The sequence below is a fragment of the Arachis hypogaea genome, chromosome 11 (assembly GCF_003086295.3).
Source record: "Arachis hypogaea cultivar Tifrunner chromosome 11, arahy.Tifrunner.gnm2.J5K5, whole genome shotgun sequence".
In the NCBI taxonomy this organism is placed as follows: domain Eukaryota; kingdom Viridiplantae; phylum Streptophyta; class Magnoliopsida; order Fabales; family Fabaceae; genus Arachis; species Arachis hypogaea.
In genome coordinates this window covers 31929739-31994502 of record NC_092046.1, presented here as the reverse complement: position 1 = coordinate 31994502, position 64764 = coordinate 31929739, and the positions used below count along the sequence as shown (strand labels likewise).

The window sequence follows — 64764 nt, the reverse complement described above, 5'->3', positions numbered from 1 at the left end:
TAATAAGAAAAAAGTTCTTCTAAGACAGAAGAACAAGAATAGAGTAAACAAAGTATAAAAGATAAAAAAATTGTAGTACACCATTTTAGATCGACATTTTAGGAGCCGGTAGCATCAAAGATTCGTTGAAAATCTCTCTTCTGTCTTTATTTCCACATTCCTTGAAGTAGTGTAAAAGGTCAAATCATTTTTAGCTTGTTTTAATATCTTTTTCCAAGAATGATAGCTTTGACTGTACTTTGTTCCGTTGTGAGAGAAAATTTTTTCCAAACAACTTAACTTCTTGAATACACTTTTTTGAGGTAAGTGATTTTTCTTGCTTAGCTTTTATTAGTTTTGCAAGTGTCACAAACCTTATCAGCAAAACTATAATAGATACCTAACTTTATTCAGTTCGCATTCTAAAATAGTAGAAGCATCCATCAGTACACAGAAATAAATCAAGAAACAAGTTTAACTCACCTGTTGGTACTAACAGATGCATCAAAATTAGATTCTCCTCTAGAACGAGATCAAACGTACCAATTTGCACAATGATCAGTTCTACTTGCACATTACTCTTGTAGTTGTTAAGCACTCTTCCACTAGTGCTAAAAGCTGATTCTAAAATAAAAACAAGTTATACTAAAAAAATTTCAACATAATAGCAACCAAAAATTGAACCACAGCAACAAATTATTATCAAATAACAAATTAGGAATAGCAAAACAAATTTTACACAAAACAAATAATTAGAATTATCAACAACAGAACCAGCAACAACAACAAAATTTACTCCAAAACTTGGTGAATATTCTAACCTCTAAAGAAGACATTGTTGAATTCTAGGAGAGGGTTTGAACTTGCTATTGATCAGTGAGGACGCGGGCTTCTGTGATGGTGAGGGCTTCTTGGCGACGACACCGACTGCTGCGATGTTGAGGGCCTCTTGGCGACGGAGAGGGCTGCTCGATTTTTGGCGATGGCTCAGACTAGATGCTGTCGTTCTCTGCTACGGCTGTGATGGAAAAGAGCACTGCGGTTGGGACTTACGACGGCGCGTTGAGAGTGTCAAAGAATGACCGCTGATTCTGCATGAGAAGGATGGAAAAGAAGGAGAAGAGCGTTGTGGTTGGGACTTGCGACGACGAATCCACTACCGTTGTTGCCATCCTATGTGTCTACGTGAGAAGGATGGTGGAGGAGGAGGGATTTGGATCCTCTAAAGTTTGAATTTTATTTTAAAGAGTAAAGTGTGATCTCTCACCATTGATTTCATAGGTGGGACCAAGAATAAATATGAAAGAGAAACTATGAAAGAATAGAAGATCACACTTTACTCTCTAAAGTGAAATTCAAACTTTAGAGGATTCAAATCCGAGGAGGAGTGCTCGAATGAAGGATGTTCACTCAGTGGTCAGTGCATTGACACTACAAAAATAATCACTTTTAGCGGCCATTTATTTTACTTTTAGCGGCAATAAAAATAGCCGCTAATACATTTACCGGCAATTAGACATTAGCCGTCTTATGCTTTGCCGCTAAAAGGTTTTAGTGACCATTATAACATTTGCCAGTAAAGACCATTTTAATGGCCGCAAAAAGTATATAACTTTTTAGGGACAATTTTCTTGGCAATTTATATGGCCACTAAAAGTAATTCTAAGATGGAAACATTGTTCACTTTTAGTTGCCATTACTATTGTCGCTAAAATCTATTTTACCGGCAATTTATATGGCTACTAAAAGAATTCTAAAATTATACTATTATTCACTTTTAGCTGCCATTACTATTGCCGCTAAAATCTTAAAGTTTTTTTTTAGTTATATTATACTCATTTTTTAGAAGCAACAAATTATCTTTTTTTCTAAAATTTTAATTATTTTTACCAACAATTATTATTATTATTATTATTATTATTATTATTATTATTATTATTATTATATAAAAATACTTAAATTAATTACTACAAAATGAGATATTTCATTAAATTCAAAATATTGATACACAAATTTCTCTTGAAAAGTAATAAATCATGTTACAAATCTAAACAACAAAAAATGCTACAAGCCTATAACTATATTACATCAATGTAGCAATACAAGTGTTAGCGATGATCTAAAGTTGCACCTTGAAAAGTAGCCTAACTTTTGTTTTTAGCAATTGATCTAAGAATTTAAAAATAGCCTAACTTTCATTTTTAGCCTAGATTTGTTACTGCTATGATTAGAAGCTGGTGTCTTTTCCATTCCTATAACAACATCAAATATTGTTGGAAGATCAGTTATCATAGTAAATAGTTTCTTCCTGCATGTAAAATGAGAGCTGAATATTACTTAAACATACCAAAATGGGATGCTATTGAATTTTCTGTTTACAGTCAGAGAGATCAAGCCATGGTCATAGTTTATCAGACTATCAGAATTTCAAGCACATTAAAGCATCATTCCAAATGCTTGTTACCTATCCAAATCAAACAGGAACCAGTGCAGAACCAACAACACTAATTTGCATACCAACATTACAATACATTGAAACAGAAATCAGTCAAAACTCAAAGTAGAACTAAAAACTAAATAAATAGATCTTTATAATAGCATAGTATGTTTTTTAAATATCCAGAATATCTTCAAAAAAATTTTGAACTGAGATCAAGAATGAATTGACATAATAGAGAGTTTCAAACCATATAATAAAAGAGAATTAACACAATCAAACAGAAATTAGACTTACAAGTAACCCAATGCAGGATAGCACGATGAACCTAAACAGCATTAAGATCATTAATGGTTCATATCAACCCTTAGAGAAAGTAAGCAGTAGGCTGATCTTATGCTACCTGACCAAGACTAGCAGCGGCTATTGGCCGATCTTCAAACTCCCTAAACAGTAAGCTAATGGGAGCTCCCAATTCATTATCAATGAAGCTTTTTGCTTTCTTTGGAGAGAAGGCAGGGACTTTGTCCTATCAAGAACAATCTTATATTCAGAATACATTGATCTAAGCATCAACATTTACCATTTCATGTCAAGAAAGCCAAGAAAAGTGTATTGGGAATAGTTGAATGAGAGTTAAAAAGCCAAGCCTTGTCAATATTAGGAATAGTTGTGAATTCTTGAAGCAAGTTAGAAAGGGAAGCATATTTGTCTTCCTCAGTGTCAAGGGTTGGAGTTTGATTCTACATATCCATGGCTGAAACTAACAGCAAACAGAATCATGAAACTGCTTTCTGTATCAGTATGCATGAGTGGTGCATGAAATTGTGATCCTTAACAACGGCGCCAAAAACTTGGTGCTCGGAACGTAATTCACACACTTTGTCACAACTTCGCACAACTAACCAGCAAGTGCACTGGGTCGTCCAAGTAATAAACCTTACGTGAGTAAGGGTCGATCCCACGGAGATTGTCGGCTTGAAGCAAGCTATGGTCACCTTGTAAATCTCAGTCAGGCAGATTCAAATGGTTATAGAGTTTTAATAATTAAAAGATAAATAAAATGTAAAATGGGATAGAGATACTTATGTAAGTCATTGGTGAGAATTTTAGATAAGCGTATAGCGATGCTTTCGTTCCTCCTGAACCTCTGCTTTCCTGCTGTCTTCATTCAATCATTCCCACTCCTTTCTATGGCAAGCTTTGTGTAGGCCATCACCGTTGTCAATGGCTACTTCCATCCTCTCAGTGAAAATGGTCCAAGATGTGCAGTCACCGCACGGCTATTCATCTGTCGGTTCTCGACATACTGGAATAGGATTCAGTAATTCTTTTGCATCTGTCACTACGCCCAGCACTTGCGAGTTTGAAGCTCGTCATAGCCATCATTTCCCAGATCCTATTCGGAATACCACAGACAAGGTTTAGACTTTTCGGAATCAAGAATGGCTGCCAATAGTTCTAGCCTATACCACGAAGACTCTGATCTCACGATTAGAAGGCTAAGAGATACACATTCAAGCTTGTTTGCATGTAGAACGGAAGTGTTTGTCAGGCACGCGTTCATAAGTGAGAATGATGATGAGCGTCACATAATCATCGCATTCATCATGTTCTTGTGTGCGAATAGATATCTTAGAGAAGAAATAGGTTTGAATTGAATAGAAAAACAGTTGTACTTTGCATTAATTCATGAGGAACAGCAGAGCTCTCTAGAAACTCTACCGTTGAAAATACATAAGAACAAGGTCCAGGCATGGCCGAAGGGCCAGCCTCCCCAAATGGCATATGAATTCGAAAATAAGGGAAAAGACCCCTAGTACAATAGTAAAGAGTTCTATTTATCCTAAGCTAGTTACTAGGGTTACATAATTGAGTAAATGATGCATAAAATCACTTCCGGGCCCACTTGGTGTGTGCTTGGGCTGAGCATTGAAGCTTCCACGTGCAAAGGTCTTCCTTGGAGTTAAACACCAGTTTGTAACCTATTTCTGGCGTTTAACTCTGCTTTGCAACCTATTTCTGTCATTTAACTCCAGAATAGGGCAGAGAGCTGGCGTTGAACGCCAGTTTGCGTTATCTAAACTCGGTCAAAGTATGGATTATTATATATTTCTGGAAAGCCCTGGATGTCTACTTTCTAACGCAATTGAGAGCGCACCATTTGGACTCTTGTAGCTCCAGAAAATCCACTTTGAGTGCAGGGAGGTCAGAATCCAACAGCATCTGCAGTCCTTCTTCAACCTCTGAATCTGATTTTTACTCAAGTCCCTCAATTTCAGCCAGAAAATACCTGAAATCACAGAAAAACACACAAACTCATAGTAAAGTCCAAAAATGTGATTTTTATTTAAAAACTAATAAAAATATATTAAAAACTAACTAAATTATACTAAAAACTATGTAAAAACAATACCAAAAAGTGTATAAATTATCCGCTCATCACAACACCAAACTTAAATTGTTGCTTGTCCCCAAGCAACTGAAAATCAAATAGGATAAAAAGAAGAGAATATACTATAGATTCCAAAATATCAATGAAACTTAGCTCCAATCAGATGAGCGGGACTAGTAGCTTTTTGCCTCTTGAATAGTTTTGGCATCTCACTTTATCCCTTGAAGTTCAAAATGATTGGCATCTATAGGAACTTAGAATTCAGATAGTGTTATTGATTCTCCTAGTTCAGTATGTTGATTCTTGAACACTGCTACTTTATGAGTCTTGGTCGTGGCCCTAAGCACTTTGTTTTCCAGTATTACCACCGGATACATAAATGCCACAGACACATAACTGGGTGAACCTTTTCAGATTGTGACTCAACTTTGCTAAAGTCCCCAATTATAGGTGTCCAGGGTTCTTAAGCATACTCTTCTTTTGCTTTGGACCTCGACTTTAACCGCTCAGTCTCAAGTTTTCACTTGACACCTTCACGCCACAAGCACATGGTTAGGGACAGCTTGGTTTAGCCGCTTAGGCCAGGATTTTATTCCTTTAGGCCCTCCTATCCACTGATGCTCAAAGCCTTAGATCCTTTTTACCCTTGCCTTTTGGTTTTAAGGGCTATTGGCTTTTTGCTCTTGCCTTTTGGTTTAAAGAGCTTTTGGCTTCTTCTGCTTGCTTTTTCTTTTTCTTTCTTTTTTTGCCATTTTTATTTTCTCTTTTTTTTTTGCAAGCTCTTCTCTATTCACTGCTTTTTCTTGCTTCAAGAATCAATTTTATGATTTTTCAGATTATCAAATAACATGTCTCCTTTTTTATCATTCTTTAAGAGCCAACATATTTAACATTCATAAACAACAATTTCAAAAGACATATGCACTGTTCAAGCATTCATTCAGAAAACAAAAAGTATTGTCACCACATCAAAATAATTAAACTAGTTTCAAGGATGAATTCGAAACCCTGTACTTCTTGTTCTTTTGTTTTTAGAACATTTTTCATTTAAGAGAGGTGATGGATTCATAGGACATTCATAACTTTAAGGCATGGACACTTAAATACTAATGATCATGTAACAAGACACAAACATAAACATAAAGCATAGTAAATGAAAAATAGGAAAATAAGAACAAGGAGATTAAGGAACGGGTCCACCTTAGTGAGGGTGACGTCTTCCTCTTCTTGAAGAACCAATGGTGCTCTTGAGCTCCTCTATGTCTCTTCCTTGCCTTTGTTGCTCCTCCCTCATAGCTCTTTGATCTTCTCTAATCTCATGGAGAATGATGGAGTGCTCTTAGTGCTCCACCCTTAGTTGTCCCATGTTGGAAATTAATTCTCATAAGAAAGTGTTGATTTGCTCCCAATAGTTTTGTGGACGGAAGTGCATCCCCTGAGGCATCTCAGGAATTTCATGGTGCGGGATTTCCTCATGCTCTTGTTGAGGTCCATGATCTCTTGTTTGCTCTATCCTCTTCTTGGTGATGGGCTTATCCTCTTCAATGAGGATGTCTCCCTCTATGTCAATTCCAACCGAATTGCAGAGGTGACAAATGAGGTGAGGAAAGGCTAACCTTGCCAAAGTGGAGGACTTGTCAGCCACCTTGTAGAGTTCTTGAGGTATAATCTCATGAACTTCCACTTCCTCCCCAATCATGATACTATGGATCATGATGGCCCGATCTATAGTAACTTCAGACCGGTTGCTAGTAGGAATGATTGAACGTTGAATAAACTCCAACCATCCTCTAGCTACAGGCTTAAGGTCCAGTCTTCTCAATTGAACCGGCTTGCCTCTTGAGTCAACTTTCCATTGAGCTCCTTCCACACATATGTCCATGAGGACTTGGTCTAACCTTTGATCAAAGTTGACCCCTATAGTGTAGGGGCGTGCATTTTCTTCCATCATTGGCAAGTTGAACGCCAGAGTTACATTTTCTGGATTGAAATCTAAGTATTTCCCCCGAACCATGGTAAGCCAATGCTTTGGATTCGGGTTCACACTTTGATCATGGTTCCTAGTGATCCATGCGTTTGCATAGAACTCTTGAACCATTAAGATCTCGACTTGTTGAATGGGGTTGGTGAGAACTTCCCAACCTCTTCTTCGGATCTCATATCGGAACTCCGGATACTCATTCTTTTTGAGCTTGAAAGGAACCTCAGGGATCACTTTCTTCTTGGCCACAACTTCATAGAAGTGGTCTTGATGGACTTTTGAGATGAATCTCTCCATCTCCCATGACTCAGAGGTGGAAGCAGTTGCCTTCCCTTTCCTCTTTCTTGAGGTTTCTCTGGCCTTAGGTGCCATTAATGGTTATGGAAAAACAAAAAGCAATGCTTTTACCACACCAAACTTAAAATGTTTGCTCGTCCCTAAGCAAAAGAAGAAAGAAATAAGGAGAAGAGGAAGAAAATGGAGGAGATGGAGGAAGAAGGTGTATTCGGACAAGGGGAAGAAGAGAGGGTTGTGTTGTGTGAAAATGAAGAAGGAATGAGGGGTTTATATAGGAGTGGGAGGAGGTTTAGGGTTCGGCCATTAGGGTTGGGTTTGGGAGGGAAAAGATTTTGAATTTTGGAGGTAAGTGGGGTTTATGGGGAAGAGAGAACGGATGTGATTGGTGAAGAGGCGATGGGGAAGAGTGATTGAGGTGATTGGTGATGGGTATTTGTGGAAGAGAGTTATGAAAAGGTGTGAAGAGGAGAGAAGAAAATGTGGGAATCCTGTGGGGTCAAGGACTTAACATCCCTGCTCCAATTAGGCGTGTAAAACGCCCTTAGCATGCATGTCTGGTGTTAAATGCCAGCTTGCTGCTTGTTTTTGGCGTTAAACGCCCAAATGTAGCCTGTTTCTGGTGTTTAACGCCACTTCCATGCTCTGTTCTGGCGTTAAACACCAGTCTGGTGCTTGTTTCTGGCGTTTAACGCCAGCTTGATGCTTCTTTCTGGCGTTAAACGCCAGTTTGATGCTTCTTACTGGCGTTTAAACGCCACTAAGTTCTTCCTCCAAGGTGAGCTATTTTTAAAGTTGTTTTTCATTATGTTTTTGATTTTTCAGTAGTTTTTGTGACTCCACATGATCATCAACCTAAAAAAAACATAAAATAACAATAGAAAATAAAATAGATATAATTAAATAACATTGGGTTGTCTCCCAACAAGTGGTTCTTTAGTGTCAATAGCTTGATAGTGAGCTCTCATGGAGCCTCACATATATTCAGAGCATTGTTGGAACCTCCCAACACCAAACTTAGAGTTTGAATGTGGGGGTTCACCAAACTTAGAGTTTGGTTGTGGCCTCCCAACACCAAACTTAGAGTTTGATTGTGGGGGCTTTGGTTGACTCTGCAGTGAGAGAAGCTTTTCATGCTTACTCTCCATGGTTATAGAAGGAGATCCTTGAGTTTTAAACACAAGGTTGTCCTCATTCAGTTGAAGGACCAATTTTCCTCTATCCACATCAATCACAGCTCTTGCTATGGCTAGGAAGGGTCTTCTAAGGATGATGGATTCATCCTCATCCTTCCCAGTGTCTAGGATTATGAAATCAGCAGGGATGTAAAGGCCTTCAACCTTTACTAACACATCCTCTACTAGTCCATAAGCCTATTTTCTTGAGTTGTCTGCCATCTCTAATGAGATTCTGGCAGCTTGCACCTCAAAGATCCCAAGTTTCTCCATTACAGAGAGTGGCATAAGGTTAATGCCTGACCCCAGGTCACACAGAGCCTTCTCAAAGGTCATGGTGCCTATGTTACAGGGAATTAGGAATTTACCAGGATCTTGTTTCTTTTGAGGTAATTTCTGCCTATCCAATGCATTTAGTTCATTGGTGAGCAATGGAGGTTCATCCTCCCAAGTCTCATTACCAAATAATTTGGCATTCAGCTTCATGATTGCTCCTAAATATTGAGCAACTTGCTCTTCAGCAATGTCTTCATCTTCTTCAGAAGATGAATAGTCATCAGAGCTCATGAATGGTAAAAGGAGGTTCAATGGAATCTCTATGATCTCTAGATGAGCCTCAGATTCCTTTGGTTCTTCAAAGGAAAACTCCTTATTGGTCACTGAACGTCCCAGGAGGTCTTCCTCACTAGGATTCACGTCCTTCTCCTCCTCTCTGGGTTCGGCCACACCAAGTAAGGTTATGGCCTTGCACTCTCTTTTTAGATTCTCTTCTGTATTGCTTGGGAGAGTACTAGGAGGGGTTTCAGTGACTCTTTTACTCAGCTGGCCCACTTGTGCTTCCAAATTTCTAATGGAGGACCTTGTTTTATTCATGAAACTTAAAGTTGCCTTAGATAGATTAGAGACTATATTTGCTAAGCTAGATGGATTCTGCTCTGAATTCTCTGTCTGTTGCTGAGTGGATGATGGAAAAGGCTTGCTATTGCTAAACCTGTTTCTTCCACCATTATTAAAGCCTTGTTGGGGCTTTTTTTGATCCTTCCATGAGAAATTTGGATGATTTTTCCATGAGGGATTATAGGTATTCCCATAGGGTTCCCCCATGTAATTCACCTCTGCTATTGCAGGGTTCTCAGGATCATAAGCTTCTTCTTCAGAAGATGCCTCTTAAGTACTGTTGGATGCATCTAGCAATCCATTCAGACTCTGAGAAATCATATTGACTTACTGAGTCAATATTTTATTCTGAGCCAATATGGCATTCATAGTATCAATTTCAAGAACTCCCTTCCTTTGAGGTGTCCCATTACTTACAGGATTCCTTTCAGAAGTGTACATGAACTGGTTATTTGAAACCAAGTCAATGAGTTCTTGAGCTTCTGCAGGCGTTTTCTTTAGGTGAATGGATCCACATGCAGAATGGTCCAATGACATCTTTGATAACTCAGATAGACCATCATAGAATATATCAAGGATGTTCCATTCTGAAAGCATGTCAGAATGACACTTTTTGGTCAGTTGCTTATGTCTCTCCCAAGCTTCATAGAAGGATTCACCTTCTTTCTGTTTGAAGGTTTGAACATCCACTCTAAGCTTGCTAAGCTTTTGAGGAGGAAAGAACTTGGCTAAGAAAGTCGTGACCAGCTTATCCCAAGAGTTCAGGCTATCTTTAGGTTGAGAGTCCAACCATATTCTAGCTCTGTCTCTTACAGCAAACGGGAAAATCATAAGCCTGTAGACCTCAGAGTCAATCCCATTGGTCTTAACAGTATCACAGATTTGCAAGAATTCAGTTAAGAACTGAAAAGGATCTTCTGATGGAAGTCCATGAAACTTGCAATTCTGCTGCATCAGAGAAACTAATTGAGGCTTTAGCTCAAAATTGTTTGCTCCAATGGCAGGGATTGAGATGCTTCTTCCATGTAAATTGGAATTTGGTGCAGTAAAGTCACCAAGCATCTTCCTTGCATTGTTATTATTTTCGGCCATGTCTCCTTCTTTTTCAAAAATTTCTGTCAGATTTTCTCCAGAGAGTTGTGCTTTATCTTCCCTTAGCTTTCTCTTCAGAGTCCTTTCAGGTTCAGGATCGGCTTTAACAAGAATGTTCTTATCCTTGTTCCTACTCATATGAAAAAGAAGAAAATAGAAAAGAAGATATGGAATCCTCTATGTCACAGTGTAGAAATTCCTTATGTAAGTATAAGAAGAGAAGAATAGAGGAAGGAAAAGATGAGAATCCAAACACAGAGGGGAAGAGTGGGTTCGAATTCTTGGGTGGAAGAGAAGTGTTAGTAGATGAATAAATAATTAGAAGGAGATGCGAGAGGAAAGAATTCAAAAATTAAAAGAAATAAAATAAAAATATTTTTTGTTTTTAATTAAAAAATAAAGTTAAAATTCAAAAATAAGAAAAGAAATAAAATTAAAATTAAAATTTAAAATAATTAGTTAATTAAAAAGAAATTTTGAAAAAGAGGAAGGTGCTTTTCGAAAATTAGAGAGAGAAAATTAGTTAGGTAGTTTTGAAAAAGATAAGAATCAAACAAGATAAGATTAATTGAAAAAAAAGATTTGAAAATCAATTTTGAGAAGATAGGAAGTTAGATAAGAAGTTAGAAAAGATTTTGAAATTGATTTTGAAAAAGATGTGATTGAAACTTATTTTGAGAAAGATTTGAAAAAGAAATTTAAAAAGATTTGATTTTGAAAATTAAAGTTAATTACTTGACTAACAAGAAACAAAAAGATATGATTTTAAAAATTAAAGATTGAACCTTTCTTAATAGGCAAGTAATAAACTTTTTTTTTTGAATCAATCACATTAATTGTTAGTAAAGATTTTGCGATTATGAAACAAAATAAGAAAAAGATTTTTGAAAATCAAATTGAAATTTTCGAAAATATGAAAGAAAAAAATGAAAAAGATTTGATTTTTGAAAAAGATTTGAAAAAGATAGGATTTTTAAATTAAAAATTTGATTTGACTCATAAGAAACAACTAAATTTTAAAAAGTTTTGAAAAAGTCAACTCAAATTTTCAAAAATTTATGAGTGAATAAGGGTAAGATATTTTTTTGATTTTTGAATTTTTAATGAAGAAAGAGAAAAACACCAAAAAGACTCAATGCGTGAAAGTTTTGGATCAAAACAAATGATGCATGCAAGAACACTATAAATGTCAAGATGAGCACTAAGAACACTTTGAAGATCAAGATGAACATCAAGACTTGTTTTTGAAAATTTTTAAGAAAAGAAGAACATGCAAGACACCAAACTTAGAAATTTTTAATTTTTAGACACTATGAATGCAAGAATGCATATGAAAAATAAGAAAAGACACAAAACAAGAAATTTTAAAGATCAAACAAGAAGACTTACCAAGAACAACTTGAAGATCATGAAGAATACAATGCATGAATTTTCGAAAAATGCAAGAAAGAGATAAACATGCAATTGACACCAAACTTAAAATTTGACACTAGACTCAAACAAGAAATACAATATTTTTGGTTTTTATGATTTTATTAAAAAAAATTTTTTGAGTTTTTCAAAAATTAATTGGAAAAGAAAAATAAGGATTTCAAAATTTTTAATGAGAATTCCAGGAATCTTTGCAATGTTAGTCTAAAGCTCCGGTCCAGGAATTAGACATGGCTTACTAACCAGCCAAGCTTTCAGTGAAAGCTCCGGTCCAAAACACTAGACATGGCCAATGGCCAGCCAAGCTTTAGCAGATACAAATCAGACATACAACAGCTGATACTTCATTCAACTTGCTTCTGTGGTGATGAGTGGAAGCCTCGGTCCAAAAGAATTAGACATGGCTTTACAGCCAGCCAGGCTTCAACATATCTCGTGAAACTCTAGAATTCATTCTTAAAAATTCTGAAGCCATAGAATAATCTAATTTAATTTTTTTTTGAAAATTTTTTTTTCGAAAATTAAAAGAATAAAAACAAAAACTTAAAATTAAAATAAAATTACCTAATCTGAGAAACAAGATGAACCGTCAGTTGTCCAAACTCGAACAATCCCCGGCAACGGCGCCAAAAACTTGGTGTTGTTGCCAGACCAAAAACTTGGCACTGTTGTTGCCGGAAACAAATGCGAAATTGTTGTTCGTTCCCTCCCCGGCAACGGCGCCAAAAACTTGGTGCACGAAATTGTGATCCTTAACAACGGCGCCAAAAACCTGGTGCTCGGAACGTAATTCACACACTTTGTCACAACATCGCACAACTAACTAGCAAATGTACTGGGTCGTCCAAGTAATAAACCTTACGTGAGTAAGAGTCGATCCCACGGAGATTGTCGGCTTGAAGCAAGCTATGATCACCTTGTAAATCTCAGTCAGGCGGATTCAAATGGTTATAGAGTTTTAATAATTAAAAGATAAATAAACCGTAAAATGGGATAGAGATACTTATGTAAGTCGTTGGTGAGAATTTCAGATAAGCATATAGAGATGCTTTCGTTCCTCCTGAACCTCTGCTTTCCTACTGTCTTCATCCAATCATTCACACTCCTTTCTATGGCAAGCTTTGTGTAGGGCATCACTGTTGTCAATGGCTACTTTCCATCCTCTCAGTGAAAATGGTCCAAGATGTGCAGTCACTGCACGGCTATTGATCTGTCGGTTCTCGATCATACTGGAATAGGATTCAGTAATCCTTTTGCGTCTGTCACTACGCCCAGCACTCGCGAGTTTGAAGCTCGTCACAACCATCCCTTCCCGAATCCTACACGGAATACCACAGACAAGGTTTAGACTTTCCGGACCTCAAGAATGGCCGCCAATAGTTCTAGCCTATACCACGAAGACTCTGATCTCATGATCAGAAGGCTAAGAGATACACATTCAAGCTTGTTTGCATGTAGAACAGAAGTGCTTGTCAGGCACGCGTTCATAAGTGAGAATGATGATGAGCGTCACATAATCATCACATTCATCATGTTCTTGTGTGCGAATGGATATCTTAGAGAAGGAAATAGGTTTGAATTGAATAGAAAAACAGTAGTACTTTGCATTAATTCATGAGGAACAGCAGAGCTCCACACCTTAATCTATGATGTGTAGAAACTCTACCGTTGAAAATAGATAAGAACAAGGTCCAGGCATGGCCGAATGGCCAGCCTCCCCAAATGGCATATGAATTCAAAAATAAGGGAAAAGACCCCTAGTACAATAGTAAAGAGTTCTATTTATCCTAAACTAGTTACTAGGGTTACAAAATTGAATAAATGATGCAGAAAATCACTTCCGGGCCCACTTGGTGTGTGCTTGGACAGAGCATTAAAGCTTCCACGTGCAGAGGTCTTCCTTGGAGTTAAACGCCAGTTTGTAACCTGTTTCTGCCAATTAACTCTGCTTTGCAACCTGTTTCTGGCGTTTAACTCCAGAATAGGGCAGAGAGCTGGCGTTAAACGCCAGTATGCGTTGTCTAAATTCGAGCAAAGAATGAACTATTATATATTGCTAGAAAGCCCTGGATGTCTACTTTCCAACGCAATTGAGAGAGCGCCATTTGGACTTCTGTAGCTCCAGAAAATCCACTTTGAGTGCAGGGAGGTCAGAATCCAACAGCATCTGCAGTCCTTCTTCAACCTCTGAATCTGATTTTTGCTCAAGTCCCTCAATTTCAGCCAGAAAATACCTGAAATCATAGAAAAATACACAAACTCATAGTAAAGTCCAGAAATGTGATTTTTATTTAAAAACTAATAAAAATATATTAAAAACTAACTAAATCATACTAAAAACTATGTAAAAACAATGCCAAAAAGCGTATAAATTATCCGCTCATCACAACACCAAACTTAAATTGTTGCTTGTCCCCAAGCAACTGAAAATCAAATAAGATAAAAAGAAGAGAATATACTATAGATTTCAAAATATCAATGAAACTTAGCTCCAATCAGATGAGCGGGACTAGTAGCTTTTTGCCTCTTGAATAGTTTTGGCATCTCACTTTATCCCTTGAAGTTCAGAATGATTGGCATCTATAGGAACTTAGAATTCAGATAGTGTTACTGATTCTCCTAGTTCAGTATGTTGATTCTTGAACACTGCTACTTTATGAGTCTTGGCCGTGGCCCTAAGCACTTTGTTTTCCAGTATTACCACCGGATTTATAAATGCCACAGACACATAACTGGGTGAACCTTTTCAGATTGTGACTCAGCTTTGCTAAAGTCCCCAATTATAGGTGTCCAGGGTTCTTAAGCATACTCTTTTTTTGCTTTGGACCTCGACTTTAACTGCTCAGTCTCAAGTTTTCACTTGACACCTTCACGCCACAAGCACATGGTTAGGGATAGCTTGGTTTAGCCGCTTAGGCCAGGATTTTATTCCTTTAGGCCCTCCTATCCACTAATGCTCAAATCCTTGGATCCTTTTTACCCTTGCCTTTTGGTTTTAAGGGCTATTAACTTTTTGCTCTTGCCTTTTTGTTTAAAGAGCTTTTGGCTTTTTCTGCTTGCTTTTTCTTTTCCTTTTTTCTTTTTTTCACCATTTTTCTTTTCTCTTTTTTTTTCGCAAGCTCTTCTCTATTCACTGTTTTTTCTTGCTTCAAGAATGAATTTTATGATTTTTCAGATTATCAAATAACATGTCTCCTTTTTCATCATTCTTCAAGAGCCAACATATTTAACATTCATAAACAACAATTTCAAAAGACATATGCAATGTTCAAGCATTCATTCAAAAAAAAAGTATTGTCACCACATCAAAATAATTAAACTAGTTTCAAGGATGAATTCGAAACCCTGTATTTCTTGTTCTTTTGTTTTTAGAATATTTTTCATTTAAGAGAGGTGATGGATTCATAGGACATTCATAACTTTAAGGCATGGACACTTAAATACTAATGATCATGTAACAAGACACAAACATAAACATAAAGCATAGTAAATGAAAAACAGGAAAATAAGAACAAGGAGATTAAGGAATGGGTCCACCTTAGTGAGGGTGACGTCTTCCTCTTCTTGAAGAACCAATGGTGCTCTTGAGCTCCTCTATATCTCTTTCTTGCCTTTGTTGCTCCTCCCTCATAGCTCTTTGATCTTCTCTAATATCATGGAGAATAATGGAGTGCTCTTGGTGCTCCACCCTTAGTTGTCCCATGTTGGAACTTAATTCTCCTAAGGAAGTGTTGATTTACTCCCAATAGTTTTGTGGACGGAAGTGCATCCCCTGAGGCATCTCAGGGATTTCATGGTGAGCGATTTCCTCATGCTCTTGTTGAGGTCCATGATCTCTTGTTTGCTCAATACTCTTCTTAGTGATGGGCTTGTCCTCTTCAATGAGGATGTCTCCCTCTATGTCAATTCCAGCCGAGTTGCAGAGGTGACAAATGAGGTGAAGAAAGGCTAACCTTGCCAAAGTGGAGGACTTGTCAGCCACCTTGTAGAGTTCTTGACGTATAATCTCATGAACTTCCACTTCCTCCCCAATCATGATACTATGGATCATGATGGCCCGGTCTATAGTAACTTCAGACGGGTTGCTAGTAGGAATGATTGAACGTTGAATAAACTCCAACCATCCTCTAGCTACAGGCTTAAGGTCCAGTCTTCTCAATTGAACCGACTTGCCTCTTGAGTCAACTTTCCATTGAGCTCCTTCCACACATATGTCCATGAGGACTTGGTCCAACCTTTGATCAAAGTTGACCCTTCTAGTGTAAGGGCGTGCATTTTCTTCCATCATTGGCAAGTTGAACGATAGCCTTACATTTTTCGGACTGAAATCTAAGTATTTTCCCCGAACCATGGTAAGCCAATGCTTTGGATTCGGGTTCACACTTTGATCATGGTTCCTAGTGATCCATGCGTTTGCATAGAACTCTTGAACCATTAAGATCCCAACTTGTTGAATGGGGTTGGTGAGAACTTCCCAACCTCTTCTTCGGATCTCATGTCGGATCTCCGGATACTCATTCTTTTTGAGCTTGAAAGGAACCCCAGGGATCACTTTCTTCTTGGCCACAACTTCATACAAGTGGTCTTGATGGACCTTTGAGATGAATCTCTCCATCTCCCATGACTCAGAGGTGGAAGCAATTGCCTTCCCTTTCCTCTTTCTTGAGGTTTCTCTGGCCTTAGGTGCCATTAATGGTTATGGAAAAACAAAAAGCAATACTTTTACCACACCAAACTTAAAATGTTTGCTCGTCCCCGAGCAAAAGAAGAAAGAAAAAAGGAGAAGAGGAAGAAAATAGAGGAGATGGAAGGAGAAGGTGTATTTGGCCAAGGGAAAGAAGAGCGGGTTGTGTTGTGTGAAAATGAAGAAGGAATGAGGGGTTTATATAGGAGTGGGAGGAGGTTAAGGGTTCGGCCATTAGGGTTGGGTTTGGGAGGGAAAAGAGTTTAAATTTTGGAGGTAGGTGGGGTTTATGGGGAAGAGAGAATGGATGTGATTGGTGAAGAGGTGATGGGGAAGAGTGATTGAGGTGATTGGTGAGGGGTATTTATGGAAGAGAGTTATGTAAAGGTGTGAAGAGGAGAGAAGAAAATGTGGGGATCCTGTGGGGTCCACAGATCCTGAGGGGATCCTGTGGGGTCCACAGATCCTGAGGGGATCCTGTGGGGTCCACAGATCCTGTGGGGTCAAGGACTTAACATCCCTGCTCCAATTAGGCGTGTAAAATGCCCTTAGCATGCATGTCTGGCGTTAAACGCCAGCTTGCTGCTTGTTTTTGGCGTTAAACGCCCAAATGTAGCTTGTTTCTGGTGTTTAACGCCACTTCCATGCTCTGTTCTGGCGTTAAACGCCAGTCTGGTGCTTGTTTCTGGCGTTTAACGCCAGCTTGATGCTTCTTTCTGGCGTTAAACGCCAGTTTGATACTTCTTACTGGCGTTTAAACGCCAGTAAGTTCTTCCTCCAGGGTGAGCTATTTTTAAAGCTGTTTTTCATTCTGTTTTTAATTTTTCAGTAGTTTTTGTGACTCCACATGATCATCAACCTGAAAAAATATAAAATAATAATAGAAAATAAAATAGATATAATTAAATAACATTGGGTTGCCTCCCAACAAGCGCTTCTTTAGTGTCAATAGCTTGACAGTGAGCTCTCATGGAGCCTCACATATATTCAGAGCATTGTTGGAACCTCCCAACACCAAACTTAGAGTTTGAATGTGGGGGTTCAACACCAAACTTAGAGTTTGGTTGTGGCCTCCCAACACCAAACTTAGAGTTTGACTGTGGGGGCTTTGGTTGACTCTGCAGTGAGAGAAGCTTTTCATGCTTACTCTCCATGGTTACAGAAGGAGATCCTTGAGTTTTAAACACAAGGTTGTCCTCATTCATTTGAAGGACCAATTCTCCTCTGTCCACATCAGTCACAGCTCTTGCTGTGGCTAGGAAGGGTCTTCTAAGGATGATGGATTTATCCTCATCCTTCCCAGTGTCTAGGATTATGAAATCAGCAGGGATGTAAAGGCCTTCAACCTTTACTAACACGTCCTCTACTAGTTCATAAGCCTGTTTTCTTGAGTTGTCTGCCATCTCTAATGAGATTCTGGCAGGTTGCACCTCAAAGATCCTAAGTTTCTCCATTACAGAGAGTGGCATAAGGTTAATGCCTGACCCCAGGTCACACAGAGCCTTCTCAAAGGTCATGGTGCCTATGTTACAGGGAATTAGGAATTTACCAGGATCTTGTTTCTTTTGAGGTAATTTCTGCCTATCCAATGCATTTAGTTCATTGGTGAGCAATGGAGGTTCATCCTCCCAAGTCTCATTACCAAATAATTTGGCATTCAGCTTCATGATTGCTCCTAAATATCGAGCAACTTGCTCTTCAGCAATGTCTTCATCTTCTTTAGAAGATGAATAGTCATCAGAGCTCATGAATGGTAAAAGGAGGTTCAATGGAATCTCTATGATCTCTAGATGAGCCTCAGATTCCTTTGGTTCCTCAAAGGGAAACTCCTTATTGGTCACTGAACGTCCCAGGAGGTCTTCCTCACTAGGATTCACGTCCTCCTCCTCCTCTCTGGGTTCGGCCACACCAAGTAAGGTTATGGCCTTGCACTCTCTTTTTAGATTCTCTTCTGTATTGCTTGGGAGAGTACTAGGAGGGGTTTCAGTGACTCTTTTACTCAGCTAGCCCACTTGTGCCTCCAAATTTCTAATGGAGGACCTTATTTCATTCATGAAACTTAAAGTGGCCTTAGATAGATTAGAGACTATATTTGCTAAGCTAGATGGATTCTGCTCTGAATTCTCTGTCTATTGCTGAGTGGATGATGGAAAAGGCTTGCTATTGCTAAACCTGTTTCTTCCACCATTATTAAAGCCTTGTTGGGGCTTTTGTTGATCCTTCCATGAGAAATTTGGATGATTTTTCTATGAGGGATTATAGGTATTCCCATAGGGTTCCCCCATGTAATTCACCTCTGCTATTGCAGGGTTCTCAGGATCATAAGCTTCTTCTTCAGAAGATGCCTCTTAAGTTCTGTTGGATGCAGCTAGCAATCCATTCAGACTCTGAGAAATCATATTGACTTGCTGAGTCAATATTTTATTTTGAGCCAATATGGCATTCATAGTATCAATTTCAAGAACTCCCTTCCTTTGAGGCGTCCCATTACTTACAGGATTCCTTTCAGAAGTGTACATGAATTGGTTATTTGCAACCATGTCAATGAGTTCTTGAGCTTCTGCAGGCGTTTTCTTTAGGTAAATGGATCCACCTGCAGAATGGTCCAATGACATCTTTGATAATTCAGACAGACCATCATAGAATATATCCAGGATGGTCCATTCTGAAAGCATGTCAGAAGGACACTTTTTGGTCAGTTGCTTATATCTCTCCCAAGCTTCATAGAGGGATTTACCTTCTTTCTGTTTGAAGGTTTGAACATCCACTTTAAGCTTGCTAAGCTTTTGAGGAGGAAAGAACTTGGCTAAGAAAGTCGTGACCAGCTTATCCCAAGAGTTCAGGCTATCTTTAGGTTAAGAGTCCAACCATATTCTAGCTCTGTCTCTTACAGCAAACGGGAAAAGCATAAGCCTGTAGACCTCGGAGTCAACTCCATTGGTCTTAACAATATCACAGATTTGCAAGAATTCAGTTAAGAACTGAAAAGGATCTTCTGATGGAAGTCCATGAAACTTGCAATTCTGCTGCATCAGAGAAACTAATTGTGGCTTTAGCTCAAAATTGTTTGCTCCAATGGCAGGGATTGAGATGCTTCTTCCATGTAAATTAGAATTTGGTGCAGTAAAGTCACCAAGCATCTTCCTTGCATTGTTATTATTTTCGGTCATGTCTCCTTCTTTTTTGAAAATTTCTGTCAGATTTTCTCCAGAGAGTTGTGCTTTAGCTTCCCTTAGCTTTCTCTTCAGAGTCCTTTCAAGTTCAGGATCGGCTTCAACAAGAATGTTCTTATCCTTGTTCCTGCTCATATGAAAAAGAAGAAAACAAAAAAGAAGATATGGAATCCTCTATGTCACAGTATAGAGATTCCTTATGTAAGTATAAGAAGAGAAGAATGGAGGAAGGAAAAGATGAGAATCCAAACACAGAGAGGAAGAGTGGGTTCGAATTCTTGGGTGGAAGAGAAGTGTTAGTAGATGAATAAATAATAAGAAGGAGATGAGAGAGGGAAGAATTCAAAAATTAAAAGAAATAAAATAAAAATATTTTTTTGTTTTTAATTAAAAATTAAAGTTAAAATTCGAAATAAGAAAAGAAATAAAATTAAAATTAAAATTTAAAATAATTAGTTAATTAAAAAGAAATTTTGAAAAAGAAGAAGGTGCTTTTCGAAAATTAGAGAGAGAAAATTAGTTAGGTAGTTTTGAAAAAGATAAGAATCAAACAAGATAAGATTAATTGAAAAAAAAGATTTGAAAATCAATTTTGAAAAGATAAGAAGATAGATAAGAAGTTAGAAAAGATTTTGAAATTGATTTTGAAAAAGATGTGATTGAAACTTATTTTGAGAAAGATTTGAAAAAGAAATTTAAAAAGATTTGATTTTGAAAATTAAAGTTGATTATTTGACTAACAAGAAACAAAAAGATATGATTTTAAAAATTAAAGATTGAACCTTTCTTAATAGGCAAGTAACAAACTTTTTTTTTGAATCAATCACATTAATTGTTAGTAAAGATTTTGAGATTATGAAACAAAATAAGAAAAAGATTTTTGAAAATCAAATTGAAATTTTTGAAAATATGAAAGAAAAAAATGAAAAAGATTTGATTTTTGAAAAAGATTTGAAAAAGATAGGATTTTTAAATTGAAAATTTGATTTGACTCATAAGAAACAACTAAATTTTAAAAAGTTTTGAAAAAGTCAACTCAAATTTTCGAAAATTTATGAGTGAATAAGGGAAAGATATTTTTTTTATTCTTGAATTTTTAATGAAGAAAGAGAAAAACACCAAAAAGACTCAATGCATATGAAAATTTTGGATCAAAACAAATGATGCATGCAAGAACCCTATGAATGTCAAGATGAATACCAATAACACTTTGAAGATCAAGATGAACATCAAGACTTGTTTTTTAAAATTTTTAAGAAAAGAAGAACATGCAAGACACCAAACTTAGAAATTTTTAATTTTTAGACACTGTGAATGCAAGAATGCATATGAAAAACAAGAAAAGACACAAAACAAGAAATTTTAAAGATCAAACAAGAACACTTACCAAGAACAACTTAAAGATCTTGAAGAATGCAATGCATGAATTTTCGAAAAATGCAAGAAAGAGATAAACATGCAATTGACACCAAACTTAAAATTTGACACTAGACTCAAACAATAAATACAATATTTTTGGTTTTTATGATTTTATTAAAAAAAATTTTTTGAGTTTTTCAAAAATTAATTGGAAAAGAAAAATAAGGATTTCAAAATTTTTAATGAGAATTCCAGGAATCTTTGCGATGTTAGTCTAAAGCTCCGGTCCAGGAATTAGACATGGCTTACTAGCTAGCCAAGCTTTCAGTGAAAGCTCCAGTCCAAAACACTAGACATGGCCAATGGCCAGCCAAGCTTTAGCAGATACAAATTAGACATACAACAGCTGATACTTTATTCAACTTGCTTCTGTCGTGATGAGTGGAAGCCTCGGTCCAAAAGAATTAGACATGGCTTTACAGCCAACCAGGCTTCAACATATCTTGTGAAACTCTAGAATTCATTCTTAAAAATTCTGAAGCCATAGAATAATCTAATTAAAATTTTTTTTTTGAAAATTTTTTTCGAAAATTAAAAGAATAAAAACAAAAACTTAAAATTAAAATAAAATTACCTAATCTGAGCAATAAGATGAACCGTTAGTTGTCCAAACTCGAACAATCCCCGGCAACGATGCCAAAAATTTGGTGTTGTTGCCGGACCAAAAACTTGGCATTGTTGTTGCCGGAAACAAATGCAAAATTGTTGTTCGTTCTCTCCTCGGCAACGGCGCCAAAAACTTGGTGCACGAAATTGTGATCCTTAACAACGGCGCCAAAAACTTGGTGCTCGGAACGTAATTTACACACTTTGTCACAACTTCGCACAACTAACCAGCAAGTGCACTAGGTCGTCCAAGTAATAAACCTTACGTGAGTAAGGGTCGATCCCACGGAGATTGTCGGCTTGAAGCAAGCTATGGTCACCTTGTAAATCTCAGTCAGGCGGATTCAAATGGTTATAGAGTTTTAATAATTAAAAGATAAATAAAACATAAAATGGGATAGAGATACTTATGTAAGTCGTTGGTGAGAATTTCAGATAAGCGTATAAAGATGCTTTCGTTCCTCCTGAACCTCTGCTTTCTTGCTGTCTTCATCTAATCATTCCCACTACTTTCTATGGCAAGCTTTGTGTAGGGCATCACCGTTGTCAATGGCTACTTCCCATCCTCTCAGTGAAAATGGTCCAAGATGCGCTGTCACCGCACAGCTATTCATCTGTCGGTTCTCGATCATACTGGAATAGGATTCAGTAATCCTTTTGCGTCTGTCACTACGCCCAGCACTCGCGAGTTTGAAGCTCGTCACAGCCATCCCTTCCCGGATCCTACTCGGAATACCACATACAAGGTTTAGACTTTCTGGACCTCAAGAATGGCCGCCAATAGTTCTAGCCTATACCACGAAGACTCTGATCTCACGATCAGAAGGCTAAGAGATACACATTCAAGCTTATTTGCATGTAGAACGGAAGTGTTTGTCAGGCACGCGTTCATAAGTGAGAATGATGATGAGCGTCACATAATCATCACATTCATCATGTTCTTGTGTGCGAATGGATATCTTAGAGAAGAAATAGGTTTGAATTGAATAGAAAAACAATAGTACTTTGCATTAATTCATGAGGAACAGCAGAGCTCCACACCTTAATCTATGATGTGTAGAAACTCTACCATTGAAAATAGATAAGAACAAGGTCCAGCCATGGCCGAATGGCCAGCCTCCCCAAATAGCATATGAATTTGAAAATAAGGGAAAAGACCCCTAGTACAATAGTAAAGAGTTTTATTTATCCTAAACTAGTTACTATGGTTACAGAATTGAGTAAATGATGCAGAAAATCACTTCCGGGCCCACTTGGTGTGTGCTTGGGCTGAGCATTGAAGCTTCCACGTGCAGAGGTCTTCCTTGGAGTTAAACGCCAGTTTATAACCTGTTTCTGGCGTTTAACTCTGCTTTACAACCTGTTTCTGGCGTTTAACTCTAGAATAGGGCAGAGAGCTGGCGTTGAACGCCAGTTTGTGTCATCTAAACTTCAGCAAAGTATGGACTATTATATATTTATGGAAAGCCCTGGATGTCTACTTTCCAACACAATTGAGAGCGCACCATTTGGACTCCTGTAGCTCCAGAAAATCCACTTTGAGTGCAGGGAGGTCAGAATCCAACAGCATATGCAGTCCTTCTTCAACCTCTGAATCTGATTTTTGCTCAAGTCCCTCAATTTCAGCCAAAAAAATACCCGAAATCACAGAAAAATACACAAACTCATAGTAAAGTCCAGAAATGTGATTTTTATTTAAAAATTAATAAAAATATATTAAAAACTAACTAAATCATACTAAAAACTATGTAAAAACAATGCCAAAAAGTGTATAAATTATCCGCTCATCAATGAGACAGAAAAGGAGAAGGAAGAGAAAGACTTACATGATTGGAGATTGAAGAAAGATTCTTAAACTAGTTAGCTCTGCTGAGTTCAGTTCAGTCAGTATTACAGTGTTGACTTTCACACTTCACTTCCATGTCTGCCTTGTTCTTTCACATGCCACCGGCTGGGGAAACCTTTAATTAATTAATTAATTAATTAATTAATTGATTGATTAATTATTCTTTCACAAGGATCTCCCTGCTTAGCTTAACTAATAAGCATGTATAACCGGTGTTCTTTTTTTTTTTTGATCTACATGACAATTGTACTGAATACTAATACTAATACTTCCCCTTTACGATCCTAATAAATTGTATCTTTCTCTCTCTTTCTCTCATTCACTCACCATTCTCCTCTTTCTCTATAAGGTTAGAGAAAAACAACAGTATAGTAACTATATATAACTTATGGCTTAGCTTAGCTTAGCTTCCTTCTAATTGCAGTAGGGAACAAGCAATAATCAAAATTAAACAAAGGGGAAGGAGAGAATGAAAAGGATGGGAGAATAGAGAGCATACATGTTCGTTCTTTGTTCATCAAAACAAACATGCCGTTCTCAACCACCTTTGCTACTCCCAATCAGCTTCACCACCTCTAAAGCTAGGGTTATTCTTTTTCTTTCCTTTCTACTTTTAATTTTCTTGAGTACTTATCTCATCAGATATGTCTTATATTCCAAAACAGTTTTTATCATACTTATGTCTGAGTCTAAGTGCTGCAAGAAAGTAAAAAACAGGTTTTCTAGCAGCACTGAGTAATGAAGTGTAAGAGCCAACCTGTTTATCTTCTGTGAAGCCTCCCACATATGCCCATTTTGCATTGTCCAATAGAACCTGAATACGTAAAAAAATCACAAAAGACCAAACATCAATAGATCTCTGCCAAGAACTGTAATTCTCAAGTCACAAAGGACCTTATGATCATTCATTAACAAGTCACACAAAATAGGATAAAAGCCATAAACATTGCTTTAATGGATGAATAAATAAGCACAATAAAAATAAAACCGTCGAATGTAGCAGATTCTGCTCTAACTAATTCAGCTTAAAATGAACAATCAAAGGCATTATACTTACAACAATAAGACTTATTTATAAGCATTCAACCCCATACACATCACAAACAAAAAATAAGAAGAAATAATTAAAAGAAGCATACCAATAAACTCACTTAGAAAATGAAGCAAAGTGGGTTAGCACTTGTCCCTTCAAGATCTAATTCAGCTGCTTTCCTCACTGAGACAAGAAAAAAGAGCCTTGGTCTTATATAACCATACTTAGTAAATATGAAAAAAGAAAAAAGAAAAAAGAAAGGTGTCATGTGTTCATTGAACCTAGATAGAAAATGGTACATACCTAGATATGCATGTATGAAAAATACAATACAATACAATATATATATATATATATATACACACTACTAACTCAATGAAAAGACAAGGGACTACTTAAAGTTATGGATTATATCTCATAATATGAGATTCTCTAATCTATAATAATGGTAACTGGAACTACATAGAGATAAATGCACAAATTGTCCTCCAGTAATGAACCCGCATATTTTCCAAAAAGGAAATTGAATCAATGCAAACAACCCTTACCAGGTCAAATAGCGATGGTTCTTCTTGGAAATAATTTAGTGTCTCCTTCCCACTGAGTGAAAGAGCGAATAATAGTACATACATGCAAGTGCAGAGCTTTTCGTTAATCATCCTGAAATGACCACCTGACAATCTTGCTTTCATCTACAACAACCAAACAACACACCATTATTCAATTAGAAAATCTCAAATTATTAATTTGGAATAACGTGATAATAAATTCAACATAAAAAGAAAAAAAAGGCTAAGAATTGTGACTTGCTTTATCCAAAAAAGTAGAGGATTTGGATGGTTCTTTGAACTTTCTAAGCTTAGCAGTATCTGCAGTAAATCGTTGCTCGTCTTTACTCTTGTTGTTTCGTTTCTTTCGCTCACTCTTCGTCATTTTCTTCGATTCAACTGAAAGTAGTAACCCTAAGTTCCTAAACCCAAACCTAACAGTCAGCTACAAGATAAAAAAGAAAAACCTAAGAAACAGAGGTAACGGCAACGTAAACGGAAACGAAAACGGCAACAGCTTACCTCAAATGGCGAAGGAGGTGTTGTCGGCAACACAATGCACCTTGAGAGAGCGGCTTCCAGCAGGAACGGGAAGAGAGAGGGGAAGGAGAATAGAGAGGCACTCGTGGATATGGAGGTTGCAGAGATTGGAAAGCGGGAGGGGAGGAGGTGGAGGAAGATGTCAGGGGAGGCGGAGGCGCCGATTTGGAGGGTGGAGATGACCTAAGGCGGCGCGGCGATGATGACGGTGACAGTGAACTTAGGGTTTCGGTGATGAGATCTCTCTTCCCTCTGAATCAGGTTCTCGCCCTCACTTACTCTGTTTCGGTGACAGTGAAATTGATTACTGGAACTATTATCAAGAAAAAATTATTTTAATAAAACTAATACCAGCTATAGTGTTATGGTCACTAAAAAATTTTCACTAAAAATAATTTTTTTTATATTTTTAGTGGTAATAATAATAATTGCCATTATAAAATATAATATTAATGATAAATACATAATGGCCACAAAAACATAACTTAAATTAAAAAAATAGCAACCATTATGTTACTGCCACTAAAAGTTTGTCACTAAAATTAATTATCTTTGTAGTGTGAGGATAGAATGGAAATTCAGAAAAAAAAAACGAAAGAGAGGAAAGGAGGTGCTGCTGCTACGTGAATTAGAGTTAGGGGTATAAGGAATAAGGGTATTATTATTAGGTTGAACAGCATAAAAGTTAATTTATCATTATTACATTCTCAGTTTCTCACTCAGTCACAAAAGTGTTTTGTATAACACCCAAGTTTTTAAAATTAAATTTTACGCTTTGAATTTAAAAATAAAATTTAATTTAATTATGACTTATTCTATTATTTTAAATTATCTATAGAAACTATATTAATAGTTACAATCTAAATTGATTTTTATAAATATTATTATTACTATTATTATTATTATTATTATTGTTCAAAAAGAAAAAAAAATGGCCGAAGGAGATTATTATACATATAAGCCACTATATATATTTATTATATATCTATATAAGAAACAAAGAAAGATTTGTTACATATATACATAACATATATATATCTATTCACTTATAATAATTCATTATCATCATTATAGGGGAACGTGGCTTGTAACCCTTTAATACATAAAACCATTCCCTTAATCATGAAACGTGGCTTTAATGCAATATGTATATATCCAACCTTTGACACCTAACGCAACCTTAACCACCACAAATCACTATTATCCTTAATCTTCTTCATTTCTTCTCATTCATGACCGAAACCATAAGAAAATGAAAGAAAGGCCGTGAGAGAAAGAGATTGAGAAACCATGGAACCTGAATTTCTGACATCAATTTCTTACGATTTGTAACTCCAGTCAAAAATTTAATTCGGTAAAAGTGTTCGTATCTTCCTCCTCTACACGTTGACGTTATTTTTGTTCGGTGGAAGCTGATGGTGATGTAACTTCTCTTTTTCTTGAGTTTGGCCAATTGGAGTTTTAGGAAGTACAGATGATTTCTGACGTTTTCTTCTTCAACAACTCGCTCAGAAAATTTCTCCGAAACTTTCGTTGATTTTGATTTCATACGGAGGTAGGGGATTTTGTTTTGAAATTAACTGTTTTTAAACTATGAATGTCATGGAAGTCTAGTGGGTATTTGTAGATAATTTATGATTGTTTGAAATGACTGAATGATGAGTTTGAGTTGTGTTTGTGACTGAATTTGATGAATATGTATTTAATTTCTCGATTGAAAAGAGGTTGAAAATGATTCAGTTGGGACCCAAAAAAGGATGGCTAACCCCGAGTTTTAGGGGAAGTACTGCCGATATTTTATAAAAATCTGAGGTTTTATTTGAAAAGTTATTTTAAAAGATTTGGTTTTGGAAAATTAAATTATTTGAGATTTATTTAGTTGAGAAAAGGTGTATTCTATTTTTAAACTAGATTTATTAAGAAAAATATAATGTTTTAAATCCAATTTTGTAAGGAGAGATTTTGTTCTAAGTGTTGTTTTGAGCTTATTTTTTTTTAAGAAAAAGGAATCTCTGCCACAGGAGAGCAGAGAACAAAGATTAAAGGAATATATTAATTAATGAAGCGTCTGCCACAGGAGAGCAGATGTGACATTGTTTGGGCCTTAGTGCCAAATGTAAAGTGGGGACGCCCACACACTGAGAACTGTTTTCCAGATGTACGCTTATTGATTTGGAAAGTCACACTGATGCGGCCTAGCCGTACGACTTATAAGCACACTGATGCATCTGGAAAGCCATATCTGGGACTTGTGCCCGGGTAATATCGGGAGCGGGTAGGCAACCGACACATTAGCTCATGGTCTGCGTTAGGGATAGACATGCATCATATTGATTGCACATTTGCATTTGATTGCGCTTGCCTGTTTTATTACTTTGTGATTGTATTGTTTGTCTTGTTGTGACTTGCTTGTACATTGAATTGAATCTCTTGCTTGCACTATTTGTTTGTGAGTGTATTAAAGTGATTACGAGTTGACATTTGACTGAGGATTAACTATGTGGCTGAGAGACAGAAAATGTGACTAGTTTTATATTTAAAATTTGTTTTGAGTTTAGAAATTTAAAGAAAAGTAATTATTTATCTAAAGTAGAAATAAAAGTATTTCCAAAGGGTTAACAAAATAGTTTTATTGAGTAAAGTTAATTATTTGCATTAAATTCATTACTTTTACAGCATTCCCATTCCCTACTGAGAACGTGTGGTTTGTTCTCACCCCAAAATCTTCCACCCTTTCAGTGACACAGGTTCGAAGATTCAGTTAGAAGATGCAGACGACTAGTAGTTTTACTTGTGATTCCTGTTATTTTTATAGAGTTCTCTCGCCCTTGTTGCTTTAAGTTTTATTTTATCCAGAGGGATAAGTATTGTATTTGAGTTTTATATTAAATTCATTTGTATAACATTTATTATTATTAATAATTGTGTGATTTTAATTACTACAAATAATTTTTTGGTATTTTCTTATAAACTGAAACGCGATATCGACCTAAAGGCTCAATATTAAATAGTAAATAAGGAGAACAGGTTAGTAACTCCTTACTTTTAGTATGATCATGACGTGCTAAAGGTTAGGGTGTTACATTTTGGAGAAAAAGAGGTAGAAAATCTATATGTTTTAATAGAATTTTGTGGCCATACTTTTTAGGAGTACCAAAAGAGTTAGAAAAAAAAAAGGCACGCTCCAAAAACATGACAATAACAAAAATATTTCGTCAGATTTTAAAAGTATGTCTATTTTTGTCTATGGCCACTACATTAGTAAGCGTGACATCTAAAATATGACCAAATTTTTAATCAATTATCACCCACATAAAAATGTTTTCAAGAGACCAGACAAAATAAGAAATAATTAAAAAAAGAGTTCCTCACCTTAATTTTGTGAAACCCAAAGTAGAAAGCTCCTAAAACTCAAAAGATTAAAGCTCTGTCTAAAATCTAAATTCATATATTTTAAATTTTTGAAACCCTAAATTCAAAATTTGTGGATAAATGAAAAGGATGAAAGTTTTCTTGAGTTCTTGAGTTCATACCGTGAAAATTTATTTTATATATATATAGTCCAAACATTCTTTTATTAGAATTCTGATTTAATTACAAATTGAGGGGTAAATAATATTTTCTCTCCTTTTTTTTTTTTGGTGATTTCTTTTGGGCATACTTCTTTTCATTTTCTGGAAAGGAAAAAGAATGGAATTCTATGATAAAGATTAGGAGTGGCAAACGGGAAAGTCCGCCACGTCCCGCTAGAAGTCCGTCTTTTGGCGGGTTAGTCTGTTCCGCCCCGTCTAGTGAGGCGGTCCCAGAATTCCATCTAGTCCCGCTTAACGGCGGGCTGGTGAATCGGCGGGTGAAATCCGCCACATATCCTTTTTTTATTTTTAACTATTAAATAATATATATAAAGATATAAAAAAAATCTCTTCTATTTTTTACTTTTAACTATTATAATTTCTAAAGGTATAAATAAATTATAATTTTTATATTCACAAACATTAAAATTTTTGTAATTATAAATATTGTTCCCAAAGCAAAATAAACATAATCCAAAATATAATTATAAATAGGCCAATTCTATGGTGCCTATGAGTTGGTGTCTAAATTTTGCCTAACTTACTTTTTGTAGTAAGTTTTGATTTTTTAAAAATTATTTATTGTTATATCTTTTAAATTAAATATTAATTTTTAACCTTTTTTGGTAAATAGGCACCACCTTTTAGGTACGATAGCATTCACCTTATAAATATTGTCTCTAAAACAAAATAAACATAATCCAAAATACTCAATTTTTATCTTCATTCTCTTGGAAGTTGGGTTGAAAGAAGTTGAGTTTTGACAAAAAAATTATAAAAATACTCCTTACTAAAAAAATACTAAGCCCGACAGAAAAGCCCGTCTCGCTCCGCCAAAAGCCCACTAATAAAGACTATATCCATCCGTAAATGGATGTGGGCAATTTATTCCTTTTCCTCTTTGAATCAACTTAGGGGTCAAATTCTAAAATATCTATTTTATTTTGTTTTTGAAATATTTTTCTGACTTCTTTCTTCTTTCTTTTATTTATTTTGTCATAGTTTGTACTAGCTAGGTTGTACAAAGCGTGTTCAGCATAAGAATGTATTTTTTAGAAAATAATTATATTTTTACACTTCAAATAGTTTACCAGATTCAAAATATATCAACAAATTCCTAACCTAAAAACTTTAATTTTTTAACTAACTAAATTGAATTTTCTAGTTTAAATCCTTCTAAATCCAATTTAAAATCAGAAAATTAGCCAAATAATTATTGTTTCGAAACTTACAGTTATTATAACCACCATTGTAAAACATAAAGATAAATAGAAAAATATGTTCATACAAGTCGCTATACCCAGAATTAAGAAGGCTAGCTAGCTGTTGATACTGGAAAATATTAGTTTTGATCACATGGAATTCATGGAAGTTGTTACATGACACTGCTACAATGCATGTTCGGATGTATATATTCTTGTATACAAAGATTTCTTCAGCGTCTATTTTTCTACTGGGCTTAAAAAATAATCAATAATTTAATAACATGGTTAATTGAAAGTTAAAACTAACTTCTGTAGTCAAACAATTAACACTTTTTTGTTGGTCAGCAGGATTGTTTCATTCTTATATATAAGTACTATTTTGTCAAACAATTTATATCTTTTAAGAGAGAAGGCTAATTTCATTCTTCTAAAAACTATTTTTTTACTGACAGCACAATCTTTCGAGTCCTATATTTTAAGGGTGGTTCACTCTTAAAAATGATATATATACCTATTCACAACATGCTTTTCATTCAACATTGATCTCTTTTAACTTTGCTGCAATTGGCATGCCCATATACCCAACCCCTAAACAAAAGAGCCATTGTACAAAAGAGAGAGGTGTTGTGTTTGCAAAGGTTCCCAAGTACTCAACTATTATGATTTGAAACACGACAGTGCAACTAATCACAGCCACAAACACCTGATTTTCCCACATGCCCTTCAACACATCTACTTCCTCCATTTCTCGAGAGTTTATCTCATTGAAAACCTGTAGGATCAAATGAACCCATTGATAAGGCAAGGATCATAACTGAAATTTCATGCACTTAGAATTTGTTCTTGAAAAGTGTTGCTTAATTATACATACTTTATTACTCATTCAAATTGACGTGTATCCATGTCATGGATGGCAGTAGTTCTTTTTACTAATAAATTTGGAAAGATAATAAAAACTAATCAATAATTAATCGACATAAATTTTGAATGTATAATTTCTAAAAAGGAGTGCTAGGGTCAACAATTTTTGTGATTTGTAACCATCAAATAGCTATCAATGATAATTTTAATGGTGTGAAATTTCATCCAATGACTCACTTTTTTTTGCTGGTTACATGCTGGCCAAAATTTAAAAAAGTTGCTGCCTCTAGACTTTTCCATTAATGAGTAAATACATTTTTTAATTCATGATATTTTTTCAAAAAATAAAACGTCACTCTACAATTTAAATTTTTTTAATCAATTCCAATCATTCAATTAACTGGTCTAAGCGGATCTTTATAACTAGTGACTTAATGATATGTTAGGAACCGCCTAAACTAATAACAAAGGACGTTTAAACTAACTATTTGATTAGATAGGAATGGTTACTAATTTTCGAATTATAGAGTCGCTTTATATTTCAGATAAATGATAAAAAAAATATTTTTACTAAAATTATTTTTTGTCTCTAAAATTTGGAGTGGTCTTAAATTTTTTAAAAATTTAGCTGTTGAGAATATATTTAATATAAATCGAAAACTTTTGAAATAAAATAAAATTTAAGCCTATTTTTAAAATTTTTGTCAAATTTTAAAGACAAAAAATATATTTTATCTTTTTTTTTTAATTTTAGATTTTAAGTATGTAGTTATTTATTAGAATTGAAACTAAGATATCTAAATATCAATTTGGTGTCCAAAAATTCATGAACAATAACATATAGTATGTTGAAGATAGAAGACTGTACCTGACAGAAGACAAATGTGTTGAAAATAAGTGTGTTTAAGACAACATCAGGATTTGGGCCCCAGAGAAAGAAGAACCATCTTCCCACAGTCTGAAGAAGCCAAATGACAACAACTTGATACACTGATTGTCCCAAGATATTTCTCCACATGATATTGCTGATGAAATCTCCTTTCCTTCCAACAGGTGCACGCTTCATCAAATCATCATTTGGAGGCTCCGTTGCAAGTGCAAGTGCTCCTAATGTGTCCATTATCATGTTCACCCACAAAAGTTGAACCGCCGTCAGTGGTGCACTTCCTGAAACAAATTCAATATAATATTTTAGGGTACAGTATCTAAAGTTATCACATCTATAATTTCACATGCATTAACATCTGTAATTACATATTTATTATATTTAAAATTATACAATTATTCTAAGGATAATTAATAAAAAATAAATAAGACAATTTTAAACTATTTGGACTGATTTTTTATTGTCTCCAAAATAAGGGTATTCCGTAATAATGAGCACGAAGTGAGTTCATAATGAAAGTAAATAAGTTTAGGCTTGTTTAATTTTCTAACCTGTGAAACAAGCTGATGAGAAGTTCACTAGTAATGCTACCACATTAACGGTAAGCTGAAACTGTACAAATTTTTGAATATTTATGTAAACTGAACGTCCCCATTTTGCTACTGTCACTATTGTGGAGAAGTTATCGTCTAAAATTATGACATCTGCACTTTCTTTAGCAACCTGTGCATAAAATTATGATATGAGTTAGTTGAATTCGACATTCCGCTAGGAATAAGGGAAATAGTGGAAGATCATGAAAACATTTTTCATTCATTTTTCAAAAAAAATTTATGGAAAAGTGTTTAATTTAAAAATAAAAAATACTCAAAATATAAATACAGCCACAAAATATTCTAAATCTTTGGTTAAATATAAAAAATAAATCCTTTTCTTTCTGAATGTTGCCTATAACAAATATAATTATTGGACTAGGCTAATTTGCAATAAAAGAATGATGAGTTCTAGGTGAAAATAGTATAAATGAAAATAAAATTAGCTAGTGTAATTCCCTTTTCTCTTACCAGTTCCTCTTTCAAATTATAATTATTCGTTTTTCTTATCACACACTCATGCCAGTATTAGTCCTCGTTCTCAATTCCATTCATATACCAACATAATAACATTTTTCGTTACTCTATTATTTTGGTTCTAGATAGTGACCATAGTTTTTATGGACATATTTAATTAAAAGATTAGTTGCAGTAAGCATGGAAAAGAAGCACTCACTCACCTCAGTTCCAGCAATTCCCATTGCAAGTCCAATATCAGCTTCATGAAGGGCTGGGGCATCATTTGTTCCATCACCAGTTACAGCTACAACCTCTCCAAAAGTTGTACGCAACTGCTTCACCAATGTATGCTTATCTAAAGGTGAGGATCTAGCCATCACCTGAAATTCATATGTAGTTTAATTTCAAAATACAATCTATAAAAACATAATTCATATTTATATACATTAAATCATAGGGTATACCAATTTTAAAATAAGTGTCTCAAAATTAATTATGTTCAGGAATTAATAAAATTATTGAAAACATATTAATTTCAATAAATACATTAGGAACGTTGATACAAAATTATGTGAATTATCTTTTTTTATCCAATTTTTTTATTCTCCTTTTTCACTTATTTTCTATTATTTATTATATTAATAGGATTAAAAATTTAATTAGTGTTTTCTAATCTTTTTAAATAAACAATTATTTTGAACAAGATCAAATTTAATGAGTGCTATTCACGAATAGTAGTATGCATAAATAAATAATTATGAACTTGAGTTCATTTTCTTTAATGGTGGTGCCTGTGTTGCATCATGTTAAATTGTTATACAACACCATTTCTATGATAATGGCTCTAATTAACTTTAAATCGCTAATTTCTAGTTGAAAAATATTAATTTCGTATATTTTATCTTAGTAGTTTAGTTTTAGATTGGATTATTTTATAATGAAATTAAAATTTTGAAGGGGTCAAGAGATAGTTTTATTTGTTTTAAAAAAATTATTTTGTTAAGTAATTGTCATCTTCCGAAAATTATATACTAGTTCTATTTTATTAACAGTTATTTATTCCATAAGAAAAGTAGTGTACCTGGAGCTTGGGAATGAGTTCAAACAATTCCTCCTGAGTTTTTTGTCTAAATTCAGGACCTTCAATGGCGATGCCATCATCTGTTAAAATCCCACACTCTCTGGCAATAGCCTTTGCCGTATTAATGTTATCTCCGGTGACCATCCTCACTACTATTCCGGCGGACCGACACACTGCAACAGATTCCTTAACACCCGGACGAACGGGATCTTTGATACCAACAACTCCTATACAAGTGTACCCAGAAGAAGGAATAGGATCCTCTGGAGAGAACCCATTTTCCAATTCCATATAAGCAAGACACAGAGTCCTAAGTGCCTCATTAGCAAACTGGTTTATTGTCTTGCTAAGATAGTTCATTGCTTCTTCATCAAGGGACACAATCTCACCATTTGAGTTTATCACTTTGTCACAAGATGCAAGCACTATTTCAGAAGCACCTTTGCTATGTGCTCTTAAGCGTCCTCCATCATGGACCTTCACAACCACGCCCATTCTTTTCTTTTCGGAGTTGAATGGCTCAACTTTTATAAGCTTGCATTTTTCTCTCTCGCCTTGTGGGTCCCCACCTAGCGAGAGCCCGAATTCTAGAATCGCTGATTCTGTTGGAGTTCCCAAAATCTCACGCTTCCCCATTTTGTTAACCACAACTTCACCGCCGGTGTTGTTGAATATTGACTGAAGTAGCAGCTTTAATGCCAAATCTGGGAGTTGAGACACCTTACTGTTGCTCACTTCGTTAACCTGCGTGAAAAGCAAGAATTAAAAGAAAAAAAATGTTTTTAAAATATACATGTAAAATTTTATACTTACATAGCATCAAAATTAAATTAAAAAGAAATAGCCTTTTAAAACTTGCTTTTTTAAAATGGAAATGTTACGTGGTTTACCTTCATACAAATGCATGTTTTGACAACTGTCATGCGGTTGGTTGTTAGGGTTCCAGTCTTGTCACTACATATAGTTGTGGCGGATCCCATGGTCTCGCAAGCTGCCAAGTGTCTCACAAGAGCCTTGTCATTCATCATCTTCTTCATCGCAAACGCAAGGCTCAACGTAACTGCCAACGGCAGCCCCTCCGGCACAGCAACAACAACAATCGTAACTGCAATGGCGAAGAATTCCAGCATCTCCAAGCAATCCTCCGTAGACCACCACCAAAACCTCCCTTCTTCAAGTTTTCTCCCCATTAGTCCCTTCACCAACACAACGAAAGTAATCACCGCGAAAAACAGTCCTATCTTTCCTATAATCGTTGCCACTCCATTCAGCTTCACCTGCAACGGCGTCTCGTCATCGCCACCTTCGCTTAGCGTCGCCATTAACTTCCCCCACTGTGTTCTCATTCCCACCGTTGTAACCATCATGGTACAGGATCCATCTTGGACTTTTGTTCCCGAAAGAAGAAACGGGTTCTGAGAAGTAACCATAACCGGTTCGCTCTCGCCGGTTAAACTCGACTCGTCAATCAAGACGGAGAATCCGGAAACGAAGAGTCCGTCGGCAGGGACTTGGTCTCCAATGGCAAGATGGACCATGTCCCCAGGGAGTAAACTGTAAATTGACATTTTCTGCCTGTAACCGTTTCTTGTTATCTGAACTGAAATCTTTTTTTTCTCCTTGTCTAAATCTTTGAACTGTAAGGACTGGCGGTAGTCACTTGTGGCGGTTACAAAGACCACCAATAAGATGCTCACGACGATTCCTAGACCATCGTGAGCACCCTTTGGCCATCCCTCTGTTGCTATTCCAACTATCAGCGACACAAAGGCACACACTCCAAGAATCATGAGTGTCATGTCATGAAGGGCTTCGAAAACGTAAACCCAGAAGCTCCGAAGTTCAGCTTCAGCGAATTGGTTCACTCCGAAAATCTCCTCTCTCCTACGCTGCGATTCGTAACCGTCACTAAGACCCTTGGCTGTTGATGTTGAAAGCTTTTCTGCAATGCCTTCAACCCCACCATGGAATTTCAACTTCTTTACGTCATGTCCTTCAACTATAGACCCAAGTTCCTCTGCATCTATTTGAAAACCTGCAGCTTTAACATGCTGTGGTACAGTGTAATCACCAAGTTGCACACCTACAAGTTTATAGTGAAAGTTATTATTATAGTTTATCCGATCCTTGAATGTGTAGTGTATTAAGAAACTTGCCTTGGATAAATTGAAATGCAGCTTTGGAAACTAAAACAGCAACTCTCAGCTTTTCCTGCATTAAATGGGAAAGAATAAGAATTTCCGAAGGAAGAATGTTAGGAGGCCAATATTTTATATTAATTTTAAATGTGTAAACTTTTTATTTTTATACTATTAAAATTTAAGATTTTGTTAGGTAAATAATAATTTTTATGAATAATGTAAGGTGAATGTTATGGTGTCTAAAATGTGGTGTCTATTTAGCTAGTATCTATTAAAAAGAGTTAAAAATTAATATTTAATTTAAAAGATATAAAAATAAATAATTTTTAAAAATTTAAAACTTACTACAAAAAAAAAAGTTAGGCAAAATTTAGACATCAAATCATAGGCACCATAGAATTGGCCATAATATACATAATGGACTTTAAAATTGGTTCAATAAAGTAAAAACACACTATATCCTAAATTACCCATCTAAATTTTAATATTAATATAGCTATCTGCATACGTAGTGAATTAAACATTTGATATATTTATTGTTCACATTATTTAATATTTTTATTATCCACCTATACTTTTTTTAAAGTTAAGATTTAGTGTTTAAGAATCATAATTTAATAATGTTTAAAATATTACAAGTGTTTAATAAAAAATAATAAATTTTATTAATTATATAATAATTTTTACTAGTTCTTTTGAAATTTCAAATGTCTTAGAAAATGAAACTCAGATAATTTATACAACAAAAAATGATAGATAAACACATTTCACATGCACTGTTGAAAGAAGTTTACATTTACGATTTTTTTGTAGTCATTTTATGTAGTAGATGATAAACAGACCATAGTCATACAATATTCAGGTGAAATGAACTCACCTAACATGAGATATATTATTTTCTTCACATCAATGTTTTAAATTGCATTTCACAACCAAATTGTAAATACAGGAAAAAAAGAAATCACACCCCAGCCTCACTGTCCAAATGGCATAAAAAAAAGCCTCAATGTCCACAGTTATAACTTATAACAATAACAACCATGACTACCTTGTAGCTGCATTTGCAATTTAAAAGACGGGTATATTTTACCTCATATACCAAATAAATCGGTACAAAAAATTGTTCGACAAGATAAGTATACAAAATATTTGTTCAACTAACATTTTTATGAGCGAAAAACATACGTAGAAGGGGATTTAAACCTGATTAGTGCGACGCATAGCTGCTGCTTCTTCTCGCTTAGAGAGATTGGCAGTGAAACGAAAGCGTCTTTTGGGGTTCTTGACCACCCCACATAGTTTTCTCCATTTACCAAGAGATTCTCCATCAGAGTTCTTGGATTTCACACCTCCAAAATTCTCATTCAAATAATTCTCCATCACCCACCACCAGTGCCCTTTGTATATATATCAATATATATATGTATATATTCGTTCTTTTGGTCTTCAATTTATATAAAATGAGATGTTCATGGTAGCTCCCAATATGCACTCACATTGTAATAGCATTGTAAGGTTAAACTTCGGACAATGTGAAAGGCAAAATGCTAGTTCCTTTGTGTTGTCATGAAGTTAGTTAGCAGGGTAAAACTAATGGAAAAGAAAGGAAGAGATGAAGGAAGAAGAAGCAAAGAGGGAAATGAGTGAGGATCCGAAATTTGTTATAGTGCTTGAGAATGAATAACGGTGTCTCTTATTCCGGGAAAGAGTGGGGATGAACGAATAGGGCGGATCAACGAATGAACCTAATATTAAATTAATTTTCTTTAAAAAAAAAAAAGAGAAATTTTATATTCTATACTTATTGCAACGTAAGACAACAAAAAAAGGGAAAAACTTATTGCAATGTAAAATTGGGGAGCGAAGCAAATTAATTAGTCATTAAAATTAATTATTAATATAAAATATATATTAAAAATAAATTAAATAATATATATTTATATATAAATATATAATAATTAATTTTAATATATAAATAATATTTTTAAAAGCTAATATATTGATTCCTTAATCAATTAATATTTATATATTTACTGTATTTTTGACTTATTAATTTAAAAAATATTAAAAAATTATCAAAATTTATTATTTTTAGTTATTAATTAATTATCAAATATTTAAAAATATAAAATAAAATATATTTTTAGATTATTAAACTAAAGAATTGAATTAAAAACTAAGTGATAATAAGAAATAATAAATTTTAATAGTTTCTAATATTTCTCTATCAATTTAGTACATTATGTGTTCGATATATTATAAAGAATCTAATTAATTTTGCTAAAAAATCTAGCATTGTCTTTTGCTGTGTTTTATGGTATGGTAACTAGGGTGGTTTATAATTTTGATAACTTAAAAAGTATTACCAAAGTTAAAGTAAGGTTGTTTTAATATTTAAAAATGTTTTTAAATTTAAATTTAAAAATAAAATATTAAAAAATATAAAAAATATCATTTTAATTTTAATAATTCTTAAAATGTGTTGATAAAATTATATAACTACCATAAACTTAACATTATCTTTTTGCTGGTAAAGAATTTTATACATCATTCTAGAACTAACATATATATAAAAATTAAGTATCATCATATTAAAAATTCATGTTAAAAAAATAGAAAACTCAAAATTGATATTTCAGATATTGGTAAGTGCACTAAATCGCTCTAAGTAATACTACGGTGAGTGGATATCATTTTTATGAGAATTAACAGATTGAATCAAGTAACGTCTAATTGAATATTTAATTAGATCAATCAAATATTAGCAAGATGATTGTGAATCTTGAAGTAGAAGCAAAGAACAATGAAGAAGATTGTATTTGTGAATGAAAAAATACTTAGAAACTTTGGAGAAGTAATCAGAGAATGAGATGTTAAAGTCTTCGGAGATGTTTAATTCTTAGACAACGTAATACTTAAGTTTTCCTACTTTGACTCATGCAAAAATCTTTTCACATCAAATCATTTGTAACCAAATTTCAATTACTTAGCAATTCAATTTTTCTTAACTTAATTAATCACCAACTCCTTGGTCAACTAATTAAAAGAAGAGGTTAAGCACGGTTTCAATTTAAAGTCACACAACTTTCAAAATACTATTCCTAGTCAAGTTGAAAATTATGAGAAAGAGTTTCAAGTTAATTCCGATATTAAATTTTTCAAAATAATAATAGAATCCAAGACAGAATTAGAATATTTTTCAATACTTCTAACCATTACAAATGAAAAACGAGACTCAATCTTGAAAAAGTAGAAAAGTATGAATCAAAAATAAAAAAAAAACACTTATATTATTCATCTATAAAATCAAACAGAGCTCCTAACATTTAAGAGGGGGTTTAGTTATTCATGATAGAAAAAAAAAACAACCTAAAACTAATGAGGTGTTGGATGGATCTAATTATTGTTCGATCCTCTTTGTGATTCTTGTTCACTTATTTATATTCTAACTTCCTAACTTTTGAAATTTGAAAACTAATCTTATCTTCTTGTCTCCGAAGAATAAAATAAGAACTTATTCAAATTAAAAACAATAATTCAAATCTAATATAAACTAAATCATAACAACCAAATCTTATTTTTCTAGAAAAGTTAATTCTAACTAATCATTTAAATCTTAAATCTTCGGTTGAATTTAGAGCTTTCCTGGAGTGAACTATGGACTTGGCGCTAGACTTGATCCACTAGCGTTGGGCTTTGATAAATTCTAGACCAATGAAAGATGAAAAATTACTTGGAGCCGGACTTTAGGATTGGGCATTGGGCACTCAGTACTTTGGAGTTGGGTGGCATTGGGCACCATTTCTGGGAGTTAGGAGTTGCATGCCGGTGCCTAGTGATGGGCCCCTGTTCTTGGCGCTAGCCTCTTCAAGCCTGACGCCAGCTTTGTGTTTCTTCCCTAGGAGTATATTTATGTTTTCTTGTTCTTTTATCCTGATTATTTGAAAATAAATCCTAAAAAATACAATTATTCTAAACTAACTCCATAATTAGTCATAAAAACTTCACTAAAAACATAAGAATTTTGATTCAAATCTAAGAAAACTATTCGAAAAGAAACTTAAAAATAACTAAAGTTGTTTAGGCATCACAACACCAAACTTAAAATTTTTCTTGTCTTCAAGCAAAAAGAAGAGTAAGCAAAGTTTATCTTAATAAAAAGAATGACGAGTTTGTAAATTCAAGTCTAAGTAAAAGTGGGTTTTATAATAATCTCCATGATTATATGCATACTTCTCTTATCTTGATGACTCTTGTTTACTTTGGAATCAAGAATATTAAAAAACTCAGTTCTGGATTGTATTATGAGTATCTTCTTAGAATTGTGTGACCTTTAAAGCAGTTACTTAATAATTTAGCCAGAAAAGGATGTTTGAAGTCTTTGACTCTAAGTGTTTTGTCTCAAGGAAGCTCTTAGTAAGTTTTCATCGATAATCCCATGCCAGTTGGCCCAAGTTATAGGATGATAAAGCACCCCTCAGATCTAATTACCGCCTCTTCTCGACACAATCAACACCACAAACACATAACTAGGAATTTATTCATCCAGACATATATGGTCAGAGTCTCTTTGGACTCTAAATGCTTAGTCCCAAGGCAACTCTTAATATAGACTTTCAATCGATAATCTTGGGACAGTTGACCCAAGTTATTGGGCGGTGAGGCACCCCTCGGATTTACTTGTTCATGTCTCCTTGAAACACAAGCATCACAGGCACATAACTGGGCTCTAGTCATTGGTGCTCAGAGCCTTATTGTCTTTGGATTATTTTTATCTTTTCATACTTTTTTTTAACTGCTTCAAGAAATTGGATGTTGGATTCTCATAATATGTCTCCAAAACTTTGTTTCTGGAGATTCTATCTCCTTTTTCTCAAAATCCATTCAAATATCTTGGGTCCATAAAATAAAATCATCCTTTTCAGAATCACCACATTTTATTTGAACTTTCTTTTTATTATTCAACTTCTTTTCAGAAAAATTTTTCTTACATAAGTAGGGTACTGGAGAACAAGTACAAATTTTAAGCATCGAAAGAAATAAAGAAAATAGAAATAGAAAACATGATGCAAAAAAAAAAAAAGAAAAGACAAAAAAAAGGAAAAAGAAAGAAAATAACTAACCACCAGAAATAAAATAAGATTACCAAGTTCATCATTCATCATTACTACCTTCCTTATCCTCTTTCTTGACTTCTACCTTAGGGGTTTGAGGACGCGACATTCTCTGTCTCATTCGTGCCTCCTCCCATAATCTTCAAGCTTCCTCTTCTCTTCTAGTATGTTCCCACACTTGATCCATATATTGGTAAGGGGGGACTTGTTGTGGGTGCGAGTAATAGGTGGAAGCACAAAGATATTTTATTTTGTCAGTCATATCCAACTGGAACTATTGAAATTCCTGATAGATTTTTTCACGTCAACCCCTTGAGCTTGAGGTCGATTGGGTCCAACTTGAGTCTTAGGTGCGAGAGGAGGAGGAGGAGGAGGATGCTGCTGTGGCTCTTCTTCTTGGACTTTACTGTGATATCTTCTTACTCTTCTTTCTATTATCATGACAGTGGTGGACCTTGCAATTTTTATAGGGGTGTCTTGCTTAATAGACACCCCAGATACTTCACAGAGGTGATGGATGAGGCCCGAAAATTTGAGCCTTAATCTTGAGTCAGAACTTTGGGTCATGGTTCTTATATATGGAAGAATGAGGTTCTCTACTCTAATCTCTTCTCTAATAATGATAGAGTGCATAAGGATGGCTCGATCCACTGTCACCTCAGAATGATTGGAGGTAGAGACGAGTGAATATTGAATAAAATCCAACCATCCCTTAGCGACAGAGACGAAGTCCGACCTCCTCAATCAATTTGGCACCCCCTAGCATTAGCTTCCACTGTGTCTCTGGGACACAGATGTCGTGGAGCACCTCAAACTCTCTCCTATCACTAATCATTCTTGCGGAATAATCACAGTGATTGAAGTTGGGAGAACGAGACGGAGGAAGAAGGTGGAGGACCCTTTGGACATTCTGAGGCCCATAGTCAATAGGTTGGTCTCGGACATAGCTTGTGAAGGTTGGTTCCTCGAGTTCTTGAGCCTCCTCTTCATGGATCATTCATGCATTGGCATAGAACTCATGGACTAAGGTAAGACCTATATTCCTTGGTGGATTTTCCAAAATGCTCCACTTTCTTCGAGAGACTTCAGCTTAAATGACCGGATATTCATCCGGCTTTAACTCAAATCTCACGTCGAGAATCACTAATTTTTTCTCTATCCACATTCTGTACTGATCATCATGGAGTATGGATCAGAACTAGGTTTTGTTAAAGGATGGAATAGCCGGTTTCTTTTTCTTTCTCTTTTTGAATAGAGACATTTTGAATTTTTTGTATTAACACTTACAATAATGCACAACACAACCACAATACCAAACTTAGAGTTTGGTCGTATGAAAAGAATGGACTATGAAGTGGAGAAAACAAGAAGAAGTTTGAACGTGTATATGATGTGGTATGAATGAAAAATGCATGTGAACTTATAACGCAGTGGAGTATGAATTATATGGCTGGGAATTCAAGATGATATATGTGATGTGCATGTGTGCAAAAGAAATAAGTGCAAAACAAAAACTAAATGCCAAATTTAAAATATTAAAAGTTGAAACTAAGGTGTATAGAGGTAACGTGTAAATACAAACTTTCATGCATGTGAATTATGATATAGGCAGAGCTTGGAAAGAGTGATATGCTAGGTGTGTGACTGAAGTGGTGTGTCGTACATGCATAATAATGAACTTTTAAAAGATAATTCATGGTGGATGTGAAAAATAAAAATAACGAGTAACTATGCATGCAATTTTCTTGAAAACTTTTTACTAAGTTGAAATTGAAGAACAGAAAGAAGAATTAAAGTCATTTTGGAAGGGGTGCATAAGTGAAAGTGAAGGAGTCATCAGGGACATATTGTTGCTTGGTGCTGGGCGCCAAGTTATGAAGCTAGGCTTCACCCTTTCAAGAAGCAATCGAAGGTACTAGGCTTAAGTTCCAGACGTTGGACTTGAGCACCCGGCACTAGACTTGGGCACTGAGCGCCATCCAAAAATTACTCCCCTGGGAGCTTCCCTTGCTTAAGCGCTCGGATCCCATATTTGGCACTAGGCGCCACCTTCAATGAAGCATCGAAGGAGCCCAGCTCCCTCTTTGGGCGCCGGGTTTTACACTTTTCCGAAGAATAAGATAATAACTTATTCAAATTCAAAATAATAATTCAAATTTAATCTAAATTAAATCCTAACAACCAAATCTTATCTTTCTAAAAGAAGTTAATGCTAACTAATCATTTAAATCTTGAATCTTCAGTTGAACTTAGAGCTTCCTGTGAGTGGACTATGGACTTGGTGTTGGGCTTGATCCAATGACACTATGCATTGATGAATTATAGACCACTAGAAGTTGAAAATTTACTAGGAGTGGGGCTCTAGGATTTGGAGCTAAGTGCCCAATACTTTGGAGTTGGGTGGCGCTGGGTGCTACTTTTGGGAGTTGGATGCCATCCCAATTTTGGTCTTCCCAGGGCATAAAGGCACTGGGATTTGGAGGTAGGGATTTAGGCACCCAATTGGGCACTAGGCTTGGGAGTTTGGCCGCCCAGTTTGGGGGTTGGGTGCTGGGCACCGGTGCCTGGAGTTGGGCACTTGTTCCTAGCGCTGGACTTGGCCTCTTCAAGTTTGGCTCGAACTTTGTGTTTCTTCTTTAGGAGTATATTTGTGTTTTGTTGTTCTTTTATCCTGATTACTTGAAAAAAATTCTTACAACACAATTATTCTAAAATAACTCCAAACATATGATTAGTCATAAAAACTTCACTAAAAATATAAGAACTTTGATTCAAATTTAAGAAAACTATTTGAAAAAAAACCTAAAAATAACTAAAGATGCCTACACATCATCTAATCTTTGAAAATAAATATATTTCTATTATATTTCACATTATAAAATCCTCATAGAGTTATTATGACCATTCAAAGATGTGCTTTTACTGATCATGCTTTCTTTATCTGGAAAATATTTACCTAATAAACATCCTACTGATTAGAGATTGAACTCTCCAATCATTTCAGATCATCTTATTATCTCCTTTGGTTAACGAATGATTAATTAGGATCTAAAGGTAGTTGATCCAGATCAATAAGGACAACTACTTGAGGTTACATCCAACAATCAAGGTGCTCTTATGATATAAGCATAAGAGGCAAATAAATAATTAGTTAAAGATAATAATTAAGATTTTTGGTTATCTTTCTTTATGTTAGTCTTTAGTGTTTAAGAGTTTCCAGTCTACGAGTCTTTATTAGTTTCTATAGAAATTCAAATTGTAATATATGTTTTGTGAGATGTTTAGAAACTTATTATCCACTAAACACCTTAAATATTTAGTTTTTTTAAGTCTTAAGTACGTAGCTATTTTTAATGTAGTGGAATATTAAAGGCTTAGTGGAGGAATCTTAATTTAGTAGATTCTCTAGCAAGTTTTCTATTCACAAAGTCTTATCCACTCAACCTATAAAAAGGAAGGCCCATGTATCATGTAAAACAGAAAAAGATTATCATATAATGAAATGCAATTTTTGAGTTTTCTTCCATTCTGAAAACTTTTTTTTCTTATGTAGAGAACAAATGCTAATCTTATCGAGGTAACTTGTGGCAATCATTTTAATCTTCTCAAGCGATCTTGTAGCTATCATGTTGATCTTATCAAAAAAACTTGTGACGATTATCCTATTCTTATCAAAGCAACTTGTAGCGATCATTCTGATTTTTTCAAGACAACTTGTAGCAGTCAAAATCAAGATTTATCACTCATCTTCTTGTATATATCATATGTTAAAATCAGAACTCTTGATATTAGAGCCACAAGCTCTTGATATCATTTGTTATTCAAGAGCACATAATTGTCATCTTTCATAGATTTTGAAAATGAAGCACTTTATAAACAAACACAAGCAATGTTTGGCTTGATTCAAGAAACATATGATTCAAGGATGAATTTCGTTTACGAAGGGGAATATGATATAAGCATATGGGTGCAGAATTAAGAATAATTGGTGTTATTGTTAAATTTGTATAGGTTGTCTATAGCCTATTTTAGAATTTCTCTGGGTATCCTTTTTATGTTGGTTTTAGTGTTTAAGGGTTCCTAAGTTAATTGTATTTTTAAATGCTTAATGATATTTTAATGCTTAGTGAGTTATATAAAGGCTCTATTTAGTTTTTCTAAAGACTTCTAAATATCTAGTGGTTGTTTTAAATGTAGCAGAACAATAAATGCATAGTAGATTATTTAGTAAGTTTTTATCCACTTAGTAATATATAATATAAAGAGGCTCAATGAGATATGTAAGAAAATGAGATTATCATATTATAAAATACAATTTTTGAGTTTTCTTTCCAATGTGAGAGGTTCCTTTTGTTCTCGTGTAGAGAATAAATTATGATTTTATGTTGTGGCGATCATTTTGATCTTATCAAGCAAACTTATGGTAATCATCCAGATTTCATCAAGACAACTTATGGTGATCAGTCTAATCTTATCAAGAAAACATGTAGTACTAAAAACCAAACTTTATCATTCATCTTTTCATCTATTCTTAAATGTGTCGTCTATATCCTTTTTTACAACAAAAAATCCAAAAATATCACAATTTTGATTCTGTTGGTACTTATCATCTTTTTATTTTCTCATCAGTCTTGCCTTCTTTGTAACATCCTACCACACAAAGTCTTATACTTAAGTCATAAAGCTGAGGTTGCAAGGTATTACGACCTCTTAAAGTAAAAAATATATATATATATATATATATATATATATATATATATATATATATATATATATATATATATATATATATATAATGGTTGAAAGGAATTTTAACTAGAAGCCTTTGAAGAAAAGTTAAGAAAAGCGTTAAACGGAAAATTGCATCTCTTGCATAAGCGATAAATATGAGAGAAGGACTCCAAAGATACATATAGCAAGGCTTCTGACTCGGCTCGCAAAGCTAGAACCGGCCAAAGCAAATATATACATATACATATATATAACCCAAAAGAGTAACCCCAAATATATGAAAAAACATCTATTTCTACAAGTCAACATCTAACAGGGACAAAATACAAAATACAAGGGTGGAGAATCTATATACATATATACAAAGCATAAAACAAAATATAGTAATACTAGGATAGCAAATTCGCTTGCAGAGGGAACTTCAAACGCTCACCGAGGTGCATCTCGACCTGCATCTAAAAAACAATAATATCATATGGGATGAGAACCGGGGATTCTCAGTATGGTTAAGGTGCCTACATATATAATAAATAAGGTCACGGAAAAGCCATAGGCGATCCTAGAACGCCAACACTTAGATTAAAACTTAAAACTAACAATTTAAACCATAAACAAGGTGAGGTATCTAAGGATTCTTGGTTCTATCTCAATTCCTAACTTAACCCCCAAGCTCATCACCTTTTTTCCAATCCTCCAAAACACCGATGCACAAACAGACAAAACAGACAAGTTAAACACATATAGAAAGCATATACAAAAAGTAGGCAATTAGCAATTAACATGAATAATCAATTAAGCAAGCCAAGATAATGCACACTCAAACAAAGCATACAAATGCACATGATACATGTCTTTCCTATTGACCGTGAGCTCACGCGTCAGTTACTGCCAGAGGCCGACACACCCGGTAGCTAACCAGAATACCGTCGCTTGACTGCGCATCTCCAGGAGGCATAACATTGGGGGATTAGTGCCCTACCATCTTCTCTTGGAGGCATACACTAGGGGAAAATAAATCGAGGGATTAGTGCCCTACCACCTTCCCCTAGTGAGGCCGTGCCATACTGGTTGGAGGATTAGTGCCCTACCACCTTGCAGACAGAGAGAGAAAGAATGTGAGGGGAATATGTCGGAGAATTAGTGCCCTACCACCTTCCTCACATCCCACCAAAATATAATCACAAGGAATGCGGGGGATTGAATTGGGGGATTAGCGCCCTACTACCTTCTCCACATCCAACACGTCACAAAACACAGATAATGCAGGGGAAAAAGATCGGGAGATTAGCACCCTATCGCCTTTCCTACATCCCACAAAACATAATCACAAGGAATGTAGGGGAATGAATGGAGGGATTAGCGCTCTACCGCCTTCTCCACACCCTACACATCCATACCATCATCATGTTTATTCATTCTCAATTCATTAATCATATATCATCACCAATTCTACACTTCTCCAACCCCAATTTATCCTTCCAAATCTTTTTTCTCTTCCAAGTAACCTGTATTTCCTAACTTCATCTTATTACTAGGCCTATTACTAAGATCCAGGGTTAAAAGGGTGAAAATAGAAGTTTAGAGGTTTAAAATTTAGTTTTAAAACACAAAATTCATGTTTGCTGAAACAAGGGCCACGCGCCCACGCGTACACGTGGGCGGGTGAATTTCTATGCTCGCGTACGCAAACACCTTGCTTGCGTATGCGAGATACCCAACCTGAAAAGGTTGGTCGCGTCGCGTACAGGTGGCCGCATATGCAAGACATGCAGATCAGCAAAATGCTTAATGCTGCAGAATTTTCAGTTTTGCCCTCCAAACTTCTGACGCGCATAACATTTTTGTTTTAAAACATTTTTCATCCGTTCTTTAAATGACATAAACTTCACGGACCTAATTTTTATATGAAATAAGTTTGAAATAATTTGGGGACTCGGAAGCCAAGTTATGACTCGCCAAAGTTTGGCTAAAAATTAAATTTACACAAAATTCCTCAAATCTCTATTTTCAAAACCTACCAATTTCCAACCTTTTAAACCAACCAAAACCTCCCAATTCAGCATCAATCACGTTCCAACTCCTTTATTTAATCCACAACATATCAATTCTCTATTTTTATCAATCTTAACTCAGTACTTCAAGTTCAACAATACACAATATGTATTATCAATTTCTTATGTCAATTGCATCATCAACTTAACCTCCAACATGGTACCAACAACAAATTCAATATCAATAACCATTATACACACAAACCAAGTTAATCACATCAAACATACAAGCTTATATCAAAATCTCCCAATCACTAACCACATACATAATAATACAATCAATCTTAACCAATCAACCACATCAATAATTCGATTCCTATCTTAGGATCACTAGCCTAAGTTTTCATGACACATTACATATTATATACGAGAAACTAAAACCATACCTTGGCCGATTCCTCGTTAATCTCAGAACGTCACATTTGATCATCGTTCCACAAAACCCAAGGCTCCAAACCTCTCCAAACATAAAATTCAGCTACCAAATCCAAAGCTCAAGCTTCCAACTCCATAAATTTACCACTAATATATATAATTCAATCTAATATCATATAAACACCACTAAATCAATATAGGGTTTGCTATATACACAATTTCACAAGGGTTAAAGATCCCTCACTTTACCAATGGGAAATTGGGACAAGGCCTAATGATTCCGCACTACTTTAGCACACTTAACATCATAAGTCACAAAATCTCAAAGCCCAAGAACATACTATTTTCAAGACGAACGTGTGGCCGCTGACGGCTCGTCAATCGAAGCTCCGGATCAAAAGTTATGTGGATTAGAAATTAAATCAAGGGTTTGAGTGTTCTTGGCATGCAGCTCTCTCTTCTTCACCGTGTTTCCTTGAAATGAAAAGGAAAAGAGCTTGCTTTAGTGTTTTATATGCTGGGCCATGGGCCCGGTTTGGGCCCAATTCAACCAATTCGGCTCGTTTGGCTTAATCTTGGGTCAAAATATTTAAAATTAGTGTTAAAACTTATTAATTATTTCTACTCTTCTAACTTATGAAATTTAATTTTCTAACTTTTTAAATAATAATTAATTTATTGACTAATTATTTACTAATTTTACGGGTTTTACATTCTTAATTAGAAATAGGGTATGATGTCCCTTTTTAGCTGATGATATAAAAAGAGAGGAATCAGAATAAGAGAATTAGAAAAAAGGTTGAAGTCATCTTTGAAATAGCTTAATTATTCAAAATTCCCTCTTCCATGCCTTAGATAGATTCTGCAACTCAGAGGGATACTATCAAAGACATATAGAAGCATCTAGGATAACTTGTTTATGACTTTTCACTTATATGATTGTATATCATGACATATATTGTATGGTTGTTCTTATTGTTCTATTTTTTTCATATGTATTTCTCTGCATTTCTAAAGTTATATTTGTTTGTTATCATCTAAAAATGGAGATTATCAGCTCCAAGATATCTTAAAAAGTATTTTGATAATTAACAGACTCAAATATGATTTAACAATTTTATTAATGTATCAGCTAACGTCTGCTCAAGTGTGTAATGTACTAAGAAATTTTTCTTAAGTATTAAAAACAAAATTGGTACAATCTGAACCTGAGTAAACCAAAAATTAAATGGACAGAACATTAAAAACAACGACTACCTCAAAAAAAGGTTAGCTCCTTATAACCAAGACTCTGCACCTTTGAAATACAATCATCTCACTTTCACTCATAAAAATCAATGAGAGCAGGAAAATCATTTATCTCATAAAAGCGTAATAGCTTTCTGACATTCAAATTTAATGTCTATTCAAGAAACCAAGCTGTTTGGAGGAGCTTTCTTTCATAACTGAAACAAAGTATAATATAAATTTACTATTCTTAGCAAAAGGCGTTGACACAAGATAAAAAGGATTTGACTATCTACACTATTTAAGGAATATTGAGAAAGAGACTAAAAAGATGTTTTCACTAAATTTGTAATACTCTCTGTATATACAAAGTCGATCTAAACCCTTAAAGAAATGTAGAAGAACGATTCAAGAACTAAAGTTGTGTCATTTTTGAAATTCTTGTTCTTAATATATTCTATTATTTGTTCTTCTGTCATAGAAGAAATTTTAATTCTTTAAGTTGTAATCTAGTCAGTTCTTTAATTCACATTTTTATATTAGATTACATCCTTGTAATTCTAAGACTAGTTTGTATTTAGTTGTAAAGTTAAGAACATCTTTAATTTCTGCTACTTCACTGTGAGTTTCTGGATTTCACACACCTCATTATTCTATGATCTCTAGTCCTAAGAAGGTTTAAGAAAATAATATATATCTAAGATTTTTAGATTGAGTTGCGGTTTGATTTAAGTCTAGCCTAAAAAAGTTAAGAGAATATCTAAGATTTTTTTATTGGTGAAGGATCTAATCTAAGTCAATTCAAAACTTACTTTAATTCAAATGTATTAAATTAAACCTTAAATAATAAAATTCTAAATGATAGATATTAATTATGAATTGAGCTAAAAGGTTTCCTTCATTTCAATAGTATAATAATGAAAAGAAACTGAAACTCACCTCTTCAGAGATTGTCCTTGATCATAGAGGCTTTGGTTTGGATCTCCCTTTACCCTTCAGACTGCCTTTACAGAGGAGCAAGTGCTGGAGGAGTGGATTGAAAAGCTCCTGGATCAAATCGAAAAAAAGAATAGGGGTTTCTTTTTGGAGTGCCTCCATGGAATTTGGTGGGAGAGGAACAGGTTGATCTTCGATGGAATCTCCTCCAACCCAGAAGAATTCATCGAGCGCGTTGCTGCCAGGTTCTGCGAATTTCACCCACTGCAGCACCTCTACTGGGGAGTTTCAGTCATAGTTCATGAGATGCGCCACCATCAAGAGCGTACAAGCTTAATTTTGATGCATCTTATTCCAGCGATGGGGAGAGGGAAGCAGGAGCAGTAATTAGAGATGGTGAGGGAGTTATTATGGTAGCTGGCATATGGAAGCTCTCAACTGAATTACCAATCGCTGAAGCAGAGGCAACCGCTTGTCTTCTTGACCTAAAGATGGCGTTAGATGGGTGTTTTTTGATATAATCATAGAGGGAGATAATATAAATGTTATTAGGGGCCTTGGGAATGCTCGGTCTTACAAGAATAGTTTGGGCTTAATTCTTTCTAAATGCAATTATTTTTTGAATATGTTTAGAACTTTTTAGATTTCTCATGCAAAGAGAAATGAAAACCTTGTTGCACATAGTTTAGCAAAACTGGCCCTAACCAATTTAGATTCTATATGGGTGGAGGAATCTCCTCTTGAAATTTGTAACCTGGCCTATTTGGACTTGTTGGGTCCGCTTTAATCTAATACAATCTTCTTCTTCATAATAATAATAATAATAATGAAAAACTTATGAAGTTAATACATTGAAATATAAAAAGATAAACTCTCAAAATAATATTTGAAAATTTATATCTCTCATAAAAATAATCTTAAAAGACACAAATGATAAAAAAAAGTCTGCCAAAGATGTAAAAACATTACAAAAATAACAAATAAAAAAGAGGAATGTTAGGGAAGGAGGCTATCAGAATTTATTATATTTGGTTATATATAACCAATTAGATATTAATAAAAATATGAGGTAAAGTATGTTGTTAATGACAAAAAAAATTGAATTAATAGCTAAAAATAATAACAAAAAAATTATAAATTTTGATGACTATCTAACATTTTTCTGGAAGATAAATTATAAAGACCTATTGATTATTTATCTATCTTGTGCCCTACACATGTTAAGTTTACAAATTAATTTTTTTTAATAAAAAAAATTTTAAATTTTAAATGTATTTGTTTTATATTCATTAAATAAAAATATTTAAAATTTATTATCTTTTACTAATTTTACAATTAAAATATGTCACATGTCACTCTCTCATTATAATTGAGATTACATATTTCTTTCCAAAATTAATAAGTTATCTTCTCTTCTCTCTTTTTTTTTTATATCTCTCACTCTTTTATCCATCTATCTTTCTTATATATCATTATCAATAACTAATTACAAATTTGACAATAAAATGTGTAACATATATTTTGTAATTATAATTAAAACTAAAATTAAAATTAAAATGTTAAAATTGAAATTGAAATATAGCTATATTATATTACTAATTTAACAACTAAAATATGTCACATGATATTCTCTCATTAAAATTGGGATGAAATACTTTTCTCCAAAATTAATAAATTTTCTATTCCCCATCCACTTATTTACTTCTCTCCCTTTTTCTATTTCTCTCAACCTTTTTCCTTCTATATATAACTTATAATTTATATTTTATATTATTAATTTGACGAATCAAAAAGTGTCACGAGATATTCTTTTATTATAATTAAAATAAAATCTTTTTCATTAAAATTAACAAACTCCTTCTCTTCTTCTTTTTTATCTTTCTCTCTCTTTTCTCTCTCAGTCTCTATTTCTCTCTATCTTTTTGTTCTACATAAAATAATATAATTCAAATAAATTTATAAAATTATAAGGACTACATTAAATTTATAATTAAAAAAATAATCCTATAATACTATTCACAAAAAATTATTATTATTATATGTATATTTTTTTAATTTTTTTATTTAGTTTTAAATTTTTATCACTTATCTTTTTAATATATATATTTTTATTTTTTTTCAAATATTTATTACATATAATTTAGAGAAAATACTAATGTTGTAATTTGTAACACCCCAACTTTCGGCATGTCATGACCAATGCCAAATGCTCAGGTGTTACTTGTTGTAAGGACCTACTTGGCTCTAGACTCAGATTTTATAAGCAATTGTTAATATAAACCTTTATCGGTTTAGCGAGATTAACTTACTTATCATGAAAAGATCATTTAGTTGTTTGCAAGGTTAATACTTATAGTCATATCATAGATAAATACATGGTAACAGAAAATATCATATATACATATATACAATTATACACATTGAGTTAAGTTTAGAGATACATGTCATCTATCAAAAGCTGAGTATTACACCAAGTTATATATATATATATATACACAAAAGAGGAAGTCAGCCCCAACCCTCACACGGGTTTCCTAAATTGGAACCAAACTACTAAGAGGTCCTACCCCTCTAAAAGTACTACAAAAACGAGAAAAAAGTAACATTACTGATCATCAAAAGGGAGTAGAAGATATGTCGTGCTTGACTCTGGTGTGACCCCTGAAGCATCTCCTGGAAGAAGGCCCAAGATCCCTCGGGAAGCGAATCCTCGTCGGACTCTGAATCCTCCTCCGACTCGTCATTCCAGATGGGAAAATAATCCAAAGGGTCGGCCTCCATGGCTGCTCTCACGAACTCCAGAAGGTCGTCAGACTCGATAGGCTCAGTCAGAGATGCGGGAATCGGAAGGTGCTGCGCAAGGTCCAAGTTGGTCTCATATGCGTGCGGAGCATCCAGGAAAAGTAAGTCGCGGTGTGGTCCTACCAAGAGAAAGGGGCGAGAAGAGGGGGATTGATCTCCGTCTAGGTGTAACTCGGATATCGTGAATGCGTACGACATGCCAAGGTCAAAGGGAGGGCGCTGTACAGAGACATGAAACTCGGGCTCGTATGAAATATAGATGCAGGTCCACAACGTACTCCATCTGAAGACTCCGTCCCGCGTCGGGTCCTCATAGCTTAGGATAAGGTGAAACTCATAGAAATTCTCTGCCGAACCCATCTGGGGAGGGGGGAGAAGGAAAGAGAAGAAGGGTGAGAACCTAGAGTTATCAGTAAGGTAAAAGGGGGAACCTAAGGTATCTATCTCTAAGTTATCGTGAAACAGAAAAAGAACAAACACAGAATGCATGGCACAAATATACATACAACAAGTAAATATAAATAATTCACAGGAAGTTTATATGAACAAACACAAGATGATGCATGCCTGTTCCTAGCGCAGGCCATGAGCTCATGCGTCGGTTGTCTACCCGTAACCCGATATTACTTGAGGCAAACCCCAAATATGGTCTCTTTACCGTGTTAGTTAGGCACAATTATCATCATGGACGAACCCATGTCAATTAGGATGTCTTGGCATCACGGTAAGAGATAGACTATCAATTAAGCGAACATTCCCGCATTAGCAATCTCAGACTATCAGTTAGGCGGGCACTTCTACTTTAACAATTTGGCACAAGGCCCATTCAATATACAATTCTCAACTTTCGTTTCATTCATTGTTTCTCGTTTTCTTTTCTTTTCTTTATGCCTCCATGACGGAGGAAAAATATCGGTAAAGATTTTCACAAAAATTATCACGTTGCAAGTATAGTTCTAAACCGACAATTAAACCTCAATCAATGTTTAAATTGTTTGTCACTTAAGCAAACCCAATAAAATTAATCGAAGTATTTAAATCTCGGGTCGTCTCTCAAGGAATTGCAGGGAAGTGTAGTTTATTATTGGTTATAGAAAAGTATTTTTGGGGTTTTGGAATAAGAGATAAGAAATGTAAACAACAAGGAAGTAAACTAACAATTAAGAAAAGTCCTAGCAAGGATTGATAGTTGGAATTCCTATCCCCATTATCATAGTCACTTGTGATGGTAATTTCCTTTTGCTATCACTTAGTTAACCTCTAACAATTGGAGAAAAGTCAAGTGAGCAAAATCAACTTAACTTCACTAGTCCTAATCAAAGACTAGATTTAGTGAAGTTTAAGCCAATTAGCAACTTTCAATCTGTGTGGTAGGATATTTGAAACTAAAAGTTTATTGGAAATGGTTACAAAAGCAAAAAAGGCACCAACAATTGCAACTTCAAAGAACCTCAAACAAAAAGGAACAAGATTAGGCCAAATAGAGAACTTATGAAAACAACTTCAATGGTTAAGGAGAAATAAAATTGGAATGTGACCATGAAGGATAGAAAATTTGGAACCTAACTTGAAATGTTAAAGACATAAACGAGGTTCAAAAGCAATTGGTCAAAAAAGGTCCATTTGACATAGAAATCCGTCAAATAACTTGTTGTTGCCATCAATCAAGTAATTCAGATAATGGGAAGCAAAGAAGAGGTGGAAATGCTAGCCGACCAATTCAGGAATTGAGTTTGGTAAAAACCAAATGAAACCAAAGTCAAAATGTACCAAATTCAATCCTTAAATTGGAAACTAATAGCACAAAAACTTCAGAAAAATTCGGCAGCATTCCAGCAGTAAATTGAGCGTTCCCAAATTACAAACAATCAGTAGATTCAGTCCATATGAATTCAAGATACATCAAACAAAAGCAGTAACTACAATTTCATATGAACTAGAGTAAATAATCAAACATGAGCAGCAACAGAAGTAGGAACACAATGTGTATATTGATAAGAGAAAAGCAACAGCATCATCACAATCATGAAGCAATTAAGCACTTAGCCATTCAGACAACATAAACAGCAAAAATTCCAAACCTACATCCACTACCAATTTAACTAAAACTACCTAACCACATGCAATTCTAAACTAAACAATTAAATAGAAATTAAACAAACTACTAAAATCAAAATCAAACTTAATTAATAGAAAATGACAGTGGCAGAGGGACTGGAACTAGAGGAAGATGGAAATGGGAATGGAAAGGATGGGGGAGCTAGAAGGGTGGAATGCAGTACAAGGCCATCCCAGAGGTGGCGCTGACATCGGTGGCTGAAGCAGAACCGGCATAGAAATGGAAGAGGAGGTGATTCGGGGCAGAAGGGGGTGAGCGGCCGAGAGAGAGGGAGAGGAAAGAAAAGGGAAAGAGGGGGAACGAGAAGAAATAGAAGAAAAAGGGAAGAGAAAAGGTGGTCGGCGGTGGCTGTGGGTCGCCGGACAGGTGCGGTGATGTGAGGTTGATGGTGGTGGTTATGGAGGAAAGAAGGGGAAGAAAAAGAGACGTTGGAGGGAAGAAGAGAAAGTGAACGCGAATGGGTTAGGGTTCTCGCGTCAGGGGGTTAATGAATTCAAATCCACGCGTACGCGTGGGTCACGCTTGAGTGTGGAAAAGAGAAATAGGCATCGACGCGTACGCGTCTATCACGTGTAGGTGTGAATGGAGAAAAAGGCATATGACGCATACGTGTGAATCACGCGTACGCGTAGATGAAAATTGTGCAAAACGCACAGTTGCAGCTAGGGGTGTACATGGCCCGGCCTGGACCAAAGACCCGGCCCGGCCCCGAACACTTTAGGGACTAATTTAGTGTGATTTCATCGGATCTAGGGCCGGGAAAAGGTCTCAAAAATAGACTCGGTCATTATTTCGGGTTGGGTCCGGGCCATAGCTCGGTCACCCGAACTCGGCCCGGTGGTCCGGTCATTATACACAATTAATATTTTGTGTTATTAGTGATGGATGATGGCTATTCTTATGTGGAATTTAAATATTGTAAACCTTAATATTTTGTGTTATTAGTCATTATAAGATTATAAGTTAATGTTTTATGTTTAAAATGCATAAGACTTTAGACTAATGCATAATATTGTGTTATTTGTATTGATTTAAATATTTGGTGTTATTAGACAATATTAGTATTGATTATGGTTATGCTTTAATTTTAGAGAAGGGTTGGTTCTTGTTATATTTTTTTAAGTGAATTTTACTATGTGAATTGTGAAATAATGGTTAGACATTAGGTGATTTTTACATGCTAGAGACCCGGTTTTTCCCGGTTTTCACCCGGCGCGAAGGTGCGTAGGTTTCATCGAGTCTAGGATCGGGTTAGGGTCTATACATAAGGCCCGGTTTATATTTCGAATCGGGTCTGGGTTAGGCCAAACCTGGTGTGGCCCGGCCCATGTACACCCCTAGTTGCAGCACAATTGTTGCACAACTCTCTGGAAATTTTTATTGGGGCAGCATTAAGGTACGATGCGTGCGCATCGGTCACGCCCACGCGTGGAAGGAAAAAAATACAAATGACGCGTACGTGTCAGCAACGCTTACACGTGGGTTGTATTGTGCCTCTAGCACCCCACCCGCATAGTTTCAGCGCAACTCTCTGTTCATTATGCCGGAGATTGCAACATCGCATGTCACGCGTGCGCGTCGGTCACGCGCACGCGTGAGTCCCACAAATTTTTTTTTAACTAGCAAGCTACCAAAGTAAATCCTAACATTATTAAACTGGTGAAATCACACTTAAACCAAATAAACCCAACTAATAAAATAAAAATTTAACTTATTACCAATATAAATAAAAGATAAAATAAGAAAAATTTACCATGGTAGGGTGTCTCCCAGCTAGCACTTTTAGTTAAAGTCCTTAAGTTGGACATTTGATGAGCTCCTTGTCATGGTGGCTTGTGCTTGAACTCATCTTGAAACTTCCACCAACGCTTGGACTTCCAATAAGCTCCAACATTTCCAAGTGAATTCACCAAGCCTTGATGAAGTGCTTCACAAGCTTTGAGCTCCCAAAGTTGGTCTTCTTGTATGCCCGGATCCCAAACTTTGTTTCTACACCCGTCTTTAAGTGGATCATCATTGTTCCAACTAGGTGGCAAGCAATCCAAATTCTCAATGAAGTACCAAACTCTTCTCTTAGATCCAACCAATTGATCACTAGTCCAACCCTTGCATCTAGCTCTTGAAATCTCAACCTTGATGAGCCTTGATTTGCAACTCCAACCACTAAACATCCTTCTCTTTCGCTTCATTCCACAAAGCCTCCTAAGTTGGCCATCTGTTTCAAGAATACCATACTCAAGTAGGACAGTAAAGCGAATAGAGATAAGTTTTACCCACTTAAATGAAGGAGTAGATGGCAACCTAGGTAGAGAAGTCTCCAACGATCTTGACAAAGCATATTCAACTCCCGTCCAACCTTTCCAAAGGACTTCCACCTTTTGAAAAGACTCTTCACCTTCAAGCTCTTCCTTACCGAATTCATCCAACTCTTCTCCGTCACTCAAATCATAAGTATGAGGTTGAGAGAAAGCTACCTCAGTGTTGCTTTCAATGTCATCTGGAGAAGGTTTTTCAAATGCAAGGGGTTCACTTGTGGATGCAAATTCATTACTAGGATGGCTTGATTCATTATCATCATCACCAAGGGAACTCGCCTCTTGATCTATTCCGTCCAATTCTTCATAGGGAATATGCCTTGGAGGTTGTGCACTAGCCTCTTCAACATTAATTTCAAGCTTCTTGGAGGAATACTCTACAACTCTAGATTCCCATGGAGGTTCAGCATCTCCTAAGTCTTCAACCACTTCTTCCTCTTCATTAATTATGGCTTCCTCCAATTGTTCCAATACAAAGCCACATTCCTCACTTTCCACCAGTGTTCCTAGTCTCTCCTTCATGCTACATTCTTCATTAGATTCTCCACATGTAGCCATTGGAGTGCCTTGAGTGTTGACGTGCAGTGAAGCTAAATTATCTACTACCTCAGTCAAGGTAGCTATGAACTCTAGTGTCTTTCACTGTATCTCTCTTTGCTCTTGAAGAAGAACACCAAGGGTGTCATCCATTGGAGATTGGAGTGGATATGAGGGTTCATTGCTTGGGAGGAAATGTTCATGATAAGCGGGTGGTTCATCATAATAAGGATGTGACGGTTCAACACTCTCCATCTTTTCCACTTGTTACACAACACATTCATCCGTGGAAATGCTTTGTTTGTTGCATGAGTCCCATGGGTCGAACTTTTGATGGATGGTTACTTGAAGTTGATCCATTGCTTCCTTGAGACGATCCATTGGCTCTTGTTCCACTTGGCTATCATAAGTAGGATCATATTGTGGTTGAAAGCTCATATACATTGGAGGTGGTGTATATTGAGGTGGTGGTTCTTGGGAGTAATTAGGTTGGAATTGGGATGGCTCTATGTATGGCTCATATGGCTCATAAGGTGGTTGGTATGGTGGATATGGGTTAGGGTCATAAGGAAGTGTTTGATTGTAGGTGGCTTGTGAGTATGGTGGTTCAAAGCTATGTTGAGGAGGGGGTTCATAGGCATATGGTGGTGGTTATTGATTGTCACGAAGAGGTCCACCATAGCCATTAGATGGGTATGCATCAAAGGGTGGTTCTTGCTCATAGTATGTTGGTGGAGGTTGTTGCCAAGAGGGTTGTCCATAAGCTTGAGGCTCCTCCCACCTTTGATTGTCCCATCCTTGTTGCATGTTCTCATTGTAGCTTCCATTTTCTACAACATAATTTGAACCAAACTCATAGCCAAAGGGGTGAGAATTCATAGTAGCAAGAGAAAATAAAAACAAAAACTAATAAGAAATAATGAAAATAAACTCCTAAAACTAGAAACAACTAACAAAGAAACAAAAAGGCAAACATATTGACAATATTCACAATAACCATTAATAAGGCACACATTTGCAATTCTCCGGCAACGGCGCCAAAAACTTGACGGAGAAAAAATGTCGGTAAAGATTTTCACAAAAATGATCACATTGCAAGTATAGTTCTAAAGTGATAATTAAACCTCAATCAATGTTTAAATTGTTTGTTACTTAAGCAAACCCAATAAAATTAACCGAAGTATTTAAACCTCAGGTTGTCTCTCAAGGAATTACAGGGAAGTGTAGTTTATTATTGGTTATAGAAAAGTATTTTTGGGATTTTGGAATAAGAGACAAAAAATATAAACAACAAGGAAGTAAACTAACAATTAAGAAAAGCGCTAGCAAGGATTGATAGTTGGAATTCCTATCCCCATTATCATAGTCACTTGTGATGATAATTGCCTTTTGCTATCACTTAGTTAACCTCTAACAATTGGAGGAAAGTCAAGTGAGCAAAATCAACTTAACTTCACTAGTCCTAATCAAAGACTAGATTTAGTGAAGTTTAAGCCAACTAGCAACTTTCAATCACCAATCAACAAGAGACTTTGACAACTCAAGAGTCCCCAAATTACTCAATCCAAGCTAAGAATACAAAAATATAATTTAAAATCTAACCAAGCATTTTATCAAACACTTGGTAGGCACAAAATTAGAACATAGGAAGGTAATAAGAGAATGTAAAATCTAAGACCAACAATTGCAAGGAATGAATAATAACAAATAAAGGAAGAAGTAATAAACATGAAATACCTCAAATTGCATTAAAAAGGAAATTGAATCTAACATGAAGAGTTTATAAATTAAATTGGAAAAATAAAGGCATCAACAAGAGAAAATAAACTAAGTTGCTAGAATGAATGAATGTAGAAGGGAAACTAAATTAAAACAAGATAGAAATCTGAATTTAAGAAGAAATAAAACTAAAAACCCTAAAATCTAGAGAGAGGAGAGAGCCTCTCTCTCTAGAAAACTACATCTAAAACCTAAGATTGTGTGAATGAAAAGTGTGAATGATTCCCTCCCCTTCCAGCTCCACTCTGCAGCCTCTAAGCAGTGTTTTCGGGCCTAAAATTGGGTCAAAAGCAGCCCAGAAATCGCCCACAGCATTTTCTGTTTAATGCAGCATGTGACGCTCTGTCATGCGTACGCGTCATCCACGCGTACGCGTCTCTGAACAGATTCCTGGTCACGCGTACGCATCAATTGCCTGCTGCACTGGTCATGTGCATGTGTCGCCCATGCGTGCATGTCGCTACCCACTTCTGAAATTCCCAATTTCTTGTGTTCCTTCCATTTTTGCATGCTTTCTTTCCATCCTCTCAGTCATTCCTACCCTATAAAACCTGAAAACACTTAACACACATATCACGGCATCGAATGGTAATAAGAGAGGATTTAAAATTAGTAATTTAAGGCCAAAGAAGCATGTATTCAATCATAGCACAAAATTAGGAAGGAAAATGTAAAACATGCAATTTATATGCATAAGTGTGAGAATAGTGAATAAAATCCCCTCAATTCAATACAAAATAAACTGTAAAATGGCAATTTATCACTCCACATCACCATTTACTTATACGTACCTCCGCATCACCAATTTATCATACGTACCTCTGTATCACCATTTAATTACACAGCCCTCTGCATCACCATTTAACATCAACTCTTTTAATATAAAACCTATCCTTTCCTTTTCCTTTAACTAAGGACATGTAATCTGCCAAATCTGGACATGCTCCTTTAGATTGAAATTAAAGTTTTATCATATTTAGATTTTCATTAGATTTAGTGGCAAACTTAATGAAAATTTGCTACTGCCCTAAGAAGATTTAGAAAAAATACAGCAGGCAGCTCTACTTTTGAAAAATTTATGATAAATTCAATTCTAATTCGATACTTCCAGATTTTGGTGAGAATACACTTAACATCCCTAAGTTTTAGGACAAAAAAATTCCAGATCCATAGCACCTCTTTTGGTTAATTAAATGTCAGTTGGAAGTGCTGTCCTATTTCTTTCAATTGTTTCTGAATTTTCTGTGAACAGCCCAGCTTCCAAGAGACATAACTAACTCTACAAAATAGTAATGGATATGAAATTTATACTCACTTAAAATAGACTGATATTTATTTAAAATTATTTTGGAAGCAACTCAAAATTCCAAATAAAGCAAAAGTTATAGTAGCTGGAAGTTGGTACTGCAGAACCAGAAACTAGAAAATTCTACAGCAACCACTAAATTTTAAAAATTCATATCTTCCAAACCACTTCTCCAAATTTCCTGAAATTTTTATGGAGTAATCTTGACTTCTTGAAATTTGATAGAAAAATGGGTTAATTCTAAAATCATATCTAGATTGCTCTCAGTTTTTATTTTAAGTTTCTGTCCAATCTATTTAAAAATTTCTGCAGTAAGGCTTCTTGATTTTCACTAACCAAATCCGATCCCTAAGTTCCTAACTCATACCAATTAACAATTCTCATTATTTATTACCATTTATACAAGAATTATGCCTTAATTTCGCCCAAGAGCATCAGATCTATAAACACCAAGAATTTATACGATTAACATAACATGATCACATTTTCACGACATTAAAATATGCACTACATTCAACAATAATAATTCAGCCACTTAACAGAATTTTCAGCAGCATCAATCATGTTAACGCGTCATCATCAATCAAGATTACATCTAACAATTACCCATAACTAATTTATATTCCTAACCTTGACCTCTTTTTGAAGTTAAAAATTCTATTTCTGCTTCTTTCCTGAATCAAAACCCTAGCCACACAGAATTAGAGCTTCGGCCTCTCCTCCAGGGACAAATGGCCGACCTCAGCTTGAGCAAGAGAAGAGTTCTTGTTTATGGTTACTACTGTTCTAGTAAGAATTGAAATTAGAATAGCAGTGGTGGAACAAGTGGAAGAACATAATTTCTTTCTTTGAATTTGAAGAAGAGGAAAAAGAAAAGTTGCTGGTTCTCACCCAGCAAGGATGCTTCGAAGATTCAGAGTGATGAGAGGTGAGGCGCCTTTCTTCTTGCTGCGGATGACTTCTTCCTTCCTCTTCAATTTCGTTTTGCTTCTCTTCTCTGTTCTTCTCCTTCGTTTTGTGCGTGTCTTTGGTTTGAAGAGAATGAGGATCATTAGATTTATTAGGTGGAAGAAAAGGAAGTGAGGTGAGGTGGTGCAGAGGTTTCGTGTCTTCTCCTCACTTCAACACAGCATCAACGCACGTTTGAGGAGTTGTAACCAGAGTTCCAAACGGTGCTGAGAGGAAAAGTGATTAGGGTTCGATTTGAATAAGGAAAGTTTGGTCCGGTTGAACTAGAAGAAAGAAAAAAACCGTGACTTTAAAAGGGAGGAAGAAAAATTCGGGTTAATAGTTGGTAATGCATTTAAGATAATTTCTCTACTAATTCATTACTTATGAGTTAGTAAGAGGGAGTTAATTTTAAAGGAAGTAAATTAACTATAGTGGTAATTATCTAATTACCAAGATTCGTTACTCGAAAGCACTAAAAAACAAAGTTTTAGCGCTATGTGTTTTAATTTTAATTCGTTATATATATATATATATATATATATATATATATATATATATATACACACCAATGCGCGTCAGCGAACGTTGTAAATAATGAAGAATCACAGGCCTCGTGGGGTAGGGTGCGTGGTTACATAATTAATAATTAAAATCAAGATTCAATTGTTTCAAAAAAAATTAATTTTGAGTTAATTTTATAACTATCAATATAAATTTTTATACTAATATCTAATTATATTTTTATATATAGAAAAAAATGTTTTTTAAAATAACAAGTATAAAAATGAATTATTTTTATTTGTGTAGTAGACTTAGCTTAATACCTAATCAAATATAAAAGTATATACATTAAATTTTTTAAATTTTAAATAATAAATATTAAAATTAATTATTATTAGTAAAAAATTAAATTCTTTTAAAAAACAATAATTAAAAAATTTATTATTTGATTTCTTTTATCTACAGAAATCCTAATTTTTTAGTCTGATGAAAAAAAAAATTTTTTGTTAAAGGTAATTTAATTCTATAAATTTTATGTATCATAATTTATAATATCAAGACAAATTTAATATAATTTTAAAAAAATTATATTCTTATAATATTATTACAGATAAAAATATTAATTTTTTATTAATAATAAATTTATTATATGTCCTATAATTAAATTTTGAGAGTACATATTAACTACATCCTTTATTTAAAGCGGATTCATTATCATTATTGATTAAAGTCGTTTAATGCATGCAAGAATATTTTACGTTGAAGGAGATAATACAAACTCATCACTCACTCGAGATTGGGCTGCGTCTGCGTGGAACGCATTTTCTTTTCTTTATTACTCTTAGTTTCGGTTAGTGTGCGTGTAACGCATTTTCATATGCTAAATGATACTCTAATATGGTGGTAAGTGAATTACTTTTAGGACCACCTACTCCTGAGATTATTATTTTAGGAATTTATATTATTACTTCTATTTTAACAGTGTCTTTTTCTTTATAAATTTATGTAAATATATAATGCAACAAGAGATTATGTGTAGAATGATATCGTAAAGAATAAGAATAAAATATCATTATTTATGATAATTTTTTCATCTAACCAATATAGCGATATATATTGTGTTTTTATTATTATGCACAATAAGAATGAAATTTCGTTAAACGGTAACAGTTCTACTAAGAAATCAATTGAGTGAAACCAACTCTAATTAATTAATTAAAAATAGGTGTCTTATAAATTAAAAAAAAAAACTTTTTATTATCTTAATTTTTTGAATTTTAAAATAAAAAATAAAAGAAAATTAACTTAATTGACTTATATTATAATTAATTTTTTAGACTTTTTCCAATAATAATAGTGTCTGTATAATTGATATATAACGATGTTATTCTCACAATTTTATTAGAAGATGAAATATTTAAGGTTATTCTGTTTGTTAACAAATGCATTTCTCACCATTTAATTTTGTGTCTTCCATCCTATTGAATTTCTATCACTTATATTGTACTGATGATGAATTGCACAATTAATAATAAAATATGTCCTAATTAATAGATAATATTTCCTAATAATATAATATATTATTTTAAAATATAGACAATTCACATAAAAAAGAGTGAGAAGATATAATTTAGAGTTGAAATTTAAATTGATATCTATTTTCAATAAGTTAGATAATTCTATATGTAATTT

At 34.7% G+C, this 64764-nt stretch overlaps 1 protein-coding gene, 1 long non-coding RNA gene and 1 other non-coding gene across 12 annotated transcripts; 1 reads left to right on the top strand and 2 right to left on the bottom strand.

Annotated features, from left to right (window-relative positions):
- Positions 1–4073: 4073 nt before the first annotated feature.
- Positions 4074–25876, bottom strand: LOC112720624 (uncharacterized). Of its 9 annotated transcripts, none has more exons than XR_011867445.1 (7): positions 25513–25876; positions 25253–25412; positions 24991–25134; positions 24549–24625; positions 24167–24223; positions 23390–23524; positions 4074–4709 (listed from the first exon to the last, which is right to left on the bottom strand). It is a non-coding gene; the product is annotated as an uncharacterized lncRNA (long non-coding RNA). The 9 variants fall into 9 exon arrangements; XR_011867444.1 differs by lacking the exon at positions 4074–4709 and adding an exon at positions 13238–13915; XR_011867443.1 differs by lacking the exon at positions 4074–4709 and adding an exon at positions 22546–23159.
- LOC112725437 (small nucleolar RNA R71) lies at positions 9754–9857 on the top strand. Its single transcript, XR_003164546.1, has one exon. It is a non-coding gene; the product is annotated as a small nucleolar RNA R71 (small nucleolar RNA).
- Positions 25877–30836: 4960 nt separating the features above from the next.
- Positions 30837–37708, bottom strand: LOC112723843 (calcium-transporting ATPase 2, plasma membrane-type-like). 2 transcript variants are annotated; one of them, XM_025775235.2, is made up of 8 exons: positions 37532–37708; positions 36344–36398; positions 35069–36270; positions 34188–34931; positions 33328–33486; positions 32606–32777; positions 32037–32335; positions 30837–31079 (listed from the first exon to the last, which is right to left on the bottom strand). In XM_025775235.2, the coding sequence occupies exons 1-8, from the start codon at positions 37706–37708 to the stop codon at positions 30837–30839; spliced, it is 3051 nt and encodes a 1016-aa protein (XP_025631020.1). The 2 variants fall into 2 exon arrangements, with proteins under 2 accessions (XP_025631020.1, XP_025631021.1); XM_025775236.2 differs by having other exon boundaries at positions 35078–36270.
- Between the last annotated feature and the right edge of the window lie 27056 nt (positions 37709–64764).

Bases quoted from the DNA above. Each gene is read 5' to 3' on its own strand.
- LOC112723843 (XM_025775235.2), bottom strand. From the start codon at position 37,708: ATGGAGAATTATTTGAATGAGAATTTTGGAGGTGTGAAATCCAAGAAC. The intron at 36,399-37,531 runs GTTTAAATCCCC...CATTTAATGCAG, and splicing joins CTATGCGTCGCACTAATCAG to GAAAAGCTGAGAGTTGCTGT. The intron at 34,932-35,068 runs GTAACATTTCCA...CTTTTCACGCAG, and splicing joins TTTGTATGAAGGTAAACCAC to GTTAACGAAGTGAGCAACAG.